Below are 72,089 nucleotides of genomic sequence, written 5' to 3' on the forward strand. Positions count from 1 at the left end.
AATGATTTCTTTGATGCCTGCTGAGAGCATAATAAAATTACTTCATTTGTCAGATCACGGCTGATAAGTGTGATTAAATTGAGCAGTAATAAACGTCAAAATGATATCCAATAAGGGAATGTGGCACAAGGTCCCTTTTTCACAAGCTTGACTGTTCAACTAAGATAAGGCACATGAGCTTTGGTTCAGTCAAATTTGTGTTATTTACAATGTGCACATCTTTACTGACCATATCCAATTAAGGGTCATTATTTGTCATGTACATACCAATGCAGTGAATGAGTACTTGCCCCCTTTCTATTTCTACTATCAGATCTTAAACCAAAACCTAATATAAGATCATGGAACCTGAGTTTACAATTTATAGAGTATATGCATATTTTATTTATTTAGTTAACAAAGTAACACAACACCCAATTCTCTGTGTGAAAAAAATATTTCCCCCCTTAAACTCAATAAATGTTTGTGCCACCTTTTAGCTACAATGACTGCAACCTAAAGCTTCCTGTAGTTGATCAGTCTCTCATATTACTGTGGAGGAATTTTGGCCCAATCTTGCATGCGGTACTGCTTTAACTCAGTCACATTTGATTGTTTTAAAGCAGGAACTGCACGTTTCGTGTCCTCTCAATTGGGCTTAGGTCTGGACTTTGACTAGGTCATTCCAAAACATCAAATCTGTTGCTTCTAAACCATTTCCATGTTGACTTGTGTTTGGATAAGTGTCTTTCTGCATGACCCAGCTGTGCTATAGCCTGATATTCTCCTTTGGAGTTCTCTGATACATTGCAAAATGTATGGTTTATTCTATGAAGGCAAGTCATCCAGGTCCTGAGGCAGCAAAGCATCCCCAAACCATCACACTACCACCACCATGCTTGACTGTTGGTATGAGGTTCTTACTGTGGAATGAAGTGGTTGGTTTTCGCCAGACATAATGGGACCCATCTCGTGGAGGACCCAAATGAGCAGTTCATGTTTGAAAACCCACAAATGTTGCTGAGTTAAAGCAGTTCTGCATGCAAGAGTGGGCCTAAATAAATTCCTTCACAGCGATGTGAGAGACTGATCAACTACAGGAAGCATTTGGTTGCAGTCATTGCAGCTAATGGTGGCACAAGCAATTATTGAGTGTAAGGGGGTTACTTTTCACACAGCGGAATTGGGTGTTGCATAACTTTGTCAATTAAACAAATATGATAGGTATATATTTTTTTGTTATTTGTAAACTCAGGTTTGCTTTATCTAATATTAGGTTTTGGTTGAAGGTCGGACAGCACTAAGTATAAAAAATATGCAAAAATAGAGAAAGTCTGAAAAGGGGCAAATACTTTTTCACTGCACTCAAGCTACTGACGAAGGCTGGTTGAATAGAGCATAATTGGCAAAAGGTAGATATTTCAGCGTGTCTTGTAAAAGCTTTGCAAAAGGTCTGTGCCAAAGGTTTGTAGCCAGTCTGGTTAACCTTTTCCTCTGCATTTATAAAGCCCAACTTATTTTTTTTAATGAATAATATTACGCAGGTAGTAAGGCGCTTAATCAATAGAAACATTCACACATACAACATTGTACAATTATCAGTGTGGCTACAATCTCATACATAAAAAATAACAGACCACCATGTTTCATTTCAGTCCACTACAGAACTATAATGTTTTTTTCTCTCAATTCACAAAGAAAAATATAAGCTGTGTTGCATTGTTCTATAACTTCTTTGTCATTTAGCAGATGTTCTTATCCAGAGCAACTTATCACATAAATGTTTTAAACTTTTTTCTACTGGTCCGCCGTGGGGGACGCACCATGCTCTACCAACTAAGCCACACGGAACCTCTATGATAATTTTGTTCAAGCATCATTTTTTGCTCCTCTCTAATCTGCATTCCAATGTTTGTGGGACATTTATGCATCTTGTGTTATATTGTGAAATCACATGCTTGGAATAGATCGAGTTGATTCTCTTCAGGGGCAAAGAGTAGAAATAACATTTATTCTATTGATGAAATGCCACTGGCTACCATATCAGACTCCAGTGGAACACACCATACAACAGCAGCTGTTAGTCTCACAAAACAAAGGCACGTGGAGGAGACCAGCAGAGATTCTCATGGTTTAAAAATCTCAAATAGATTTTATGCGTCAGCTGTTGGTGCCTCATGGCCTTGTTTTGGTCCCAAATAAATACAACTCCATGCATAGGCTCAGATGAAAAGAAAAAGCAATTTCTCTGTTAAGGAAAAGCAGCTGCTCGCTAGCAAAGAGCAGGATGGCTAGTAATTAGACACAGCTACTTGTAAGTAATTACATGTGTCCCCGAGACATTTCACATTGTTGCCTTATTGGTTAATGACTTTGAATCGCCAGGGGTGGAGGCTTAGCAAGGCCCAGCACCTTCTGTAATGTGATTGTTTGAGTGCAATGCGTCACGTACAGTGAAAAATCAACAACGGCTTAATGACATGCTCACTGACTAATGGATTCAACAAAGGAGGTAAATATTCATGACTGTCACGCCCTGATCTGATTCACCTGTCCTTGTGATTGTCTCCACCCCCTCCAGGTGTCGCTTATTTTCCCCAGTGTATTTATCGCTGTATTTCCTGTCTCTCTGTGCCAGTTCGTCTTGTCTGTTTCAAGTCAACCAGCGTATTTTTCTCATGCACCTGCTTTTGCTCTTCTCTCTTTTGCTAGTCCTCTCAGTTTTGACCCTTGCCTGTTTTCCGGACTCTGTACCCGCCTGCCTGACCAGTCTGCCTGCCCTGACCTCGGGCATGCCTGCCACTCTGTACCTCCTGGACTCTGATCTGGTTTTGACCTTTTGCCTGTCCACGTCTATTCTCTTGCCTACCGTTTTTGGAACTAAGAAATATAAAACACTCAAACTATCTGCCTCCCGTATCTACATCTGGGTCTGGCCCTGAGCCCTTATACATGACCACAGTTCTGGCTGATTTTACCATCAACTCCACAAGCTTGAATTAAAACCTATGTTTGCTTGCTGTTGGCTTTTATTGATACCTACTCTCCTCATACAGTACATACACGCACATACATGCAAGCATACACACAGCACATTTTCCACTCAATGACTTTCACATTCTTGTTTTGAAGCGATTGCAGTGTTGCTTTGGTTGTATGCATGTCTAGTCAAATAAAATTGTATTTGTCACATACATACACACATACAACATACAGCAGATGTTAATGCGAGTGTAGCGAAATGCTTGTGCTTCCAGTTCCGACAATGCAGTAATAACCAACGAGTAATCTAACCTAACAATTCCAAAACTACTACCTTATACACACAAGTGTAAAGGGATAAAGAATATGTACATAAAGATATATGAATGAGTGATGGTAGAGAACGGCATAGGCAAGATGCAGTAGATGGTATAGAGTACAGTATATACATATGAGATGAGTAATGTAGGGTATGTAAACATTATATTAAGTGGCTAGTGATACATTTTTACATCAATTTCCATCAATTTCCATTATTAAAGCGGCTGGAGTTCAGTCAGTATGTTGGCAGCAGCCACTCAATGTTAGTGGTGGCTGTTTAACAGTCCGATGGCCTTGAGATAGAAGCTGTTTTTCAGTCTCTCGGTCCCTGCTTTGATGCACCTGTACTGACCTCGCCTTCTGGATGATAGCGGGATGAACAGGCAGTGGCTCGGGTGGTTGTTGTCCTTGATGATATTTATGGCCTTCTTGTGACATCGGGTGGTGTAGGTGTCCTGGAGGGCAAGTAGTTTGCCCCCGGTGATGCGTTGTGCAGACCTCACTACCCTTTGTGGTCATTGTCCTGTTGGAAAGTACATTTTCGCCCCAGTCTTAGGTCATTTGCACTCTGAAGCAGGTTCTCATCAATTATTTGCCTATATTAGGCTACATTCATTGTTCCCTCTATCCTTACCAGTCTTCCAGTCCCAATCTTCCAGTTCCAGTTCCCCTTAGAATGATGCTGCCACCATGCTTCATGGTAGGGATGGTGTTAGACGGGTGATGAGCTGTGGCTGTTTTTTTCCAGATATAGCACTTTTCATTCAGACCAAATAGTTACATTTTTCACCGAATCATTTGCCTTATGCTCTCAGAGTCTTTCATGTGCCTTTTTGCAAACTCCAGGCATGCGGTCATGTGCCTTTTTCTCAGGATTGGCTTCCATCTGGCCATTCTCCCATAAAGTCCAGATTGGTTAAGTGCTTTAGAGACAATTGTCCTTCTGGCAGGTTCTCCCATCTAAACCAAGGAACTCTGTAGTTCTGTCAGAGTGGTCATTGGGTTCTTGGTCACCTCCCTGACCAAGGTCCTTCTTGCCCGGTTGCTGAGTTTGGTTGGACGGCCAGCTCTAGGCAGTCTGGCTAGTTCCATATTTTTTTCAATTTCCCAACAATGGAGATCACTGTGCTCTAGGAAACTTTCAACACTCTAGAAATTGTTTTTACCCTTCCCCAGATATACTGTATGTCACAATTTTATCTTGGAGATCTACGGACAGTTTCATGGACTTCATGGTAAGGTTGCTGCTCTGACATGCACTGTCAACTGTGGAGCATTATATAGAAAGATGTTGGGATGGTGGGAACATGTGTTCTTCGTTTGTCAAAAGAGAGTCGGACCGAAATGCAGCGTAGTGGTTACTCATGACTTTAATAGAAAAAGTGACACATGAAATAACGATACAAAATACAAAACAACAAACGGAACGTGAAACCTAATTACAGTCTATCTGGTGAAACTACACAGAGACCGGAACAATCACCCACGAAATACAAAGCGAAACCAGGCTACCTAAATACGCTTCCCAATCAGAGACAACGAGAATCACCTGACTCTGATTGAGAACCGCCTCAGGCAGCCAAGCCTATACAACACCCCTAATCAGCCACAATCCCAAATACTACAAACCCCAATACGAACATACAATATAACATAAACCCATGCCACACCCTGGCCTGATCAAATAATTAAAGAAAACACAAAATACTAAGACCAAGGCGTGAAAGAACCCCCCCCCCCCTAAGGTGCGGACTCCTGGACGCACCTCAAAACCATAGGGAGGGTCCGGGTGGGCATCTGTCCATGGTGGCGGTTCCGGCTCGGGACGTGGACCCCACTCCATTAAAGTCATAGTTCCTCCCCTTCGCGTCCTGGGATAATCCATCCTCGCCGCCGACCATGGCCTAATAGTCCTCACCCAGAACCCCACTGAACTGAGGGGCAGCTCGGGACTGAGGGACAGCTCGGGACTGAGGGGCAGCTCGGAACTAAGGCAGCTCGGGACTGAGGGGAAGCTCGGGACTTGGGGGCAGCTCGGAACTGAGGGGCAGCCCAGTACTGAGAGAATGCCCAGTACTGAGAGGAAGCCCAGTACTGAGAGGAAGCCCAGTACTGAGAGGAAGCCCAGTACTGAGAGGAAGCCCAGTAATGAGATGAAGCTCAGGCAGGTTGTAGGCTCCGGTAGATTCTGGCTGGCTGGCGGGATCTGGAAGATTCTGGTTGACTGGCAGATCTGGAAGAGACTGGTTGACTGGCAGATCTGGAAGAGACTGGTTGACTTGCAGATCTGGAAGAGACTGGTTGACTGGCGGATCTAGCTGCTCTATGCAGACTGACAGCACCTTGCAGACTGACAGCTCTGGCAGCTCCATGCAGGCTGACAGCTCCTTGCAGACTGGCAGCTCTTTGCAGACTGGCAGCTCTTTGCAGACTGACAGCTCTGGCTGCTTCATGCAGACTGACAGCTCTGGCTGCTTCGAACAGACTGACAGCTTTGACTGCTCCATGCAGACTGACAGCTCTGGCTGCGTCATGCAGAATGACAGCTCTGACTGCTCCATGCAGGCTGACAGCACCCTGCAGACTGGCAGCTCTTTGCAGACTGACAGCTCTTTGCAGACTGACAGCTCTGGCTGTTTCATGCAGACTGACAGCACCTTACAGACTGACATCTCCCTGCAGACTGGCAGCTCAGGCTTCTCCGAACAGGCAGGAGGCTCCGGCAGCGCTGTAGAGGAGGAAGGCTCTGATAGCGCTGAACAGGCGGGAGACTCCAGTAGCGCAGGAGGGAAGAAAGGCTCTGGCTGTGCTGAACAGGCGAGAGACTCCGACAGCGCAGGAGGGAAGGAAGGTTCTGGCTGTGCTGAACAGGCGAGGCGCACAGAAGGCCTGGTGCGTGGTGCTGGAGCTGGTGCTACAGGATTGAGGACACGCACAGGAAGCCTGGTGCGGGGAGCTGCTACCGGAGGACTGGTGTGTGGAGGTGGCTCTGGATGGACCAGACCGTGCAGGCGCACTGGAGCTCTTGAGCACCGAGCCTGCAGCTTACCTGGCTCGATGCCCACTCTAGCCCGGCCAATAGGAAGGGCTGGTATGTGCCGCACCGGGCTATGCACCCGCACTGGAAACACTGTGCGCTCCATAGCATAACACGGTGCCTGCCCGGTCTCTCTAGCCCACCGGTAAGCACAGGGAGTTTGCACAGGTCTCCTACCTGGCATAGCCATACTCCCTTTAAGCCCCCCCCCCAATAATTTTTTTGGGCTGCTTTCCGGGCTTCCATCCGCGTCGCCGTGCTGCCTCCTCATACCAGTGCCTCTCCGCTTTAGCCGTCTCTAGTTCTTCCTTGGGACGCCGATATTCTCCCGGCTGCACCCAGGGTCCTTTTCCTTCTAATATCATCTCCCAAGACCAGAAATCCTTATATTGCTGCTCCTCACAATTAACAGGGAGAGTAGGCTCAGGTCTGACTCCTGACTCAGCCACTCTCTCTGCGCCCTCCCCCAATAAATATTTGGGGGTTACTTTCGGTTTTCGCTCTGCGCCACCGTGTCTTTTTTTTTGACTCCATTCTCCTATAGCCCTCTTCGCACTGTTCCAGCGAATCCCAGGCGGGCTCCTGCACTCTCTCTGGGTCGGCCGCCCACCTGTAGATTTCTTCCCACGTCGTATACTCCATGCCTCTGCTGTCCATAACGTCCTCCTTTTTCTGCTCCAGCTGTCGCTGCCTGTTTACATGCTGCTCGGTCCGAGTGTGGTGGGTGATTCTGTAACGCCATTCTTCGTTTGTCAAAAGAGAGTCGGACCGAAATGCAGCGTAGTGGTTACTCATGACTTTAATAGAAAAAGTGAAACATGAAATAACGATACAAAATACAAAACAACAAACGGAACGTGAAACCTAATTACAGCCTATCTGGTGAAACTACACAGAGACAGGGACAATCACCCATGAAATACAAAGCGAAACCAGGCTACCTAAATACGGTTCCCAATCAGAGACAATGAGAATCACCTGACTCTGATTGAGAACCACCTCAGGCAGCGAAGCCTATACAACACCCCTAATCAGCCGCGATCCCAAATACTACAAACCCCAATACGAACATACAATATAACATAAACCCATGTCACACCCTGGCCTGATCAAATAATTAAAGAAAACACAAAATACTAAGACCAAGGCGTGACAACATGTCTTTGTCTGAATACAGCTGTGTCGACCCTTTGGGAAAAATGTAACTTGGTTGAGCTTCTCTAGTGTCCGTGAGTTAGTAAAAACATTTTTTTACCTAACAATAGCAAAGATGTCGGAATACTTATGTAAATTAGATATTTAATCCATTTTGAAATCAGGCATGCAACAACATGTGGAAAAAGTCAAGGGTTATGAATACTTTCTGAAGGCACTGTAGAAGAAAGTTAGGGGAATAAATGGATAGCGAGAGAGTGGGCGAATGAAAGTGAGAGTGCGTTTTCCATCAGAGTCGACCCTGCCAGGCAATTTGGACCCCCATTTCAGAGGCCTAATGGGAGATGGACAGTGATGGACAGCACATGTGGGTAATTTATTAATCCGAGATAGGCAATTGGAGAACCTCCATTGACCTGCAGTAAATTAAATAAGGCCCTATCTTGAAATGGCGTTATTCTCCTTTAACTTTCCTTCTATTCTTTCTATTTTTGACAGTTTAGATGAAAGCAAATAGAAGTGGAACATTTGGGAGTTGGTAGATGATAATAGATGTTCATCACACGTGTACTAAAGGGGGAAGTTCATACACTAGGATGAATGAGGCGAAACAGATTAATCAATCAATCAGTAGTGGTAATAACCAAATGGTGCACCCAGACAGTAAGGGTGGGATTACTGGACTCAGATTTAGCCTAGTCCTGGACAAAAACACAAATAGCTGTGTAACAGCATTCTTCCTGGGAAGGAGAAGCGGACCAAAACGCAGGGTGGTTATAGTTCATGTTTTTAATATAGGAAAACTTAACATGAACATAATACAAAACAATAAATGTGGCAAAACCGAAACAGCCCTATCTGGTGCAACAAACACAAATACAGGAAACGACCACCCACAAAACCCAACAAAAAACGGGCTACCTAAATATGGTTCCCAATCAGAGACAATGACTAACACCTGCCTCTGATTGAGAACCATATCAGGCCCAAACACAGAAACAGACAAACTAGACATCCAACATAGAATGCCCACTCAGATCACACCCTGACCAAACAAAACATAGAAACATACAAAGCAAACTATGGTCAGGGTGTGACAAGCTGCTGTATTCAGACCAGAGGTAGTTGTTGTAAGTCATTCACCTTTAAAGGTTCAGTCCAGCCTCTTTAATTTAACTTAATTTCAATAAACAATTATCTTACTGTATCATCAAGCTGGTACGTGTCATTTTTTTCAATGATACTGTTCAATATAATTTATCAATGACCCAAGACCAGCTCAGTTAATCCTGACCATTGTGACAATGAGTTGTCTTAATGTAGCATCAAATGTACATTATCCTAGCAGTGTTGGCAGACACAATGTAAGTAACTTAATTTATGTCCCCCTAATTGCCCTGAATACCTCTGTTGATCCTACAGCTATTGTATGCAGTAATAATGAGCCTATGAACCAGAGTTACACTGTTAGCATGGAGGCGGTGTGCCCTTGTAGGAAGACCACTTTGTGCAGCTCACCCTGCACTATCATCTCCAATATAAATAACATGAGCAAGTCTACCTCTGATAACCTTCCCAGTAAAGCATTAAAAACAATCAAGCAACCCAGAAAGTGCTATAAAATTGCCCATATTAAAATATGCAGCCTGAGAAACAATCTCCAGCAAGTTATAGCTTGCTTGTAAACAGATGAAATTCATATTCTGACTATCTATGAAACTCACTTAGATAATACATTTGATGGTTCATCTGCCTAACCTAAAACCCAAAAGTTCTGCTATAGACCACCAGATGCTAACAGTCAATATCTGGATAATATGTGTGAAATGCTTGATATTGTATGTGTTTACAGAGAAGTACACTGCTCCAAAAAATAAAGGGAACACTAAAATAACACATCCAGGATCTGAATGAACGAAATATTCGTATTAAATACTTTTTTCTTCACATAGTTGAATGTGCTGACAACGAAATCATACAAAATGTATCAATGGAAATCAAATGTATCAACCCATGGAGGTCTGGATTTGGAGTCACACTCAAAATGAATGGAAAAGTGGAAAGTGGAAAACCACACTACAGGCTGATACAACTTTGATGTAATGTCCTTAAAACAAGTCTAAATGAGGCTCAATAGTGTGTGTGGCCTCCATGTGCCTGTATGACCTCCCTACAACGCCTGGGTATGCTCCATTTTCTTACCCCCCCCACCTTCTATCTTGGAACTGCAAGGCATGGCACACTTCAGAATCATTTTGGGTACCTCTGATGTGTGCCACAGGAATTATTATACTCTAGTCACAAGAGAAGTGGTGATTTCAGCAATGATAGTTTTCCGAGCCCTCTACTGTCTCTCTACCCATCCCTCAATCCCCCATCCCATCGTGCATTTTCCTCTTATGGCTTTTCCTAAAAAATATGTTTTACATGTTTTCTGTTTGAGTTTTTAAGAATGTAGGTACAGTAGTAATAATAAAATAATAATAATAAATACAAAATTGTACTCTGTACTCTGTCAACATAAGTGCATATCCATAATAATAGATACAAAGTAAGAAAAATATAAATATATTTAGAATAAGATAATAAATACAACTATGACTGAATGTGCTTCCACGAAGAATCCCCTCCCCAATAGGTCCCTTTGCCCTCAATAGGATTCCCCCAGAACCTCCACCATTCCCATCAACCTCCCCCCACCTCTCAACCACAAAACACAATAATGTTAATATTTTAAATTAAATAAAAAATTATATATTCCAAGATATATTTACACACAGACGTACAGTACATATACATAAACACATTCACAGGACACACAACGTATCTCTTATCTTTTTTCCAACATCAGATATGCAGGTGACATTTCCACCTGGATGACAGCACATCATCAGCAAGACGGAGATGCTCTTCATCCGAGGGAATGCCTGCCCATTCTCAGATGTTGGATAATCCGAGATGATCATGTTGTTTACATTCCAGCTCTAACCTGAATGTTCTGCTTCTTCCTCCACACCTTCCAGTGATGCCCCCAAGATGCTAAGTCACAGCCTTGTCAGCTCCAGATTTGACTACCTTGAATCCCTGCATTCTCAGATTCCCCTCTATTATTAAACTCTATATTTTAAATCAAAACAAATGTATTTATATAGCCCTTTGTACATCAGCTGATATCTCAAAGTGCTGTACAGAAACACAGCCTAAAACCTCAAACAGCAAGCAATGCAGGTGTTGAAGCACGTTGGCTAGGAAAAACTCCTTAGAAAGGCCAAAACCTAGGATGAAACCTAGAGAGGAACCAGGCTATGAGGGGTGGCCAGTCCTCTTCTGGCTGTGCCGGGTGGAGATTATAACAGAACATGGCCAAGATGTTCAAATGTTCATAAGTGACCAGCATGGTCAAATAATAGGTCTGTGACAGGTAACATGTCCAGTGAACATGTCAGGATTCCACAGCCACAGGCAGATCAGTTGAAACTGGAGCAGCAGCATAGCCAGGTGGACTGGGGACAGCAAGTAGTCATCATGCCAGGCAGTCCTGAGGCATGGTCCTAGGGCTCAGGTCCTCGAGAGAGAGAGAGAGAGAGAGAGAGAGAGAGAGAGAGAGAGAGAGAGAGAGAGAGAGAGAGAGAGAGAGAGAGAATTAGAGAGAGCATGCTTAAATTCACACAGGACACCGGATAAGACAGGAGAAGTACTCCAGATATAAACTACTGCAGCATAAATACTGGATACTAAGACAGGAGGGTCAGGAGACACTGTGGCCCCATCCGATGATACCCCGGGACAGGGCCAAACAGGAAGGATATAACCCCACCCACTTTTCCAAAGCACAGCCCCCACACCACCAGAGGGATATCTTCAACCACCAATTTACCATCCTGAGACAAGGCTGAGTATAGCCCACAAAGATCTCCGCCACGGCACAACCTAGGGGGGGGGGGAGCCAACCCAGACAGGAAGATCACATCAGTGACTCAACCCACTCAAGTTACGCACCCCTCCTAGGGACGGCATGAAAGAGCACCAGTAAGCCAGTGACTCAGCCCCTGTAATAGGGTGAGAGGCAGAGAATCCCAGTGGAAAGAGGGGAACCGGCCAGGCAGAGACAGCAAGGGCGGTTCATTGCTCCAGAGCCTTTCCGTTCACCTTCACACTCCTGGGCCAGACTACACTCAATCATATGACCCACTGAAGAGATGAGTCTTAAAGGTTGAGACCGGGTTTGCGTCTCTCACATGGGTAGGCAGACCATTCCATAAAAATGGAGCTCTATAGGAGAAAGCCCTGCCTCCAGCTGTTTGCTTAGAAATTCTAGAGACAATTAGGAGGCCTGCGTCTTGTGACCGTAGCGTACGTGTAGGTATGTACGGCAGGACCAAATCAGAGAGATAGGTAGGAGCAAGCCCATGTAAAGCTTTGTAGATTAGCAGTAAAACCTTGAAATCATCCCTGGCCTTGACAGGAAGCCAGTGTAGGGAGGCTAGCACTGGAGTAATATGATCTAGCAGCCGTATTTAGCACTAACTGAAGTTTATTTAGTGCTTTATCCGGGTAGCCGGAAAGTAGAGCATTGCAGTAGTCTAACCTAGAAATGACAAAAGCATGGATTAATTTTTCTGCATCGTTTGGACAGAAAGTTTCTGATTTTTGCAATGTTATGTAGATGGAAAAAAGCTGTCCTTGAAATGGTCTTGATGTGTTCTTCAAAAGAGAGATCAGGGTCCAGAGTAACGCCGATGTCCTTCACAGTTTTATTTGAGGCGACTGTACAACCATTAAGATTAATTGTCAGATTCAACAGAAGATCTATTTGTTTCTTGGGACCTAGAACAAGCATCTCTGTTTTTTCAGAGTTTAAAAGTAGAAAGTAGTAGAAAGTAAATGTAAAAGTAGAAAATTGCGAGGGCAATTTTGGTGCTTCACCATGTTTCATTGAAATGTACAGCTGTATGTTATCCACATAGCAGTGAAAGTTAACATTATGTTTTCGAATGACATCCCCAAGAGGTAAAATATATAGTGAAAACAATATTGGTCCTATAACGGAACCTTTTGGAAGACCGAAATCTACACTTGATGTGTCAGAGGACAAACCATTCACAGAGACAAACTGACATCTTTCCGACAGATAAGATCTAAACCAGATTTATTTTAATCAGTGAAGTGTTTCAAAAATGATGTACTTTGATTAATATATTTATTTCTTTTTTAAGAGGGAGAGAAACCAAAAACCTAGAGTCACCTCAAGGGTCTCAGTCAAGGGCAGCACAGGTATTGAACCAGCATCTATAGCATCACCGCTTGCACTGCTATGCAGCGTCATAGACCTTTGCACCACTTGGCCGCTGTACAATGTGACTGGTCAGGAGTGGCCTACAGTACTACAGTAAGAGAAAAATAATAAAATAATAAAAACCTTAGTGTAACCTTAGTGTAACAACAGTTTTAGTAAGTAATATTGAAGTCATGCACAATTATCAGTTTCTATTTAGGTTTATGTCGCCCATTCATTGTCAGTTTGAGACACAGTAGGACCTAAAAGCATAATCAGTGCTCCAATTCCGCCTTGCACTGGTCTGGAGCAATGAAAAGGTGAAGCAGGGTTCGGTACTAAACCACAAATTACCTCTAAATCCTGCGGCGTAAACTCAGAACTTTTAAAGGAGGAACCATTGTACCTGGCAAGTTTGTCAGGTCATTGGTTCATGGATCCCAAGGCAAATGTTGCTTACCAGTGAACCTCTGGGTGTTCATCATTAATGCTGTGTCTCAGAAGTTTCTGTCCATGACTGATGCAACCCAAAATGCATTAAAGACAGAGTTAATGAGTACTTGAGGTCACCGAGAAAGTCTGGACATGGCCTGCTCTCCCTTATGTTTTGAATTACAATATGTGCTGTAGGCTGTTTACTTGTAGCTTAATAAAGAAATGCAGGCTGCTTCTAGCTTCAAAATGCTTTAAATGCTTTATTATCCAAATGTTTAAAGTGCGTGTGGGAGACCTCATGTAACAGAAAAATGTTGGATAAACCATACAGCATGGTACTGTATTTCTTCATCAGCATCTTTATGCTTTCGTTAAAAAAAATTATGATAAATCCTATTTCAAAATTCTTAGTTAGTTTGACTGTATCACAACCGACCGTGATTGGTTGCAATTTCAGTTTAATCCACCAGAAAAGACAGAACAAATAATACAACAAATATTGTGGTTAAACTCAAATATCATAACTGCTAAAAAAATAATAAATTGGAACCTTTAACATGTGTAAGTGGGAAAAAGTATTATTTTATTATTATTATGTTTCACATCCAACCGTGATTGGGCGTCCCATAAGCCACATCAATGTGTCGGAGGAAACACCCTACACCTGGCCACCGTGTCGGCGTGCACTGCGCCCGTCCCCTCCACAGGAGTCGCTAGTGCTCAATTGGACAAGGACATCCCTGCCGGCCAAACCCTCCCATAACCTGGACAACGCTGGGCCAATTGTGCGAAGCTCCATGGGTCTCCCAGTCACGGCCGGCTGCGACAGAGCCTGCACTGGAAATGTGTATGTGAATTTGAATGTAAATTTGAATTTCATTTTTGCATTGCGAGCGAGTAGCTCATTCATACAGAGAAGTAGTTTATAGGAATGACTAAATAATATCTATAGCCAGAATATTTGTCCCTCAACATGTTTCCCAAGCTATGGTTAATTGAAAATGTCAAAATGTATGTTCAAATTTTAAAAACTGCAGTAGGTGCTTAACTGAGCCATGTGGGACACCTGTTTTGAGGAAACAAGGCAGACTGAAATAGCTCACTCATATAAAGAAGTACTTTTTTAAGAATGAATGGCTCAAGTATATCTACAAAGTCTATATTTGCCCCTGAATAAGTTGCCCAGCCTATGATTCACTGAAAATGTCCAGATGTTACAAAACAGCTTTTTAGAGTTGTGAGACAGCTGTGCTGGGAGATACTTGCCTTACTGAAAATAACAAGCACTACAGGGCTAACAAAAGGTGTAGATTTATCATGCATTAAAAATCACATAGTTGACATAATGTCAATTAGATTTTCACCCCACAGATTTGTCATGCACTGCTCTCACAGTACTAATGTTTGACAACAGAGAGTTATCTGAAACTATATTTAGACATATTATATTGTAGTATTATCTGAGATTAGCAGTACCGTTTCCCAAGGTCCATTCATATATAAAAATGCACTTCCTGGCCAAAAGATAATTATCTATCATTTAGGCGCAGGCCGTGTGCGTACCCTGGAGAAACCAAATGTAGTTATGACTCCAAGTATTATTATGTCAATGTCACACCAATGTCCCAGAAAAGACTGATCTCGAGAGTGTTTTTCCAAAAGCAATAGAGCACATCACTGTTTCACTGTGAGGAAGATAAATCTTATTATTGGCTGAAGTGCTAATCACTAATTTTAGCCACTGATGGGCCCCTCTTCAAGGTCTCATCTCATCGGTTCCTTTGATGCACCAGTTATGAGAATAGTCCATCAAGAGATTGAGAAAATAGCCTCAAAGTCACCCTGAGTCCATTTTTTTGCCAGCTCTGTTGTGCATCTAACAGTCTACTGTCAGTTTTTTTAGGACAACTTTACCCTGAAGTACTCATAGGACCTGAGGTAACAGCTGCCTTGGCACAGGCCCTCTCAACCTCTTCACCCACATACCTCATCTTTCACAAATAACATGAAGATTTTAGATAAAGTAGGTGAGACATTTATCTAGACCATGTCTTAAATGACCACGTTAAGGCACAATAGCTGCTTATTGAGGCTGTACATTTTATGGTAACAGGACTGCACTCTTGCTCCATTACAGGACACATTTGAAAGTAGCTTGTTACACTAACAGTACAGCACCAGTTAAAAGTTTGGACACACCTTCAAGGGTTTTATTTATTTAGACTATTTTCTACATTGTAGAATACTACTTAAGACATCAAAACTATGAAATAACACATGTAATATCCAAAAAAGTGTTAAACAAATCAACATATATTTTAGATTTATATTATTCAAAGTAGCCTTGATGAAAGCTTTGCACACTCTTGCCATTCTCTCAAACACCTTCACCTGGATTGATTTTCCAAAAGTCTTGATGGAGTTCCCACATCTGCTGAACACTTGTTGGCTGCTTTCCCTTTACTATGCGGTCCAACTCATCCAAAACCATCTCAATTGGGTTGAGGTCAGGTGATTGTGGAGGCCAGGTCATCTTATGCAGCACTCCATCACTCTCCTTCTTGGTCAAATAGCCCTTGCACAGGCTGGAGGTGTGTAGTGGTTTCTTTGCAGCAAATCGACCATAAAAGGCCTGATTCACGCAATCTCCTCTGAACAGTTGATGTTGAGATGTTGCTGTTTACTTGAACACTGTGAAGCATTTATTTGGGCTGCAATCTGAGGTGCAGTTAACTCTAATGAACTTAACCTCTGCAGCAGAGGTAACCTTGGGTCTTCTTTTCCTGTTGCGGTCCTCATGAGTGACAGTTTCATCATAACGCTTGATGGATTTTGCGACTGCATTTTCTGGATTGACTGACCTTCATATCTTAAAGTAATGATCGAATGTTGTTTCTCTTTGATTATTTGAGCTGTTCTTGCCATGATATGGACTTGGTCTTTTACCCAATAGGGCATACTTCTGTGTACCACCCCTACCTTGTCACAACAAAACTGATTGTTTTAAACACATTAACTTCTTAAGTGTAGGGGGAAGGATTTTAGTTTTTGGCTAAAAAAACGTACCCATTTGAAACTGCATATTTCTCAGGCCTAGAATATGTGTAAAATTAATCAGATTAGGATAGAAAACACTCTAAAGTTTCCAAAACTGTCAAAATATTGTCTGTGAGTATAACAGAACTGATTTTGCAGGCGAAAACCTGAGGAAAATCAAACCAGGAAGTGCTGTTTTTACTGAAAGCTCTCTGTTCCATTGGCTTCCTTGCCTCCATTTAAAGGGATATCAACCAGATTCATTTTCCTATAGCTTCCTCAAGGTGTCAACAGTCTTTAGACATAGTTTCAGGCTTTTATTTTGAAAAATGAGCGAGAAAGATAACATCGCGTCAGTGGATAGCTGGGTGTTTCCAGAGTTTTGCTTGCGCAACAGAGTGGGGCCGCCATTGTCTCTCCCTCTCCTATTGAAAAAGCGACAGTCCCGGTTGATAAATTATCGATTATATAGTTTAAAAACAACCTGAGGGTTGATTATATAAATGTTTGACATGTTTCTGTGGACATTACGGATACTATTTGGAATTTTCATCTGCGATGTCGTGACCGCTCAAGCCTGTGGATTTCTGAACATAACGCGCCAAACAAATGGAGAAAATTTGGATGTAAAAATAATCTTTATGGAACAAAAGGAACATTTATTGTGTAACTGGGAGTCTCGTGAGTGCAAACATCCGAAGATCATCAAACGTAAGAGATTTAATCTATTGCTTTTCTGACTTTCGTGACCAATCGACTTGGCTGCTAGTGTTTGTAATTTTTTGTCTACTGAGAGCGATGTTCTTACATAAACGCTTGTTATGCTTTCACCGAAGAGCTGTATTGAAATCACACACGCCAGGTGGATTAACAACAAGCTAAACTGTGTTTTCCTATTTTGCACTTGTAATTTCATGAAAATTAAAATTTTAGTAATTTAATTTCAATTTGGCTCGCTGCAATTCAGCTGGTGTTGATGAAAATGGTCCCGCTAAAGGGATGGGTGCATCAAGAAATTAAACTAATTAACACTTAACAAGGCACACCTGTTAAATGAAATGCATTCCAGATGACTACCTCATGAAACTGGTTGAGAGAATGCCATGAGTGTGCAAAGCTGTCATCAAGGCAAAGGGTGGTTGCTTTGAAGAATCTCAAATATAAAATATATTTAAATTTGTTTAACACTTTTTTAGTGTGTGTCATTTCATGGTTTTGATGTCTTGACTATGATTCTACAACGTAGAAAATACAATTTTGAAAATGAAAAACACTTTTTACTGGTACTGTACAACAGAACCGTTTCTATGAGGTCGTCTTCTTATTCATTGTGACAATAAATGCTGACCTCGAACAACAGAAGTGTGTAAAGCACTTCCTGGCCCTATAATTTACCTTTCATAGCTTTTCATGAGATTTACTACAGTAATAATGCATGCCTAGCAAGGCAGTGCTCAGGGCACCTACTGCATGGTAGCCTAGGTGTGAGGAAATTGCCAATGGGAGAGAGCAAAGTGACATCTCTACTCTTATTAGAGCCGAAGAAAAATAAGGAAAAACACACGAGCATCTGGTCAAGTTGCTCTGAAACACCCCCTAGAGAGTTCAGAGGCAGCGACGAGCACAAGAGGAGAAAGCGAGAAGTCAGCAGCGGGAGGTGATATACAGTATAATCCTCCTGATTAAAACAGTATTGTGTTAAAATGAAGGGATGGGAAAGTATATGGGGGGGGGGTGTTACTGGATTTACGGTGACAGTAAAATGGAGGGCAACTGCCCCTGTCAGCTTTCTCATTACTGCAACTCGCCGACTCCTTTGGGTGTGAGAGACCTCCCTGATGGTGCGCTCGATGGATCGATTACAAGTACTGAACGTCTTGGAAAGGCAAGGCGAGAAGCACTCATGGGGACGCACTCATGCACGCCCACTCACATGCAGAAATATCAATAACAAAACACCACACAGGTGCATAAATGTGCACAGACTCACTCAAACGTATGCTATTTCATTCATTCAGTCATCACCCTGGCTAGCCCTTAGAAGCTGGTGAAGAAGTCCTCCAGAACCCAATGAACTGGGCTCTGACTAGGTGACGCACACACCCAAGGTCCTTATGCAGAACAAAGTGTCTGGCTAATGGATCATTCTTTACTTAAGTACTTTATTTGTTGCATCATTCGCACAGCTTCTGTAGTCGGCAAGTTGGAAATGGCCACCTCTAGGACCATGTAAAGATGCATGATGATGATAGGCTTTTAGGTTGGTACGCACCAACACAATGAAACAAAGGCTGTGTTCTAGACTAGTTGTGCAAAATTAAGCACATACAGTACATTGAGTCAGACAGACTTTGAGGGCACTTGCACACTTCCTGTCATGGATTCAAAATCAATGGATTGGTGTAATCATTGGCTAGATGGAGTTTCCACCACTGTTAAATCCATTGCAAGGAGTGTGGGAGGAGGATGGAGAATCGGTACAAAGACAAGGTCCTAAATTCCATACAACCCTGGTCTGTTAACAGTACCAAGCTGGTCTGTTAATTAACAGTACCAAGATGCAGAGGGGTGAACTAAGGGTACAATTCCAATGTAGTATGTAACATGCAATGCTATGTCTATGCCAGCTCAAATTTGTCTAACTACAAGAAGCTCAATGATTGTCATCCATAAAGTGGCATGTTGTTCATTAAACACGCACATGCAGCAACAATCCAGGGTTTGCCATGTCGTGTGGGCTTTCACGGGCATATGCTCACCACTTTATTATATAAGCTATCATGTTATCTATAAGTTCTTAACTCCTCTTTAGAGTGCTGTCATGCTCTCCCATATCCTGTATCCATCTGGCCCCTGGCTCACAGCCATCCTTGAGCGTTTAGCCATCGGAGATGAGTTTAATCTTTATCTCAAAATAATCTTAATTGCAGTAATCTTCAGGCCTGGATGATATCAATGGGTATACACTCCGATGGTGCAGGCAGTCAATTCCATCAAATCTTCCTGATACAATTTTTAAATCCTGTCGTTGGCGTGCATTGGAATATGATATGCTACCAGTAATCCAATAAAGGCATTAGCGTACCATTAGTGTGGCACTTCCTGGCTTGTGAGGGACTCACAGGGCCTTGTTTAGCCTAATAGAGCAGCCTTATTAGTGTTTATTTATGGAAGCAAGATGTCAAAGCACTTAGGGTCGGAATGTGCCTCGTCCATTAAGGCCAACGGCCAATGATGTGCTATGGAAAGCAAATCTTAGGCCTAGACTTAATCCAAGTCCTTAACCCCACACCACCCCCCTTTCATATACATCTGACACACACACACTGTATACAGCAGTTGATTTCTTTTTATTATAATTATTTATTTTCCCATATGTAATCATTTTCCAAAGGCAAATGTGTTTGTGTGTTGCATTGGGCTATTATAAGACAGCAAAATGACTTAATGGCTTATTTAACATTAGACTACATTGGGCTAAATCAGGGTCACACAGAGTGATTCTTTGAAGTCTTAAACAAATATGTATGCACCGCACACACATGGATATGGGCTAACAAAAAAGAAGACACCTGTACTATGAGTTTGCATCCCAATATTACACTTCATATACATCACAGAAGGCTGAAATATAACAAAACTGTTTGACATAGAAACACCGGATAATCTATATTTAATTATGAAAAATATTAATAACATTCCACCCATGAGGCCAAAGAGGGCTCTATTGGTAATTGACTGCAGGAAAGGGCTACTGTTGACAAATAACTAACTCATAATGTACATCACAGCCATACTGATCTTGTACATGTCTTAGCAGATGTGCTTGCATTCCATAGAGTAGTAGACAGTGGGTTAATCCTAAACCAAGGGCTGGAAAGAAGAGAAAACACTACTTTGGGCTGAAAATATTGTTTCACAGCCAACACAGACTTGTTGCAGGGGCTGGTTTGGTGAAGTGAGAATAACTAATATGTTTTATTCATGCTGCAAAAGGTTTCAGTGTAGGTCACACTCAGATGTGATGGCCATTTCTGCAGGAGCTAATGTACAACACACACACACACACACATACTTCGGGCTCACGCATGCACGCACACACACATGAATACATTTGGGGTCAAAGCCAGAGGGATGAATTACAAACATTTCTCCATAGGTGATGGAGGCTTTGGTTCCGACAGCTAATTGTTACAAGAATATTAGTTCCTCAGGGAAGAAGCGATCTAGAGACCATGCTTGTGGAAACCTGCTAAGGCTCTGTATAATTATTGAACATCTGAATCCTTTTCTCTTTGTGTGAAATTATCCCCATTTAATAAATAGGCCACAGTTACTATATATTTAACCATATATTTAACAATGTACTGCAAATCCAATAAATGCAGAATGAAATGGTGGTTTGTTATACATACATTTCCAGTCAAATGTTTGGACACACCTTCTCATTCAATGGATTTTCTTAATTTTTACTGTTTTCTATATTGTAGAATAATAGTGGAGACATCAAAACTATGAAATAACATATGGAATCATGTAGGACAAAAAAAAGGATCAAACAAGATTCTTCAAAAGCCACCTTTTGTCTTGATGACAGCTTTGCACACTCTTGGCATTCTCTCAACCAGCTTCACCTGGAATTATTATCCAACAGTCTTGAAGGAGTTCACACATGCACTGAGCACTTGTTGGCTGCTTTTCCTTTATTCTGTTGTCCAACTCATCCCAAACTATCTCATTTGGGTTGAGGTTGGGTGATTGCGGAGGCCAGGCCATCTGATTCAGCACTCCATCACTCTCCTTCTTGGAAGAATATCCCATACAGCCTGGAGGTATGCTCGGGATCGTTGTCCTGTTGAAAAACAAATTATATTTCTACTAAGCGCAAATCAGATGGGATGGGGTATCACTGCAGAAAGTTGTGGTAGCCATGTTGGTTAAGTGTGCCTTGAATTCTAAATAAATCACTGACAGTGTTACCACTAAAGCACCCCTCATACCATCACACCTCCTCTTCATCCTTCTCACAAAAAACAAAAATCTCAAATGTGGACTCATCAGACCAAAAGGACAGATTTCCACCGTTCTTATGTTCAATGCTCATGTTTCTTGGCCCAATCAAGTCTCTTCTTCTTATTGGTGTCCTTTAGTAGTGGTTTCTTTGCAGCAATTCAACAATGAAGGACTGATTCACGCAGTCTCCTCTGAACAGTTGATGTTGAGATGTTTCTGTTCCGAAGCATTTATTTGGGGCGGCAATTTGAACTTATCCTCTGCAACAGAGGTAACTCTGGGTCTTCCTTCCTGTGGCAGTCCTCATGAAAGCCAGCTTCATCATAGCGCTTGATGGTTTTTGAGACTGCACTTGAATAAACTTTCAATGTTCTTGTAAATGTCCAGATTGACTGACCTTAAATAACTTAAAGTAATGATGGACTGTCATTTCTCTTTGCTTATTTGAGATGTTCTTGCCATAATATGGACTTAGCCGTACTTGGTAAAAGATCATCTTCCATTTACCACCCCTACCACAACACACCTGATTGGCTCAAACGCATTAAGAAGGAAAGAAATTCAACTAATTAACTTTTAACATGTCACACGTTAATTGAAATGCACTCCAGGTGACAACCTCATGAAGCTGGTTGAGAATGTCAAAAGTGTGCAAAGCTGTCATCAAGGCAAAGGGTTGCTATATGAAGAATCTCAAATATAAAATTAATATAGATTTTTGGTTACCATATGTGTTATTTCATCGTTTTAATGCCTTTGCTATTATTCTACAATGTAGAAAACAGTAACAATACAGAAAAACCCTTGAATTAACAAACTTTGGACTGGTACTGTATTATATATATATGTGAGAGAGATAGAGCGAGACAGTTTTTTAATATACAGTAACTTCAGAAAGTATTCAGATCCCTTGACTTTTTCCACATGGTGTTACATTACAGACTAATTCTAAAATGTATTTAATTAATCTTTTTCCCTCATCAATCTCCACACAATACCCCATTTTCGCAAAGTGAAAATATGTTTGTAGAAATGTTTGCAAATGTATTAAACTTTTTTTTTTAAATTAAATACATTATTTACTTAATATTCAAACTTTTTGGTTTGAGACTCAACATTGAGCTCAGGTGCCAACTGTTTCCATTGATCATCCTTAAGATGTTTCTACAATTTGAATGAGTCAAACTGTGGTAAATTCAATTGATTGGACATGATTTAGATAGGCACACACCTGTCTAAACAAGGTCCTACAGTTGACAGTGCATGTCAGAGCAAAAACCAAGAACCTGATGGTCACTCTGACAGAGCTCCAGAGTTAATCTGTGGAGATGGGAGAACCTTCCAGAAGGACAACCATATCTGCAGCACTCCACCAATCAGGCCATTATGGTAGAGTTGCCAGACGGAAGCTACTCCTCAGTAAACGGCACATAACATCGCACTTGTTTGCCAAAAGTCACCTAAAGACTCTCAGACCATGAAAAACAAGATTCTCTGGTCTGATGAAAGCAAGATTGAACTCTTTGACCTGAATGCCAAACATCACTTCTGGAGGAAACCTGGCACCATCCCTACAGTGAAGCACGGTGGTGGCAGCACGGTGGTTTTCACTTCTATTTAAACATAAAGCAATGCAATCAAAATGTGAAGATGTCTTTCTCCTTGTGTTGTTGACTGAGACCAGTTTGACTTTTTTGTTTGAGAGCAGCATGCTGCACACTAAGGTTCATGTCAATTTGTCATCTAATGATTGGCATTATTACTGTTTTCACTTGTATCAAAACTATCAGCAATCAGCTGCCTTCAACCGTCTCCCATCTGCTGAATCCAATATTTGTCCTGCTCCTTCAAGAATTCTGTTGGAACCTCTGGGACTCAATCAGTCTCTTGGACTAGTGTGGGGTTCTGCTTACTTACTAAAGTACGCCGTAATTACCAGTTACAGTTCTCACAGTCAAGGAGAATTGATGAATGATTTAGTAACATTTACGTTTCTCCCAACATACTCTCTTTCCTTGTGTTAGCCTTGCAAGTTACTCTGTTTTGAATAACTTTGTAATAACCACAACTCTATACATTCTAAGTTTATCCAGAAAAAGCCATTCTCAGAAGATAATATGATGTTGTGGTCTGCTCTTGTGAGACTACCTATGTGGAAACACGATGGACACATACGTACACAAAAGCTCCTGTATACAGACCATGGCTGAACCCGTTTATCCCTAGCTGTAATGCCTCCATTCACTATGCAGTTAAGATGCAGAAAGGGAGCGTAAATGCTTGACTCTTTACGATCTCTTTTAGGGAATGTTAGACGTTATAAGCTGTAGTCAACATGAGCGCATCTGAGCCTTTCTACTTCACTTCAATGATTTCCTAGTTTTTGATCACCACAGGGTACTCAGTCCTTTGATGTCACAGTCAAGTGGAGCTTTTGTATTGACTGTCTGTGCTGCAGGTCTATGATATATTATTTAAAATAAATCATTAGCTATCAAGCATATTGACTGTGTGTATTTCAACGGAATGGAATGGGGGACTTAACACTAGGCAACTTTATGATGACGAGTCTTATCTCAAAATTACACAGAATGTTTTCACCCGCTTGCTTCAAAAATAAGTATATTAAAAGAGAATTTGATCTAAAATCCAGCCATGTCATATGTTGTAACTGGGACACATTGGGGTGATTGGGCCACAGGACAATCCTATGTCTTGCTAATTACTTTCACCCATGGGATACCATGGCAGCAGCAAATAACCCAGTGGGCACACAATATTGACAGCACTTACATACCCCAACCAGAAGCCATGGATTACATCCATCCGCACTGAGCTAAAGGCCAGAGGTGCCACTTTCAAGAAGTGGTACTCTAACCCAGAAGCTTATAAGAACTCCCGCTCTGCCCTCCGATGAACCATTAACTTCTTAGAGATAGGGGGCAGCATTTCCACTTTTGGATAAATAGCGTGCACAATTTCAACTTCCTGCTACTCATGCCAGGAATATATTATATGCATATGATTAGTATGTGTGGATGGAAGTTTCTAAAACTGGTTCAATCATGTCTGTGGCTATAACAGAATTTATGTAGCAGGCAAAACCCAGAGGAAAAACTGTTCAGAATATTATTTATTTTTCCTCTGACAGTTACCTCAGTTGTCTTTGCCAAGGGAAATTAGATAACGCCCATTTTACAGTTCCTACGACTTCCACAGGATGTCACCAGTCTTTGGAATTAGGTTGAAGTTAATTATTGGTGAAACGAAGAAGAGGCACATCCTGGAACAACGTTACACTGTTGATAGTTACGCAAGAGGGAAAATGGTGCATGTTTTGTTTACTTTCTCTATCGAATACAGTTTGCCCCGTCTACAATTTGATCGATTATTAACGTTTAAAAATACCTAACGTTGTATTACAAAAGTAGTTTGAAATATTTTGGCAAAGTTTATAGGCAACTTTTGAAATGTTTTGTAGTGACGTTGTGTTTTGGAAAGTTGTTTTTTTCTAGATCAAACCAGCTTCATAAATGGACAGTTTGGGTATACATGGACGGAATTAATTGAAAAAAAGGACCAATTGTGATGTTTATGGGACATATTGGAGTGCCAACCAAGAAGCTCGTCAATGGTAATGCATGTTTTATATTTTATTTCAGCATTTTGTTTTGCGCCGGCTACGCTAATTATTTTGTTTACAACTCGTTCAGGTGGTTCAGGGGGGGTGCATGCTATCAGATAATAGCTTCTCATGCTTTCGCCGAAAAGCATTTTTAAAATCGGACATGTTGGCTGGATTCACAATGAGTGTAGCTTTAATTGAGTACCCCGCATGTGTGATTTAATGAAAGTTTGAATTTTATTGCGTTTTATTTTGGCGCTATGCATTTCCCGATGCTGTTGGCCACTTGAAACGCTAGCGTCTGACTATCGCTAAGAGGTTTTAAACAGGCAAAGCTTCAAAATGGGACTAAGATCGAATCATACTACACTGGCTCTGATGCTCGTTGGATGTGGCAGGGCTAGAAATTGAAGCTTCCAGATGAGCTTAACTACTTCTATGCTTGCTTCGAGGCAAATAACTCTGAAACATGTATGAGAGCACCAGCTGTTCTGGATGACTGTGTGATCACGCTCTCCGCAGCCGATGTGACTAAGACCTTTAAACAGGTCAACATTGACGGAATGATTACCAGGACAGACAGACAGACAGACAGACAGATTACCAGGACGTCTACTGCGAGCATGCGCTGACCAACTGGCAAGTGTCTTCACTGACATGTTCAGCCTCTCCCTGTCCGATTCTGTTATACCAACATGTTTTAAGCAGACCACCACAGTGCCTGTGCCATGTCTGTAGCCATGAAGTGCTTCGAAAGGCTGGTCATGGCTCACATCAACACCATTATCCCAGAAACCCTAGACCCACTCCAACTTCAATACCGCCCCAACAGATCCACAGATGATGCAATCTCTAATGCACTCCACACTTACCCACCTGGACAAAAGGAACACCTCAAAGCTCATCGATAAACTAAAGTCCCTGGTACTAAACACCTCCCACTGCAACTGGAACCTGGACTTCCTAATGGGCCACCCCCAGGTGGTAAGGGTAGGTAACAACACATCTGCCTCGCTGATCCTAATAAATATGCCATTTAGCAGACGCTTTTATCCAAAGCGACTTGCAGTCATGTGTACATACATTCTACGTATGGGTGGTCCCGGGGATCGAACCCACTACCCTGGCATTACAAGCGCCATGCTCTACCAACTGAGCTACAGAAGGACCACCAATTGACTGTTACTTTCTCCATCTGTGCACATGTTCTCTCTCTCTCACACACACACACACACACACACACACACACACACACACTAGAGGTCAACAGATTAGGATTGTTTAACGCAGACACCGATTATTGGAGGACCAAAAAAAGCTTCCCACAATAAGTTGGGTGAATTTTGGCCCATTCCTCCTGACTGAGCTGGTGTATCTGAGTCAGGTTTGTAGGCCTCTTTGCTCGCACACGTTTTTCCAGGTCTCTCCTTTCTCATGACGCCTTCTATTTTGTGAAATGCACCAGTCCCTCCGGCAGTAAATCACCCCCACAACATGATGCTGCCACCCCCGTGCTTCACGGTTGGGATGGTGTTCTTCGACTTGTAAGTCTCCCCCTTTTTCCTCCAAACATAACGATGGTCATTATGGCTAAACAGTTCATTTTTGTTTCATCAGACCAGAGGACAATTCTTCAAAAAGTATGATCTTTGTCCACATGTGCAGTTGCAAACCGAAGTCTGGCTTTTTTATGGCGGTTTTGGAGCAGTGGCTTCTTCCTTGCTAAGCGGCCTTTCAGGTTATGTCGATAAAGGACTCATTTTACTGGGGATATAGATACTTTTGTACCCGTTTCCTCCAGCATCTTCACAAGGTCCTTTCCTGTTCTGGGATTGAGTTGCACGTTTTGCACGTTCATCTCTAGGAGACAGGATGCATCTCCTTCCTGAGCAGTATGACGTCTGTGTGGTCCCATGGCGTTTATACTTGGGTACTATTGTTTGTACAGATGAATGTGGTAGCTTCAGGCATTTTGAAATTGGCTGATTTCTTTTGATTTTCCCATGATGTCAAGCAAAGAGGCACTGAGTTTGAAGGTAGGCCTTGAAGTACATCCACAGGTACACCTCCAATTGACTCAAATTATGTCGATTAACCTATCAGAAGCTTCTAAAGCCATTCCATTATTTTCCAAGCTGTTTAAAGGCACAGTCAACTTAGTGTATGTACACTTCTGACCCACTGGTGATATTACAAGTGAAATAATATGTCTGTAAACAATTGTTGGGAAAAAAAATCACTTAGGACATCTACTTTGGGCATGACACAACAGACTTGCCAAAACTATAGCATTCCATTTACACATATGGCAAATGTCATTAACAAGATATCATTAGAAAGAACACACAAAGGGCCTTTATACTTGGAGTTTTTTAAAATGTGGGTACATTTAAAGGTACAAATGTCTTGTTTTTTTTTAAAACTCTGATATGAGAAGAACAAATGTTTGAAACAGAGCATCAGTATCAAATCAACATATTATCCATAATGAAAACGAAAAAGCTATGATAGGAAATAGTGGGTGAGCACAAATCTTCTGGAGACCTTCAAACGTTCAGGAAATAATTTCCTAGACAGATTTGCCTGGTAGCTAGCAGATTTAGCCTTACGCAGCAGGGCAAACAGTTCCTCTGGCAATCATTGAAACCTTCCTGGTAACGAGGTCACTCAGCATGTCTGTACTGAGGGAGGCACTGTACTGGGTTTTGTTCTTGGCAACGAGACTAAATATTGGTTCGCAGTCTTCATTACTGTGGAATATCCCCAACATCACAGTCAAAAGGTGGGAGTAGACCAGGCTGCCCCCCCCTTTAATTGTGCCAATTTCTCTCCAGGCCTGATCTGTGCGCATGTTGACCAGACTCTGCCCTACTGTATTTCTTTGCAGTGCATAAATAATTTCAGATTTTCGAAATTGATAAAATCTCAAATCTTGTCCAAAGGCATTTTATAAGCATTGCCTCTATAGCTGATACCAGACACTCATTCATTCTTCATCGCACAGTCTTCTAAACTCCCGACTTCGTTTTCTTGAAGCTGGGGGGCACTATTTTCCTTTTTGGAAAAATGATGTGCCCAAAGTAAACGGCCTATTTCTCAGGACCAGATGCTAGAATATGCATATAATTGACAGCTTAGGATAGACAACACTAAAAAGTTTCCAAAACTGTAAAAATATTGTCTGAGTATAACAGAACTGATATTGCAGGCAAACGCCTAAGAAAAATCCCATCAGGAAGTGACTCATGTTTTGAAACAGTTGTGTTCCTATGCACCCCTACTGGCCATTGAAAGGGATATCAACCGGATTCCTTTTTCTACGTATTCCCTAAGGTGTCTACAGCATTTTGAATGCTGAATGAGAATGAGCGTAAAGGACTACATTGCGTAAGTGGCCAACTGCGGGCTCTCAGAGTGATTCTTGCGTAAAAGACAGAGGTAGTCATTTTTCCTCTCGCTCCTACTGAAAAGCCAATTGTCCCAGTTGATATAATATCGAATAGATATTTGAAAAACACCTTGAGGATTGATTATAAAAAACGTTTGCCATGTTTCTGTCGATATTATGGATATAATTTGGAATTTTGGGCCAGCGTTGTCGTGACCACTATTTCCAGTGGATTTCTCAACATAACGTGGCCAACAAACGGAGGTATTTTGGGTATAAAAATAATCTTTATGGAACAAAAGGAATGTTTGCTGTCTAACTGGGAGTGTTGTGAGTGAAAACATCCGAAGCTCATCAAAGGTAAACTATTAATTTGATTGCTTTTCTGATTTTCGTGACCAAGCTTCCTGCTGCTAGCTGGACATAATGCTATGCTAGGCTATCGATAAACTTACAAACACTTGTCTTGCTTTGGCTGTAAAAAATAATTTCAAAATCAAAGATGATCGGGTGATGAACAAAAGGTTAAGCTGTGTTTCACTATATTTCACTTGTGATTTCATGAATATGAATATTTTCTAGTAATATTTTTTGACCGTTGCGCTATGCTAATTAGTGTAGTTGATGACAATTTTCCCGGATCCGAGATGGGTAGTTCCAAGAGGTTGTTTAACGACAAGATGTTTATATTTGATTATACTTTTGTAATGTGGATCAAAATTACAGTTACAGTATATATTATATATGCCATTTAGCAGACGCTTTTATCCAAAGCGACTTACAGTCATGTGTGCATACATTCTACGTATGGGTGGTCCCGGGGATCGAACCCACTAACCTGGCGTTACAAGCGCCATGCTCTACCAACTGAGCTACAGAAGGACCACAGTATATCAGGTTGCGTGATCCTTGTAATGTTACGTGGAAAATACGGCCTGAGTATGCCTGATCTCGTCTGACCTCGGAAGCCAAGCAGGGTCGGGCCTGGTTAGTACTTGGATGGGAGACCGCCTGGGAATACCAGGTGCTGTAAGCTTTTGTCACTGCCTTGTGGAATTTCAACTCTTTGTCCGTTTTCTCCTCTCCCACAAGGCTGAAATAAAAATTAATCCACTGAGTAAATCTAACATCCTGATTCTCGAACTGCAACACAGAGTTTGTGTCAACGGACATGAAGAATGATGCATCATTATTCGACGTAGCTACCTCGTGTCTGCCCCTCTTTCTGTTTTTTGTGATGCTGAGATTCCCGACTGTCAGCTGTACATAAACACATGGACAAATCCCTTTGACTCTGTGTGTTGTGGAAAGGTAAACACTAATTGTTTCAAGCTAACTTTAGAGAACATAAGATGGACATTCAGTGGGCTCTGAAGTGCCAGCTGTTCACTCACATTTGCTAGTGAAAGAAATTAAATGCAAATTCTAAAAATAACTGTTTACATTTGTGCGAGTGTGATATACATTTAATTCCGCGTCCCAGTAGTTATATAATTTTTTTATTCAAATGTAAAAAAAGAAACAATAACAATAATTATCAGGACCTATTCATTTCTGCGTACCATTAACTCCAATCTCATACCAGCATACATGGACAGAGAATTGCGTAGTTGTCATGCAAAATGTGTTGTCATGACGTTGCCCTCTTTGGGTACAGCAAGACCCATCCCCCTCTCCCCGACTCCCCCTTTCCTCCTTCAACTAGGCTGCTGTGGTCAGAGAGAGGTCGTAAATTCCTGAGGATCTCCTCATGGCCACACAGTATAGAGAGAGAGTGAAGTTTCATAGAGAACAAAGGAATTTCTTCCACCTCACAGAACTTGAGGTCCGAACAACGTTTACGTTCCCGGAGAAGGTATAAAAGATGGGTGAAGAATCCAGCTACGAACTGGTCCGTTTGTTACAACTTGGGGAAGCTCATGGGAGATGGTGTGGCCACATTACCATAACACTGTTTATATAATAGCCTCAGATATGAGGTTTATATCTAATTGTTGTATAAGATTAATGAGTGAGTATGATACTGTTTGTAAAATTGTGTCATGTGATTTTGGACTGTTTAATGAAGGAAACTCCAATTCCCTTTTGAGTTGAACAAAATCAGAGGACCGCCCATGAGCCCATGAGTCAGGCATCCTGGGACCCTTTTCTGCAATTCCGGAAAAAAAAAACTTTGAAGAAACATGCTTTACTGAGCATTTCTCAATCACGGGAGGACAAAGGTTGCAGACCATTGCTGAATCTTTTAACCATACCATGTGGTTAAACTTTTAGACTATCGATAACGACAGAATAAGAACAAGTCTTTGATATTAATTACTAGTCTGCAGCTAGGAATTCGGTACCATTGAAAGCGAAGAACAACAACCGCTGAAACATCCATTCTACAATCCATTCTAACCACGAGAGAGAGAGAGCGAGAGAGAGAGAGAGAGAGAGAGGACGAAAACTCTCCAACAGAAACTAACTTTTCAACAAAGATCAAAACGACACACTGAGCGTAAATATATATATATATATATATATATATTGATTGCAATTGTTCCCAAATGAGTGAGTGTTCATGTGTAAAGGATTAGCATTTCAATTGTTATAATTATTAACTTTGTAGTGACTTCTTAGTCGACCCCCACTTCCCTCTTGTCTAACAAGCCGCCATGCCGGTTTAGCCCACTAGGGCACATTCTCCTATAATTTCTTGTAACCATATTTACTCTGTTTGTTTATGCATTTCTGTGAATTACTTAGTTAGTAATAAATAAATGATTTAAGACAATTGATGTATGGATGACTCATAGTGACGGACTGGGTTGGTGCAGATAACCAATAATTTACAACGTTTGGAATGAGACTAACGTGAGGTAAAGTAAATCATTCATTAATACGAAGACTAATTGTTCAGATATAAAATATTTGAAAGGTTATATTGGGAAATTATAACTTTGTATCTGAATATTTTCCTTGGTGCCCTGACTTCCTAGTTAATTACAGTTACATGATTAATCAGTTTTTAAGGACTTCAAATTCTTTAAAATCTTTCTAAAACTATAGCTATATAAATGTTTCAATAAAATGACTCACCATTCAAGATGGAGACACCAAACCAACTGTCACATGTTCAGGATATCCCATCAATCCATTAATCAATCAACCAGTCCAATCATTCCATCTATCTATTCTATGCCATTTAAGATACAAGACCAACTTTCAAACATTCAGGCTATCCGAACTTCAAATTGTTTAAAACATTAATGAAATAAGACATTTAAATGACCATAAATGAGGGGGGGGGGGGTGAATTGCATGAGTGAGGTACATTTCATTCGAACACAGTCTTTCAACCACGGTCCTAAACACTTACATTGAATCCCAATGAAATGACAAATCATTCAAATTCAATCCATAAGGCAGTTTATTTTGCATTCCTTCAGAAAGTAAAGTCAGAAAGTGGCTTCAGAAAGTACTCACACCTTTGGACAACTTTTTCCACATGTTTTACAGCCTGAATTTAAAATTGATTATATTAAGATCACCTAAAATACCTAGGTGTCTGACTAGACTGTAAACTCTCCTCCCAGACTCACATTAAACATCTCCAATCCAAAGTTAAATCTAGAATAGGCTTCCTATTTCGCAACAAAGCCTCCTTCACTCATGATGCCAAACATACCCTCGTAAAACTGACTATCCTGCCAATCCTAGACTTCGGCCGTGTAATTTACAAAATAACCTCCAACACTCTACTCAGCAAATAAGATGCAGTCTATCACAGTGCCATCCGTTTTGTCACCAAATACCCACCACTGCAACCAGTACGCTGTCATTGGCTGGTCCTCGCTACAAATTTGTCGCCAAACCCACGGGCTCCAGGTCATCTATAAGTCTTTGCTAGGTAAAGCTCCGCCTTATCTCAGCTCACTGGTCACCATAGCAACACCCACCCGTAGCATGCACTCCAGTAAGTATATTTCACTGGTTATCCCCAAAGTCAACACCTCCTTTGGCCGCCTTTCCTTCCAGGTCTCTGCTACCAATGACTGGAACGAATTGCAAAAAAAAAAAAATCACTGAAGTAGGAGACATATCTCCCTCAGTAACTTCAAGCAGCGGCTGTCAGAGCAGCTTACCGATCGCTGCAGCTGTACACAGCCCATCTGTAAAAAGCACATCCAACCAAATACCTACCTACCACCCCCGTATTTTATTGTTTTCTGCTCTTTTACACACCAGTATTTCTACTTCCACATCCTCATCTGTCACTCCAGTGTAAATTGCTAAATTGTAATTACTTCGCCACTATGGCCTATTTATTGCTTTACCTCCTTACTTCATTTGCACACACTGTATACAGACTTTCTATTGTTATTGACTGTATGTTTGTTTTACTCCATGTGTAACTCTGTGGTGTTGTTTATGTTGCACTGCTTTGATTTATGTTGGCCAGGTCGCAGTTGTAAATGAAAACTTGTTCTCAACTGGCCTACATGGTTAAATAAAGGTGAAATAAAAAATAATAATAAACCCAATAACCCAAAAAGTGGAATTATGTTTTAGGAATTTTTACAAATTAATAAAAAATGAAAAGCTGACATGTTAAATAAGTATTAAACCCCTTTGTTATGGAAAATATATGGCAAGACCTGAAAACAGCTGCCTAGAGAATAATGTGCAAATATTGTAAAATCCAGGTGTGCAAAGCTCTTAGAGACTTACCCAGAAAGACTCACAGCTTCTTTACCCCCTTTTCTCTCATTTTCCTTCATTTTCATTATCCAATTGGTAGTTACAGTCTTGTCTCATCGCTGCAACTGCCGTACGGACACGGGAGAGGCGAAGGTTGAGAGCTGTGCGTACTCCGAAACACAATCTGACCAAGCGGCACTGCTTCTTGACACAATGCACACTCAACTTGGGAAGCCAGCCACACATTGGTGTCAATGTGTACTTTATCAGCGTGTACTGCGCCCGGCCCGCCACAGGAGTCGCTAATGCGCGTTAGAAGAAGGACATTCCTGCCGGCCAAACCCTCCCCTAACCCAGATGACTTTGGGCCAAATGTTTGCCGACCATGGGCCTGCGAGACAGCCTGTACTGGAAACAAGAATCTCTAGTGGCATAGCTAGCACAGCGATGCAGTGCTTTAGACCACTGCGCCACTCGGGAGGCCCACAAAGTGGATTTAACATGTATTAACTCAGGGGTGTGGATACTTATCTAATCAAGATATTACAGTTGTTGTCGCTTTTTTCCCTCAATCTACACACAATGCCCCATAATGACAAAGCGAAAACAGGTTTAGACATTTTTAAAAACAGAAATAACTTATTTACGTAAGTATTCAGACTCGAAATTGAGCTCAGGTGCATCCTGTTGCCATTGATCATCTTTGAGATGCTTCTACAACTTTATTGGAGTCCACCTGTGGTAAAAATCTATTTATTGGACATGATTTGGAAAGACTTACACCTGTCTATATAAAAGTCCCAGAGTCGACAGTGCATGTCAGAGCAAAAACCAAGCCATGAGGAACTGTCCGTAGAGCTCAGAGACAGGATTGTGTCGAGGCACAGATCTGGGAAAAAAAAAATTCTGCAGCATTGAAGTTCCCCAAGAACACAGAGGCCTCCATTCTTCTTAAAAAGAAGTTTGGAATCCACAAAGATGGTTCCTTCACCTTCCAACAAGACAACAACCCTAAGCACACAGCCAAGACAACGCAGGAGTGGCTTCGGGACAAGTATCTGAATGTTCTTGAGTGGCTCATCCAGAGCCGGACTAGAACCCGATTGAACATCTGGAGAGACCTGAAAATAGCAGTGCAGCGACGCTCCCTATCCAACCTGACAGAGCTTGAGAGGCTCTGCAGAGAAGAATGGGAGAAACTCCCCAAATACAGGTGTACCAAGCTTGTAGCGTCATACCCAAGAAGACTTGAGGCTGTAATCGCTGCCAAAGGTGTTTCAACAAAGTACCTGAGTAAAAGGGTCGAAATACTTTAAGTAAATGTGATATTTCCAAAACTGCTTTTGCTTTGTTATTATGGGGCATTGTGTGTAGATTGATGAGGATTTAAAAAAAATCAATTTTAGAATAAGGCTGTAATGTAACAACATGTGGAAAAAGTTCAAAGATGTGAATACTTTCTCAAGGCACCTTATTTTTATAATCGACTTCCAGTCATGTGTGCATACATTTCCGTATGGGTGGTCAACAGCAGTAATCAAACCCACAATCCTTACGTGGCAAGTGCCATGGTCGAGCAGCTGAGCCACAAAGGACCATGGGGTGTTACTTACTGATCCTCAAAACAGAAGCCCATCGGGAGTGCGTGCTCAGTCCCCTCCTGTACTCACTCCCCTGTTCACTCATGACGGCAGCATAGCCTAGTGGTTAGAGCGTTGGACTAGTAACCGGAAGGTTGCGAGTTCAAACCCCTGAGCTGTCGTTCTGCCCCTGAACAGGCAGTTAACCCACTGTTCCCAGGCCGTCATTGAAAATAAGAATATGTTCTTAACTGACTTGACTGGTTAAATAAAGGTTAAAAAAATGACTGCATGGCCAGGCATGACTCCAACACCATCATTAAGTTTGCCGATGACACAACAGCGGTAGGCCTGATCACTGACAACAATGAGACAGTCTATAGGTCAATGTGCGGGGGCACCGGTTAGTTGAGGTAATATGTACATGTAAGGTGGAGTTATTAAAGTGACTATGCATAGATGATAACATCAGAGAGTAGCAGCGGTATAAAAGAGGAGGTGGGGGGACAATGCAAATAGTCTGGGTAGCCATTTGATTAGGTGTTAAGGAGTCTCATGAACCTAGACTTAGCACTCCGGTACCGCTTGCCGTGCGGTAGCAGAGAGAACAGTCTATGACAATTTTTAGGACCTTTCTCTTAATTAATTACTTGTTACTTTTATTTCTTGTTACATTTAAATTTAAACTGCATTGTTGGTTAGGGGTTCGTAAGTAAGCATTTCACTGTAAGGTGAATTCGGCGCATGTGAATAATACCATTTTATTTGATTTGATTAAGTTGAATCAACGTTGTTTCCATGTAATTTCAATTCAATTACATTGAACCAACATGGAATAGACATCTGTGAACAGTGAGAAGATTCTGCTTGGGTCCGCAGTCTTTAGGGACAAACTTAGGTAGGGATTCATTTCGATCAGGCGGCAGGGAGCCTAGCAGTTAAGAACGTTGGGTCAGTAACCAAAAGGTTGATGGTTTGAATCCCTGAGCTGACTAGGTGAAGAATCTAGTGATTTGAACTTGAACAAGACACTTAACTCTAATTGCTCCTGTAAGTCTTTCTGGATAAGACAAAGCTATGCACCTTAAATGGGCAATCAGTAGTTGAATCAATAACAAAAGCCTCTCCCTGCCACAGTGGCAAGAGAAATGAAACCACTAAAATATATAGACAAAGCTATGGATGCGAGGACTGACCATCCATTATGTCAAAATTATAGTTTTAACCTAGTTTGTAAACTATAACGCTGTGTAAACATGGCTAACATTGTGTTCAGATTGGAATCCAGTTTTTGACTATGAAGTCAGCAAGGGTTATGCTTTGTGACATTTGTACTAGCTCATCTATAACCTGACAAGGCTGTTTGTAAGACAGCATTTAGCAACAGTAAAAAACTAAACAGATACAACTTTAGCCACATGGAACAACATTACTGCAAACATATGCTACATTTAACTGAGTTATCTTGCCACTTACTATCCATAGCTGTGTAGACATTGTAACTTTAATCTTTCACCTCAAAGCTAGCAACAACATTGGCACACTGGCATTTTCCAATGTGAAAAGCCATGCATAACTTAAACGAAGCTTGTAAGTTCTGCTTTCCTGAGTGTGCTGAAACTTAATATATTGTACTTTCTCCTCTTTATGCTCAGGCTAAGGTAAATTACCCTGGCACTTTTAACTTTGAGTATCCCTACTTTCAATTCATTCACCTCTCTACAGCCCGTAGTGAGGCCCAAACATTCATTGGCCCATCTTGTTGCAAATTCATTACAGAGCTATCTAATGAAAATGGCTTAAAGGAGGGGAGCTGTGAGCAGTTCCTATGTTTGTCGAGGAACCTGCGGAATTGTTCATGTTCTTGCAGATCCTCCAAGAGATCAAGCCATGTGGCGAGGGGTAACGCTCCGGGACCATTTGTCCAACTAAATAAAGGCCTCACATTCACCAGATAACTGGCTGAAATTATGCATGGCATAACCAGCATGCTGACCTTGGAGAGTCAGCAAATGGCAGTGGTCTGGACCCAGAGGAGCCCGGGCCAATCAATTAAAACAGAAAGGAAAATTGTTTTTTCAAATCATAATAATTATTCTGAAAAGGGACCTTTTTCTAAAATTAAATATGGAGATGGCGTCTTTTGAATTATGGCCGTGGGGGGGATATGTTCTCAGTTCGGAGAAGACTGCTGTGAACTAGCTAGTGTTAGTGTTCCATCAATATCAGATTTTCATTTGGAAAAACGTTGGTGAGTCGCGAGGGGGCCGGACTGGCAGGGCCATTTGATGGATGGCCTATTCATGATTAATGGTCAGTGGGGAAGTTTTGCCATACCCTGTAAATATCAGAGCGTGTCGCCTCTCATCCGGAATCATTTCAGATAAGAGGTAAGTACGTTTGACAGTAGCAGCTCACTGTCTGTATGTAAGATGGAGGTAGTGAAAGGTACACTAATCATACCGGGACCCTGTTTGAAATGGGAAGTTTCTCTATAAGAGGTGGAATGAATCATCGGATAGAAAGGTCATCTTAGTATCTCTCATTATAGTTCTTCAATCTAATGGCAAGAGGGCTAGGTGTTATCATCCAAGTGAACACACACACACGCACAATAAATGGCCATCGTAATTAGTCATTGGGCAGAGCCAGACTTAAGCGAGATTTGCAAAACCTGATTTGAAACGTTTTCAAATTCACCTGGTGTAAGAAAATTGTTACCATTTTTAAAGCAAGTTTTCTGCAATTCTACAGATTTTGCCTTGGGGTGTAGAGAATATTTAGCAATTTTACAACAAATTTCATTCAAATTCTACTATTTTTGCCATGGAGCAGAGATACGTTTTTGAGCCGTTTTAAAGCAGATGTTATGCAATTTTAAACATGATTTATAGTTTGTTATGAAGATATTCGGTGTCAGAATGACTAACAAAATCAATGGGGGCCCCCTAGAGGTCAAGGCTCCAGTGCAAGTGCCCAGCATATCCGGAAAGAAAGAAATTCTCACTCCAATCAATTTTAATAGAAAGTCAGCAAAAAATAATACTCTTTGTGGAAAAATAATCCTGATAAATTATTAATATAATTATTTTTCAAACAAGTCATAGAAAGTTGGTTGCAATTTCAGTTTAATCCAGCAAAAAGGAAAGAACAAATATTAAGGTTAAATTCAAATATACTAATTGATTAAAAAAAGGTATACTATTTGGAAATTATATCATGAATGGAACTGGTGGAGTTACAGTAGGGCAAAAAGTATTTAGTCTGCCACCAATTGTGCAAGTTCTCCCACTTAAAAATATGAAGCCTGTAATTATCATCATAAGTATACTTCAACTATGACAGAAAATGAGGAATACAAATGGTGAAAATCACATTGTAGGATTTTTAATGAATTTATTTGCAAATTTACAAACAAGCACGATTTCTGGCTCTCACAGTCCTGTAACTTCTTCTTCTACCTGTAACCTCCACTCATTACCTGTATTAATGGCCCCTGTTTGAAGTTGTTATCAGTATAAAAGACACCTGTCCACAACCTCAAACAGTCACACTCCAAACTCCACTATGGCCAAGACCAAAGACCTGTCAAAGGACACCAGAAACAAAATTGTAGACCTGCACCAGGCTGGGAAGACATAATCTGCAATAGGTAAGCAGCTTGGTTTGAAGAAATCAACTGTGGGAGCAATTATTAGGAAATGGAAGACATACAAGACCACTGATAATCTCACTCGATCTGGGGTGAGCAAAAATCCCAGAACCACACGGGGGGACCTAGTGAATGTCCTGCAGAGAGCGGCGACCAAAATAACAAAGCCTACCATCAGTAACACACTACACCGCCAGGGACTCGAATCCTGCAGTGCCAGACGTGTCCTCCTGCTTAAGCCAGTACATATTCAGGCCCGTCTGAAGTTTGCTAGAGAGCATTTGGATGATCCAGAAGGGACCAGGACGACTGATCCGTTTAAAGGAAAGAATGAATGGGGCCATGTATCGTGAGATTTTGAGTGAAAACCTCCTTCCATCAGTAAGGGCATTGAAGATTAAATGTGGCTGGGTCTTTCAGCATGACAATGATCCAAAACACACCGCCTGGCCAACGAAGGAGTGGCTTCGTAAGAAGCATTTCAAGGTCCTGGAGGGGCCCAGCCAGTCTCCAGATCTCAACCCGATAGAAAATCTTTGGAGGGAGTTGAGTTGTTGCCCAGCAACAGCCCCAAAACGTCACTGCTCTAGAGGAGATCTGCATGGAGGAATGAGCCAAAATACCAGCAACAGTGTGTGAAAACCTGGTGAAGACTTACAGAAAACGTTTGACCTCTGTCATTGCCAACAAAGGGTATATAACAAAGTAGTGAGAAACTTTTGTTATTGACCAAATACTTATTTTGCACCATAATTTGCAAATAAATTCATTAAAAATCCTACAATGTAATTTACTGGATTTCTCTTTTCTCATTTTGTCTGTGTACCTACAATGAAAGGACTCTGATCTTTTTAAGTGGGAGAACTTGCACGATTGGTGGCTGACTAAATACTTTTTCCCCCACTGTATTTCACACATAAAGCTAAAACAAATATGGAAATGTCTGCTCTACCCAAAGTTACAACCAAATTTTTTTAGATTCAATAGGAAGGGGGAAATGTCAGCAACTTGTATGTCGGCCCTGACTTAAAGAGAAAAATTGATTGAATAAAAATATATACTAATGTCAAATTACAGCTGTGCCACATACTGTAGATTGCAAAATAGTTGGGATGAGATGATCAATTGTACCCAAGGCACATGGTTTATGAACTTACAGTATATGCAAAACAATGGCAAAATTAAAACTTAGTACTTTTTTTGCCGCTCTGATTAATGCCCTCCTTGCCTGGTCCGTGACTTTTGGATGGCGGCTCTCTCTTGGCAGGTTTGTTGTGGTGCCATATTCCTTCTAGTTTTATTAATGGATTGAATGGTGTGCCGAGGGATGTTCAAAGTTTTGGATATTTAAAAAAACAACAACCGTGATCTGTACTTCTCCACAACTTTGTCCCTGACCTGTATGGGGAGCTCATTGGTCTTCAGTGCCGCTTGCTTGGTGATGCCCCTTGCTTAATGGTGTTGCAGAGCCTTTCAGAACAGGTGTATATGTACTGAGATCATGTGACAGATCATGTGACACTTAGATTGTACACAGGTGGAATTTATTTAACAAATTATGTGACTTCTGAAGGTAATTGGTTGCACCAGATCTTATTTAGGAGTTTCATAGCAAAGGGAGTTACATATGCAAGCACCACTTTTCCATTTCTTTTTTTAGAATGTTTTGAAACAAGTAATAAAATAAAAAAATTCCCTTCACCAATTTGGACTATTTTGCCATTATGTCCATTACATCCATCCATGTAAATTACAGGTTGTAATGCAACAAAATAGGAAAAACACGAAGAGGGATGAAAACTTGTGCAAAGCACTGAAGCCACCATTTGCCTTCATGACAGCTTTGCACACACTTGTCATTCGCTTCACCTGGAATGCTTTTCCAAAAGTCTTGAAGGAGTTCTCACATATGCTGAGCACTTGATGGCTGCTTTTCATTCACTCTGCGATCCAACTCATCCCACACCATCTCAATTGGGTAGAGGTCGGTTGATTTTGGAAGCCAGGTCATCTGATGCAGACTCCATCACTCTCCATCTTGGTCAAATAGCCCTAACAAAGCCTGGATTTTGTTGGGGGGTCATTGTCCCGTTGAAAAACAAATGATAATCCCACTAAGCACAAACCAGATGGGATGGCGTATCGCTGCATAATGCTATGGTAGACATGCTGGTTAAGTTTGTATTGAATTCAATTCAACAATGTCACCAGCAAAGCACCCATACCATCACACCTCCTCCTCCGGGCTTCACGGTGAGAACCACTCGTGCAGAGATCATCCGTTCACCTACTCTGCATCTTACAAAGACACGGTGGTTGGAACCAAAAATCTGTCTCCATCCAGATAGAGGGGAATGAGCAGCGGATGTCGTTAACCATCTTTGTTTGACAAGGTCGTCTGCAGAGAGGGAGGAGGGAGAGGGTGGAGGATTAAGGAGTGAAGGTGTAATAGTGTTGCCTTGGGTTAGAGGCAGAAGCTTGACATTTAGAGTGATAGAAAGTGGCTTAAGCAGCAGTTTGAAACAGGGCATGACCATCTGGGTCTGCCTGAGTAGGTAGGGTTGGAGAAAAGGGAGACAGAAAAGGAAACAAAGTAGTGATCAGAGACCTGGAGGGGTGTGCAGTGAGATTAGTAGGTAAATAGCCTCTAGTAAAGATGAGTTTCAAGTGTATTGCCTGCCTTGTGAGTGGGAGGGGACTGGGAAAGGGTGAGGTAAAAAGAGGCAAGGAGCGGAAATGAATATTTGGAAAGAAATTAATCAAAGGCAGTCATAAGGAGGTTGAAGTCGCCCAGTACAGAGAGCGTTGAGCCATTGTCAGGAAATTAGCTTATCAAGGCGTCACGCTCATTGAGGAACTCTAAGGCGACACGGCCACCGCTGAGATAACAGGGGAGACCGAAGTACTAACACTAATTGCTAGTTGCCTAGCAGAGGTGAAACCACTCCCCATCCAATACAGCCACTGAGTACGAAAACAACAACAGTCACAAATTGCCCTGTCCCTTAATCCTGGTTGATGCTTCAACAAATTATGAGATGTCAGCAGTTCACACACCAAGCAGGCTACTGGAAAGACAGCCAGTACTTAAAGTAGGCCATAGCTAGCAAAAATACTTCTAGATAACAACAGATGAAAAGAAAAACTGTATATCAGTAATCTTCTAGCTATAGATTGAAGCACACTGAGATGGTGCCTGAGAAGCTGGTTATATACTCAGAAAATATCATTTTTTAAATTGTTTGAACTGCTTATTGCCCCTTTAAACCTGAACTACGTTATCACTGATTGAGTTGTTATGAAGATGAGCAAGATTACCTATCATTGATAGACTTCATCAAAGTCTCATTGTCCCAGTGTACTGAGGATGGTTACAATCGATGTCACATTTATCACCGAAGCATCTCTTACCTTCTAATCTAGAGCATACAGAAGTAGCATTCTAATTCACTCAGGGACCCTTGAATTAATCAACTCAACAAACCCTGAGAGTGAGAAACCTAGAATGTATTTTAAATGTTCAATTAGGAGTTTGTTTCGGGGCTGGATTCAAGGGCAAACCTTTTAATAAAACCAGTCATATTTATTTCTTGTCTAAAAGGATAGGGGAAAAAAAGTGATTTTAGAGTCAATCACCTTGGATTACATAGTGATGGATAAAGATGAAACTGACCCAATGAAATATTAATATGAAAGAAGATACCACGAAAAGGTTATAAAAAACTGTTGAATGAAACATTTACAGGCACAACCATACAAAGAAATTTCCACATGCATGTACATGCATTCTTTAAAGTTTTCAAAACCATGAATAAATGTTTATACTTCATTAACACCTCTACACATGTCCATGGCCCACTTGTTCTTACAATACTACATCAATCATCTTCTAATTTGTCGAAGGGAAATGAGCCACATAGCAGATCCTATCACACACTTACGTTACCCTTCAGTTCATCATTGATCTGTGAGTCATAATTGAAATAATCTATTATGGGAGAATATCACAGCCTGCCATATCAAAATGATATACATTATGTTAACTTAAAACATCCAATTACCTACTGCGATTTTGAAGCCTCAATCTTGAAGGCTTGAAATACAGTATGCTGACATCAAAGGTACTCCATTCCATTGATTCAAAATTAAATGTACAGTATGGGGAGCCAAACATGGGGACACCTTGCATAACACCCCTGTGAAGGATCAAATATGTCAGTTTTATGTTTCATTTCTATGTAACATGGCACATTTCCATAAGCCTTTGCCGGGACCAACAAAGAAACACTGTGAGGTGGACTAGCTGCTGCACTTCGTAATAACAATTGGGGAGATAGGTGACATTGTGAATCTCTGTCTGCACCCTGTTTTCCAATTCACAGACATGCACATAGCCACTCCTGTCATGGGCACAGCAGAGTTGATGAACGAGAGCGAAAGTGACGGTCCCCATCAGTGTGGATGATATAGACTGAACATGCCTGCCAGCCAGCCCACCTCTGTCCCTGCACCCCCTCTCTCCGTTTCTGACGTGCCTCTCGCCTGGTTCTCCGGGGATCGCTAGGAGAATATGAGATCACCACCAGGCACAGGGAACCGTAATGAATGGGAAGAGAGGGAAATGAAGAAAATAAAGAATTGATGAGAAATAGGAGGCAGTGAAGGAGGGGAATAAATAGGTGTGAGAGAGAAGAATGAGAAACAGATCGGGACAGAAAACGAGGGGTAACAATAGGGTCAGGTTCTTTCAATATGAAAGCCTTAAACTGCTGATTGTGGGCTTGTGTAAAGCCATTGACAAGTAATTCAACCAATGTGTTTTTTCCAATATAGGCTCTTAATGGGGCACTTTGGGTATTTTAACTGGCAGAATATAACTGTGTTAAAGTAGCACAGAGCAGAAATAGTCAAAACAGTACAATCTGTACATTGTTTGAATGGACTTAAATGTCAAAGATGAATGTCTAAATGCATTGCTCTTTGATTGATTCCACTAGACCAGCTTCATGTTAACAACATTGTGTGTGGTCAGATAGAGGGGTCACTGAGTTGTGATTCTATGCAACAGCTTGGACTTGTCTTTAAATTATTTAAAATTGCAGAGCATGTTTCGGAGGACGCACGTCCTGATTTTTGCCTCTCCTGAGACCACTGGGGAGTTGCCGCACTGAGACAAGGTCTTTACCATGAAATTGGGGAGAAAATTGGGTCAAAATGGATAAACAAAAATCAAATTGTGTAATTTGGTGCTGTTATTTATCCCAGAGTATGGGAGCCAAATATTTCCACAAGCTCCCAAAAACAAATTAAAGAGACTATGGGATTATTTCTAAAAACACTTCAAATATTGCTATAAAGCAGTAGAATAAATCTATTAGCATACATTGACTCAAATGTTCTTTCCAGGGGACTCTTCGTGAGGATGAGTGGATGTTGAAGAAGCCTGCATTTCCCCAAAAATCCTGTCATTCTTCCACATTCTTCCTTTTGACTACCTGTCTTCAGTTCAGATGTCATGGATTTGGATATTTACACTGCATGTGATTAATTGTTTTTCATAGGTGCACGTTCAGTTTGATTACACTGGCAGTATTCATTCTTCGTGGACCTGGAAAAGATTGAAAAGTTGTGTGGGCCAAATCCATAATAAAATTGGAACCTATGCCAACGTCATGCTCTGTTCATCCCATGGAAGAGCAACTTCTTCTGCCTGGCTGAGGCTACCTTGGCTATGCTTATCACTATAGGACTATGACGTTTGGAAGGAGGAGTAAAGAACGCAAGTGACTCTAATGCTTGGATGTAAATGCAACCACATCCAAAGAGAAGAGAATTATACTTTGTTTTACAGAGAACGGGAATGTTTCTTTTTGATGTGAACTCAATCACCAAGACACAAACATGTTGGAAGCACAGGGTCAGCTGCAGTCAGGAAAGATGGATAGAGAAAGAAATACAGAAAGGTTCAAAGGGACATGAAGACAATCCAGAAATAGATCAACAGTTAGATAAGGGTAAAAGGGCAGAGAAGAAGAAGTGACAGAGAATGGGTGAAAGAAAGAGAGCATGATAAGAGAGACCCCCTCAGGGTGGGACAAATTTGATCCCACGCCTAGTCCCTCTCAAAACTGGTTACAGGCGACTGTAGGGACAACCCCTGCTGGGCTCCAATCAGAATGTTCTGAATATAAATCCATGTCCCTCCACCCCGTGGCTACCTTTCTCCAGTCTTCTTCTGCTCACAGTATGATGATAAAGAAGCTCTTGCCATGGCAGAGTGTGTGGGTAATGCGTCTCTAGCTACTCCCGGGCCATTAGCCACAGAACATGTGACTCTTACAATGGAGGCTGGCAGGAAGTAGAATTAACTGCTTAATTTCAACACACAACCACATTCCAGCTACATCGGTACTCCCCTTCTAGCCTAATTTAGTGGTATTATAATGATAAATATAGATAATCCATGTGCTTTGACATAAGTAAATATATCTAGTTGGACTGAGACAGGAGTATTACCACCTTGAGTTGACATGGGGTGTATCTCCACTAAATAAGAAGAGGACAGCAGTTTGCAGTGACTAAAATGTATTTCTCTTCCTGTTAGACATGTCTTGCCCCACATTGATAATGCATTGGTACACTTATTTATTCCAGGAATTAGTTTTTAGCTTTTTCTGTTCTTTAACAATGGCTTATTTTCTGGCCACTCTTCCGTAAAGCCCAGCTCTGTGGAGTGTACGGCTTAGAGTGGTCCTATGGACAGATACTCCAAGCTCCGCTGTGGAGCTTTGCAGCTCCTTCAGGGTTATCTTCTCTGATTTAATGCCCTCCTTGCCTCCTTGTGTTTTGGTGGGCAGCCCTCTCTAGGCAGGTTTGTTGTGGTGCCATATTCTTTCCATTTTTCAATCATGGATTGAATGGTGCTCTGTGTGATGTTCAACGTTTCTGATATTTTTTTATAACCCAAACCTGATCTGTACTTCTCCACAAGTCTGTCCCTGACCTTGCTTGGTGGTGCCCCTTGCTTAGTGGTGTTGCAGACTAAGGGGGGCATTCAGAACAGGTGTATATATACTGAGATCATGTGACAGATCATGTGACACTTAGATTTCACACATTATTTAACTAATTACGTGACTTCTGAAGTTATTGGTTGCACCAGATATTATTTAGGTGCTTTTAAAAAATGTATTTCACCTTTATTTTACCAGGTAGTCCATTTGAGAACAAGTTCTCATTGAAAACTGCGACCTGGCTAAGATAAAGCAAAGCAGTGCGACACAAACAACACAGAGTTACACATGGGATAAACAAACGTACAGTCAATAACACAATAGATAAATATATATACAGTGTGTGCAAATGTAGTAAGATTAGGGAGGTAAGGCAAAAGATATGCCATAGTGGTGAAATAATTACAATTTATCTTCATAGCAAAGGGGTGAATACATATTCACGCACCACTATTCTTTTATTTTTTAGAATGTGTTGAAACAAGTTATTTTTTTCATCTCACTTCACCAATTTGGACTATTTTGTTTATGTCCATTACATGAAATCGAAAATAAAATTCAATTTAAATTACAGGTTGTTGTCACACCCTGGTCGTAATATATTGTGTATATTGTTCCTGTCTTTGAGTTTGCACCAGATAGGGCTTTTTCGGTTTTCACATTTCATTATTTTATAGTTTCTTCATGTATAGTTTTTTCCTTCATTAAAATATCATGAATCATCATGACGCTGCATTTTGGTCCAACTCTCCTTCACCACAAGAAAGCCGTTACAGAATCACCCACCACAACTGGACCAAGCGGCGTGTCAACAGGCAGGAGCAGCAGGTGAAGCAACAGCGGCAGCAGGAGATACGTAATAAGAAATCCTGGACATGGGAGGAAATCCTCGACGGGAGAGGACCCTGGGCTAAACCAGGAGAGTGTAGCCGCCCCAAGGTGCAGCAGGAGAAGAGGCAACAGGAGCAGCCCAAAGAGGAGTACGGTTTGGACTACAAGAGTATGGACTATACTCAACCCAGGGAGAGTGCCGGAGCCCGCCAGGGATTCGATGGAGCAGTGTGCAGAAGGTTATCGGATAATGGAGTTGGCGAAGCAAGCACGGCGGCGCGGACGGAAGCCCGAGAGTCAGCCCCAAAAATGTATTGGGGGGGTGGCTCACAGGGAGTAGGGCTACGCCAGGTAGGAGACCTGAGCAAACTCCCTCTGCTCACCGGGGGGCTAGTGAGACCGGGCAGGCACCGTGTTATGCTCCGGTGCGGTACATTCCAGCTCCTCGTAGCGGCCGGGCTAGAGTGGGCATTGAGCCAGGTAAGGTTGGGCAGGCTCGGTGCTCAAGAGCTCCAGTGCGCCTGCACGGTCTGGTCTATCCAGTACCACCTTCACGCACCAGCCCTCCGGTGGCAGCTCCCCGCACCAGGCTTCTTGTGCGTGTTCTCGGCCCAGTCCCACCAGTGCCAGCACCACGCATCAGGCCTACATTGCGCCTCGCCTCTCCAGCGCCGCCGGAGTCTCCCACCTGTTCAGCGCATCCAGAGCCTTCCGCCTCTACATTTAATTACATTTAAGTCATTTAGCAGACGCTCTTATCCAGAGCGACTTACAAATTGGTGCATTCACCTTCTGACATCCAGTGGAACAGCCACTTTACAATAGTGCATCTAAATCTTTTAAGGGGGGGGAGGGGGGGGTGAGAAGGATTACTTTATCCTATCCTAGGTATTCCTTAAAGAGGTGGGGTTTCAGGTGTCTCCGGAAGGTGGTGATTGACTCCGCTGTCCTGACGTCGTGAGGGAGTTTGTTCCACCATTGGGGAGCCAGAGCAGCGAACAGTTTTGACTGGGCTGAGCGGGAACTGTACTTCCTCAGTGGTAGGGAGGCGAGCAGGCCAGAGGTGGATGAACGCAGTGCCCTTATTTGGGTGTAGGGCCTGATCAGAGCCTGGAGGTACTGAGGTGCCATTCCCCTCACAGCTCCGTAGGCAAGCACCATGGTCTTGTAGCGGATGCGAGCTTCAACTGGAAGCCAGTGGAGAGAGCGGAGGAGCGGGGTGACGTGAGAGAACTTGGGAAGGTTGAACACTAGACGGGCTGCGGCGTTCTGGATGAGTTGTAGGGGTTTAATGGCACAGGCAGGGAGCCCAGCCAACAGCGAGTTGCAGTAATCCAGACGGGAGATGACAAGTGCCTGGATTAGGACCTGCGCCGCTTCCTGTGTGAGGCAGGGTCGTACTCTGCGGATGTTGTAGAGCATGAACCTACAGGAACGGGCCACCGCCTTGATGTTAGTTGAGAACGACAGGGTGTTGTCCAGGATCACACCAAGGTTCTTAGCGCTCTGGGAGGAGGACACAATGGAGTTGTCAACCGTGATGGCGAGATCATGGAACGGGCAGTCCTTCCCCGGGAGGAAGAGCAGCTCCGTCTTGCCGAAGTTCAGCTTGAGGTGGTAATCCGTCATCCACACTGATATGTCTGCCAGACATGCAGAGATGCGATTCGCCACCTGGTCATCATCTCTACAGCACTGCCGGAGTCTCCCGCCTATCTAGCGCTGTCAGAGCCTTCCTCATCTTCAGCGCTGCCAGAGCCTTCCTCATCTCCAGCGCTGCCGGAGTCTCCCGCCTGTTCAGCGCAGCCAGAGCCTTCCTCCTCTACAGAGTTGCTGGAGTCTCCCGCCTGTTCAGCGCTGCCAGAGCCTTCCTCCTCTACAGCATTGCTGGAGTCTCCTGCCTGTTCAGCGCAGCCAGAGCTGCCAGCCTGCATGGAGCAGCCAGAACTGTCAGTCTGCATGAAGCAGCCAGAGCTGCCAGTCTGCATGGAGCAGCCAGAGCTGCCAGTCTGCATGGAGCTGCCAGTCTGCACGGAGCTGCCAGTCTGCACGGAGCTGCCAGTCTGCACGGAGCCGCCAGAGCTGCCATTCTGTAAGAATCTGCCAGAGCTGTCAGCCTACATGGAGCAGCCAGAGCCGCCAGTCAGCGTGGAGCAGCCAGAGCTGCCAGTCAGCATGGAGCAGCCAGATTCGTCAGTCTGCCAGGATCCGCCAGTCAGCCAGACATTTCCAGATCCGCCAGTCAGCCAGACTCTCCCAGATCCGCCAGTCAGCCAGACTCTCCCAGATTCGCCAGTCAGCCAGACTCTTCCAGATCCGCCAGTTAGCCAGGATCTGCCAGATCCAACTACCTGCCTGAGCTTCCTCTCAGTGCCGAGCTTCCTCTCAGTACCGAGCTTCCTCTCAGTGCCGAGCTTCCCCTCAGTCCCGAGCTTCCCCTCAGTCCCGAGCTGCTTCAGTCCCGAGCTGCTTCAGTCCCGAGCTGCCCCTCAGTCCCGAGCTGCCCCTCAGTCCCGAGCTGCCCCTCAGTCCAGTGGGGTTCTGGGTGAGGACTACTAGGCCATGGTCAGCAGCGAGGGTGGACTATCCTAGGACGCGAGGAGGAGGGACTAAGACATTGATTGAGTGGAGTCCACGTCCCGCGCCGGAGCCGCCACCATGGACAGACACCCACCCGGACCCTCCCCTATTGTTTTGCTGTGCGTCCGGGAGTCCGCACCTTAGGGGGGGGGGGGGCTCTGTCACGCCCTGGTCGTAATATATTGTGTTTTTCTTCATTTATTTGGTCAGGCCAGGGTGTGACATGGGTTGATTGTGGTGTGTTTTGTTGGATGTGTGGGTTAGTGGGGTTATCTAGCAAAGTCTATGGCTGTCTGGAGTGGTTCTCAATCAGAGGCAGGTGTGTATCGTTGTCTCTGATTGGGAACCATATTTAGGCAGCCATATTCTTTGAGTGTTTTGTGGGTGATTGTTCCTGTCTTTGTGTTTGCACCAGATAGGGCTGTTTCGGTTTTCACATTTCATTATTTTGTAGTTTCTTCATGTATAGTTTTTTCCTTCATTAAAATATCATGAATCATCATCACGCTGCATTTTGGTCCGACTCTCCTTCACCACAAGAAAGCCGTTACAGTTGTAATCCAACAAAATAGGAAAAACGCCAAAAGGGATGACTACTTTTGCAAGGCACTTTAAGTAGCTATCTAACTAGCTAACGTTTGCCAGCACCTCTGTCCTATCTAGCTAGCTAGGAAATGTTAGCTAACCAGCTAGTATTTGGTAAAACCTAGAACATATTTTTCAATATAGCTGGGTATCCCCTTTAATCTTGAGTAGGTAGCGATTAGTGTTAGCAAGTAATGTTAAACACTAACTAGCTATTATCATAGCAGTGAATAGCATAACTAGCTAAGCCTCAACAGTACAAATCATGATAATGATTATAGTACCAAGCTAGCAATGAGGAATCTGCCCAGAAACGGCCCTCTTCCGGGGGGAACTGATTTTATTCGGCCTGGAATTGGGTGTCGGACTCAACCCGGAATCAAAATGAATGACTGTCCAGAATCGGGCCAAGTACATCGGGCCATTGACCATCTACCAGAATTCGGCCGACTTTGCCGGCGTCTTACCAAAATCCCCCCAGAAGCTGCCCGATGCAAATGTAATAAATGTATACAAAATTACCCGATTTAGTCATAGTAAATATTACTATTATACATTTTACACATTATTATACCATCCACAAACAAACACCATACACCTGGTGACCGTGTCAGCATGCATGCGCCTAGCCTATCACAGGAGTCGCTACAGAGCGATGCGACAAGGACATCCCAGCCGGCCAAACCCTCCCCTAACTCGGACTACGCTGCATCGCCTCATGGGTGAAATGCAGTTTTCACTATGATGCACTGTCTTAGACCGCTGCGCCGCTCAGGAAGTTCCAACCACAAAGTATTTCATGCTTATCAATTGTCTTGCACAAAGTATCAAAATACTAAAATACTACACAGGGCTCTTAAATAATTTCATTTAAATGTTAATTGTATTTTTGATGAGGAAAATAAGGAAAATATGGAGAAATAAATAAATAATTAAATGTTAATTATATAAAGCAACCTGTGTAATCATCTACCAGAGAGTAACCCCAATCGGCCAGAGCCGCAAGGAATACATTTGGGCCAGATAACTCTCACCGGAATCGGCCCGGGTCCCAAGTAATATAGGCATTTGGGCCAGATAACTCTCACCGGAATTGGCTCGAGCCCCAAGTAATACATTTGGGCCAGATAACTCACACCGGTATCGGCCTGAGCTCAATCCCGAGTCCTAGTTATAAGTAATACTGCCGAAGGCGGCCCAGACTTGGGCAACATGACTTCGACCGAGTCTGACTCTCAGCTGAGTGCCCGGACTCTTGGCCAGAATCGGCCCAGATCCACTGTGCTAGCTGCGTAGAGTTTAAAGGAGGCTGGTGTGAGGAGCTGTAGGAGGACGGGCTCATGGAATAAATGGAATGGAATCAAACATCATACCGTTCCATTAACCATTCCAGCCAATTACAATGAGCCCGTCCTCCTATAGCACCTCCCACCAGTCTCTTCTGGTAGAGTTATATATAGCTAGAGTGTCTGATAAATTGTCATGAATTCTTCTTCTCTCTCACAGATTCCCATAAGGTCTCAGATTCCAGGATGGGAAACTGTTTAACAAGAAAGAAGCAGATGAAGACACAGAAGGGGGCCATGAGACCCTATGCTGTATTTTAAATAGTTAATCTGTTGTCAACTACTATTCTGACTTGTAATGTTAAAAAGAGGAGAAATAGAACCCCCAGTTTAGAACCCCAAATTAATCTGAATTACTCACTATACCAATGATAGGCTTCAGGTTAGACACTGCTATTAAAATTGTTTTCCCAATGTATCCTTCTATTAAATTACATGTTGATCTTACTTTGTACAGTATCAGTCAAACGTTTGGACACAGCTACTCATTACAGGGTTTTTCTTTATTTTCACAATTTTCTACATTGTAGAATAATAGTGAAGACACCAAAACTATGAAATAACACATATATAGTCATGTAGTAACCAGAAAAGTGTTAAACAAATCAAAGCAGCCACCCTTTGCTTTGATGACAGCTTTGCACACTCTTGGTATTCTCTCAACCAGCTTCATGAGGTAGTCACCTGGAATGCATTTCAATTAGCAGGTGTGCCTTGTTTAAAGTTAATTTGTGAATTTCCTTCTTAATTCCTTTGAGCCAATCAGTTGTGTTGTGACAAGGTAGGGGTGGAAAACAGAAGTTAACCCTATTTGGTAAAATACCAAGTCTATATTATTTCAAGAAAAGCTCAAATTAGCAAAGAGAAATGACAGTCCATCATTACTTTAAGATATGAAGGTCAGTTAATCTGGAAAATGTCAAGAACTTTGAAAATATATTCCTGTGCAGTCGCAAAAACCAAAGGAAAGGAAGACCCGAAGTTAATCTGAGTTACCAGCCTCAGTGTCACGCCTTGGTCATTGTATTTTGTGTTTTTGTCATTATGTTTGGGTAGGCCAGGGTGTGACATGGGTTTATATGTTGTTTTTCATATTGGGGTTTGTAGTATTTGGGATCGTGGCTGATTAGGGGTGTTGTATAGGCTTGGCTGCCTGAGGCGATTCCCAATCAGTCAGGTGATTCTCGTTGTCTCTGATTGGGAACCGTATTTAGGCAGCCTGAGTTTCGCTTTGTATTTCGTGGGTGATTGTTCCTGTCTCTGTGTTGTGGTCACCAGTTAGGCTGTAATAGGTTTCTCGTTCCGTTTGTTGTTTTTGTATTTAGTTATTTCATGTATCGTCACTTTTCATTCATTAAAGATCATGAATAACAAACACGCTGCATTTCGGTCCGACTCTCTTCCTTCAACAGACAAACGCCGTTACACTCAGAAATTACAGCCCACGTAAAAAGTAACAGACAATTCTCAACATCAACTGTTCAGAGGAGACTGCGTGAATCTGTCTTTTATTGTCAAATTGCTGCAAAGATGTCCTGGATGTAAATTTGTCCAAGGCATCAGGGTTTAAAGTTGGGTCAAGACACATCATGAAAACCAACCTTGTGTTCCCATCACAAACAAATGTGGAAAAAGAACTATTGTTTAACTGCGCAACATTTGTAAGTGCATTTATAAATGGTTAATAACTGGCAATATTTGGCAAACACTGACATGTTATTGTATTATTTTGACCGATGTAACTGTTTATTAATGGTTTATAATCCTGTTACAAATGTAATTGTAAACTCTTTACAAATGGCACCTGACTGTTAACAAAATGGTGCAGTATATTGTGTTTCCCTTAAGTATTTACCTGTTTAAGCCTATTAGTCACGAAACCCTTTAATCTTTAATGTAAAATAAATATACAAATTCAATGGTACAACCCAGAAGTCTGTAGCTCAAAGACACAATGTTTAAAAGTGGTCAGAAGTACTAATTCACCGGTGCTACGCATTGGCTTAAGGGCGTTGCATAGAGCCCCTCAACAATTTTGTTAGGTAAGGGCATACTTAAAGGGTTTTACAGTAGTTTGAAGACATGCATGGTAAAATGAGTCTGGTTACCATGGAGATGAACTTAATACATAGCTAGCAGGTTGATGTTTTCCCTTTGCAACCAGGGAAGAGGAAAGCAACATTCACCAACATTCATTGATATCCATACAGAATGAAGCGCTTAAGGGACCTCATGGGCACCCTTAACCTTTTCATTTAATAAGCGGGAAATTCGTCTTAAAATGTTTTGTGCAACTGACTTAAAGATAAGTGGAAAATGAACGTAGCCCTTTCCTGCAGTCAAATTACCTAGTGGTCTCATGGGTGTGTTATGAATGTTATTAATATTTTTCATAATTAATAAACATTATTTCAAAAACGCACAGTTTTGTTATAATTCAGTCATCTGTGATGTATATAAAGTGTAAAGTGTATGCAAACTCAAAATGGAATACATTTCAACTCTCTATCTGACATGGTCACGGTCACTTATTATTTTTAAGCACTTAACCATGTGTGTGAGGTGTATAATTTTGTTTCAAAGCAGATTTGTTTTATGCAATCAGCCTCAGAGCACAAAAATCAGCACAAAAAGCAGTATTAAAATGTCACAGAAACTGTCTAACAAATATCTTGATAAGACTTGCTTTTTCATTCAAATAAAGATAATGCAGATTGTGGATCGTACCTGGGTAGTGTTAATCAGGGCACACACACACACACACACACACACACACACACACACACACACACACACACACACACACACACACACACACACACACACACACACACACACACACACACACACACACACACACACACACACACACACACACACACACACACACACACACAACATAAAATGAAAAAGAGTGTTTGTTATTGGACATTCTACTGAATGTGTGCCTGTTGTCCTCCTACCATATCTCTATCGGTGTCAGCCACTGGCAAGAGTCAAAGAGCCACTAGAGGGAACTGTGAGGAGTGTCCCTTCCTTTCGCCAGATGGAATATTATGTCATGGCGCATTAGGTGGCAGTTACATTTCTAGTTGTAATTAATATCTTAATGTTCTCTCACTGGTACCCAGGTAAAACTGGTACCTTTCTCACTCTCACCCTTTGCCAGTCTGTGGGGTCTCTGTGTCATGCTCGCTTACTCAGTAACTGTAGCATAAACATGACTTTGACTTTGATTGGAGGTCATCCACTCACTAGTCGTGGTGTGTGGGCTGTTTGAATTAAATGCACAATCCGTAATAGCTTCATCGTGTCTTAGCTTATCATAACCAAAAAACAAAGGACCTATTATGTTGATAGAAGACACTGTAAACAAACAACGCATAGATTGAAGTCCTGATTTTAAAAAAGTAATGTAATTTGATGTAAAGCGTGTTATAGCACATCAAACTATACAGCCGACTACAAGCATTTCAAAGGCCTTTTCCTCAGCGTTCGCATGAATCATATTCATGGTAAACGTGGCCTTGCTTGTTTAATTACCTTTAAAAGTTGTGTTTAATTATCTTTAAAAGTATGTTACAGTGTGCCATGCTATAATGCGCATTGTAAACTGGGTGGTTCGAAGTCTGAATGCTGATTGGCTGTTAGCCATGGTATATCAGACCGTTTACCAAGGGTACGACAAAACATTTATTTTTACTGCTATAAATACATTGGTAACCAGTTTATAATAGCATTAAGGCATCCCGGGGGATTGTGGAAAATTGCTAATATATCTATCCAGGCAATGCGAGTTGCATCGTGCATAAGAACAGCCCTTATCCATGGTATAGTGGCCATTTACCACACCCCCTCGGGCTTTATTGCTTAATTGGAATGAAACCTGCCCTTAGTCTTGTGGTATGTCCTTTGTTGAGCAAAACAGATACAGTATAGAATGGAATTGGATATGTTATTCATAGGATGGATGTGTTATTTCTGTGTAAAATGCAATGGGATGCATTTGCTTCAAAGTTGATGTCTTTGTTGGTGGCCCACTCTTTAATGGTACAGTCTAGAAGTTGAATTAAGGCCATGCAAAACTTCGTAGGGTGAGAAGAGTGACACACAGGGCCTGATGAAGAATTTAGAAATTGGGAGAGAGCGAAGCAAACAGAGCACTGTTGTATTAATTGCCGCTGTTTTCTTTGCCAGGTCTCCTTTGCTGAAGAAACCCTGTGTCTCAATGGGGTTTTTCTCTGTTAAATAAAGGTTAAATTAATAAAGCAAATGAACTGTAGCTGACATTGAGCACAGTCACATGCACACAATAATGTGATTATTGTGGATAGTTGGGTTAATGTAATAGTTTGCTTAAAACGTTTACATGCTTTGCAAGAATAATAATTTCCCTCATAATCCTGTTTACGTGGACACATTTGAAATCAGGCTACCAATGGGACTTTTGATAATTGCAGAAATTCGGCAAACGAAATAAACATTCTACCACAGTCTCCATGTTATTTTTGAGTATAATATTATAACATATGAAGTTTGTAGGTGAAAACTATTTATAAGATGCATACTTTCAGTTTTTCCGAACTCACTTAACTTGCCATAAGTGGGAGGCTTGCACTACCAAGTGCTGGCACATGCGCAGATCAAATGCAACACTGAAACGCCAATTAAGCTGTTTACATGTCCTGATATTTCAAAATATTGCTCATAAAACCAGGTGGTTTAATAGGCATATGTTTACTTTAATTATGACCTTACGCCGATTAAGATTAAGCAGAGTAATCTGTTTACATGACTAATGCTGTACTCGGCCTTCTGCCATAATCAGTTTAATATTGAATTATTAGTATACATGTAAAAATACTCATTACAGCAGTCCTCATAAATTAGGTACAAAGAATGCAACCCCCCCCACCCCCCATTGAATGCAACCTTAGGGCTGTTGGATGCAGAGGAATGTGATGGATATAACAGGTGTAGTTGACTGCTGGCAGAGTTAGTACTCAGCAGCAGTGCCTGTCTCCAGCCTTAATACATGGCAGTAGTCTGAGCCTTGCACAGTGAACCGGCTTTGATTTGCTATTTGGCTTATGTAAAGTAGTGCTTTGAACTGAACTATGGTGAACAGCATTATCAACTTTCCCCAACAGCCTCCTCACAGGTGCACCGTTTTCTTTTCCAACGTTTGCCTGAGAGAGAATTGAATACAGATCGCTCTACCCTCTCTCCTCCTGCGGCTTGAAGGGAAATTATGAAATTGTGGGAAATATTTTATTTATCAAGGCAGACTGCTCTCACATGAGAGGCTAACTGGGGAGACTTGATGAATCAACCAATGAGCATCTGTCATGCAGGTGAAAGAGGACCCAAAAGCGACTTAACAGAAACAGAGTTATTTAAAGTCCAAAACGGAATAACAGAAATCCTCTAGACTTGTAGAGGGGAAACAACTGGAGAAGCGGCCACAGACTGCAGGTCGCTTCGGGTAGGCGCAGGCCGTAGTCGACTGAGACACCTGCTCACACGCAGCATCTGATGAAGGCACAAAACACGACAGGACAGGGTGATACACAATCACGGCAAAAACACGACAGGACAGGGCGAAACGCAATCACAGCATGGTGAATACAATACAAGGAACCGACGGGACAGGAACGGATCACAAAGGAATAAATAGGGACTCTAATCAGGGGAAAGGATCGGGAACAGGTGTGGGAAGACTAAATGATGATTAGGGGAATAGGAACAGCTGGGAGCAGGAACGGAACGACAGAGAGAAGAGAGAGCGAGAGAGTGAGAGAGGGAGGGGGAGAGAGAGGGATAGAAGGAGGGAAAGAACCAAACAAGACCAGCAGAGGGAAACGAATAGCATGGGGAGCACAGGGACAAGACATGACAATAAATGACAAACATGACAGTACCCCCCACTCACCGAGCGCCTCCTGGCGCACTCGAGGAGGAATCCTGGCGGCAACGGAGGAAATCATCGATGAGCGAACGGTCCAGCACGTCCCGAGACGGAACCCAACTCCTCTCCTCAGGACCGTAACCCTCCCAATCCACTAGGTATTGGTGACCCCGTCCCCGAGAACGCATGTCCATAATCTTATGTACCTTGTAAATAGGTGCGCTCTCGACAAGGACGGGAGGGGGGAGGGAAGACGAACGGGGGTGCGAAGAAAGGGCTTAACACAGGAGACATGGAAGACAGGATGGACGCGACGAAGATGTCGCGGAAGAAGCAGTCGCACAGCGACAGGATTGACGACCTGGGAGACACGGAACGGACCAATGAACCGCGGAGTCAACTTACGAGAAGCTGTCGTAAGAGGAAGGTTGCGAGTGGAAAGCCACACTCTCTGGCCGCAACAATACCTTGGACTCTTAATCCTGCGTTTATTGGCGGCTCTCACCGTCTGTGCCCTGTAACGGCAAAGTGCAGACCTCACCCTCCTCCAGGTGCGCTCACAACGTTGGACAAACGCTTGAGCGGAGGGAACGCTGGACTCGGCAAGCTGGGATGAGAACAGAGGAGGCTGGTAACCCAGACTACTCTGAAACGGAGATAACCCGGTAGCAGACGAAGGAAGCGAATTGTGAGCGTATTCTGCCCAGGGGAGCTGTTCTGCCCAAGACGCAGGGTTTCTGAAAGAAAGGCTGCGTAGTATGCGACCAATCGTCTGATTGGCCCTCTCTGCTTGACCGTTAGACTGGGGATGAAACCCGGAAGAGAGACTGACGGACGCACCAATCAAACGACAGAACTCCCTCCAAAACTGTGACGTGAATTGCGGGCCTCTGTCTGAAACGGCGTCTAACGGGAGGCCATGAATTCTGAATACATTCTCAATAATGATTTGTGCCGTCTCCTTAGCGGAAGGAAGTTTAGCGAGGGGAATGAAATGTGCCGCCTTAGAGAACCTATCGACAACCGTCAGAATCACAGTCTTCCCCGCAGACAAAGGCAGACCGGTAATGAAGTCTAAGGCAATGTGAGACCATGGTCGAGAAGGAATGGGGAGCGGTCTGAGACGACCGGCAGGAGGAGAGTTACCCGACTTAGTCTGCGCGCAGTCCGAACAAGCAGCCACGAAACGGCGCGTGTCACGCTCCTGAGTCGGCCACCAAAAGCGCTGGCGAATAGACGCAAGAGTGCCTCGAACACCGGGATGACCAGCTAACTTGGCAGAGTGAGCCCACTGAAGAACAGCCAGACGAGTGGAAACAGGAACGAAAAGGAGGTTACTAGGACAAGCGCGCGGCGACGCAGTGTGCGTGAGTGCTTGCTTAACCTGTCTTTCAATTCCCCAGACTGTTAACCCGACAACACGCCCATAAGGAAGAATCCCTCGGGATCAGTAGAAGCCACAGAAGAACTAAACAGACGGGATAAGGCATCAGGCTTGGTGTTCTTGCTACCCGGACGGTAAGAAATCACAAACTCGAAACGAGCGAAAAACAACGCCCAACGAGCTTGACGGGCATTAAGTCGTTTGGCAGAACGGATGTACTCAAGGTTCTTATGGTCTGTCCAAACGACAAAAGGAACGGTCGCCCCCTCCAACCACTGTCGCCATTCGCCTAGGGCTAAGCGGATGGCGAGCAGTTCACGGTTACCCACATCATAGTTGCGCTCAGATGGCGACAGGCGATGAGAAAAATAAGCGCAAGGATGAACCTTATCGTCAGACTGGAAGCGCTGGGATAGGATGGCTCCCACGCCTACCTCTGAAGCGTCAACCTCGACAATGAATTGTCTAGTGACGTCAGGAGTAACGAGGATAGGAGCGGACGTAAAACGTTCTTTAAGAAGATCAAAAGCTCCCTGGGCGGAACCGGACCACTTAAAACACGTCTTGACAGAAGTAAGAGCTGTGAGAGGGGCAGCAACTTGACCGAAATTACGAATGAAACGCCGATAGAAATTAGCGAAACCTAAAAAGCGCTGCAACTCGACACGTGACCTTGGAACGGGCCAATCACTGACAGCTTGGACCTTAGCGGAATCCATCTGAATGCCTTCAGCGGAAATAACGGAACCGAGAAAAGTAACGGAGGAGACATGAAAAGAGCACTTCTCAGCCTTTACGTAGAGACAATTCTCTAAAAGGCGCTGTAGAACACGTCGAACGTGCTGAACATGAATCTCGAGTGACGGAGAAAAAATCAGGATATCGTCAAGATAGACAAAAACAAAAATGTTCAGCATGTCTCTCAGAACATCATTAACTAATGCCTGAAAAACAGCTGGCGCATTGGCGAGACCGAACGGCAGAACCCGGTACTCAAAATGCCCTAACGGAGTGTTAAACGCCGTTTTCCACTCGTCCCCCTCTCTGATGCGCACGAGATGGTAAGCGTTACGAAGGTCCAACTTAGTAAAGCACCTGGCTCCCTGCAGAATCTCGAAGGCTGATGACATAAGGGAAGCGGATAACGATTCTTAACCGTTATGTCATTCAGCCCTCGATAATCCACGCAGGGGCGCAGAGTACCGTCCTTCTTTTTAACAAAAAAGAACCCCGCCCGGCCGGAGAAGAAGAAGGCACTATGGTACCGGCGTCAAGAGACACAGACAAATAATCCTCGAGAGCCTTACGTTCGGGAGCCGACAGAGAGTATAGTCTACCTCGAGGAGGAGTGGTCCCCGGAAGGAGATCAATACTACAATCATACGACCGGTGAGGAGGAAGGGAGTTGGCTCGGGACCGACTGAAGACCGTGCGCAGATCATGATATTCCTCCGGCACTCCTGTCAAATCGCCAGGTTCCTCCTGAGAAGTAGGGACAGAAGAAATGGGAGGGATGGCAGACATTAAACACTTCACATGACAAGAAACGTTCCAGGATAGGATAGAATTACTAGACCAATTAATAGAAGGATTATGACATACAAGCCAGGGATGACCCAAAACAACAGGTGTAAACGGTGAACGGAAAATCAAAAAAGAAATAGTCTCACTGTGGTTACCAGATACTGTGAGAGTTAGAGGTAGTGTCTCAAATTTGATACTGGGAAGATGACTACCATCTAAGGCAAACATGGGCGTAGGCCTGTCTAACGGTCCGAAAGGAATGTTATGTTTCCGAGCCCATGCTTCGTCCATGAAACAACCCTCAGCCCCAGAGTCAATCAAAGCACTGCATGTAGCACCCGAACCGGTCCAGCGTAGATGGACCGACATAATAGTACAAGATCTAGATGAAGGGACCTGAGTAGTAGCGCTCACCAGTAGCCCTCCGCTTACTGATGGGCTCTGGCCTCTTACTGGACATGAATTAACAAAATGTCCAGCAACTCCGCAATAGAGGCACAGGCGGTTGGTGATCCTCCGTTCCCTCTCCTTATTCGAGATGCGAATCCCTCCCAGCTGCATGGGCTCAGTCTCAAAGCCAGAGGAGGGAGATGGTTGCGATGCGGAGCAGGGAAACACCGTTGATGCGAGCTCTCTTCCACGAGCCCGGTGACGAAGATCTACCCGTCGTTCTATGCGGATGGCGAGAGCAATCAAAGAGTCCACATCTGAAGGAACCTCCCGGGAGAGAATCTCATCCTTAACCACTGCGTGGAGTCCCTCCAGAAAACGAGCGAGCAGCGCCGGCTCGTTCCACTCACTAGAGGCAGCAAGAGTGCGAAACTCAATGGAATAATCCGTTATGGACCGTTCACCTTGGCATAAGGAAGCCAGGGCCCTAGAAGCCTCCCCACCAAAAACTGAACGGTCAAAAACCCGAATCATCTCCTCTTTAAAGTTCTGGAATTTGTTAGAGCAATCAGCCCTTGCCTCCCAGATAGCTGTGCCCCATTCTCGAGCCCGGCCAGTAAGGAGTGAAATGACGTAAGCAACCCGAGCTCTCTCTCTAGAGTATGTGTGGGGTTGGAGAGAGAACACAATCTCACACTGCGTGAGAAAGGAGCGGCACTCAGTGGGCTGCCCGGAGTAGCAAGGTGGGTTATTAACCCTAGGTTCTGGAGGCTCGGCAGGCCAGGGAGTAACAGGTGGCACGAGACGTAGACTCTGGAACTGTCCAGAGAGGTCGGAAACCTGAGCGGCCAGGTTCTCCACGGCATGGCGAGCAGCAGACAATTCCTGCTCGTGTCTGCCGAGCATGGCTCCTTGGATCTCGACGGCAGTGTAACGAGCGTCTGAAGTCGCTGGGTCCATTCCTTGGTCGGTTCCTTCTGTCATGCAGGTGAAAGAGGACCCAAAAGCGACTTAACAGAAACAGAGTTATTTAAAGTCCAAAACGGAATAACAGAAATCCTCTAGACTTGTAGAGGGGAAACAACTGGAGAAGCGGCCACAGACTGCAGGTCGCCGGGTAGGCGCAGGCCGTAGTCGACTGAGACACCTGCTCACACGCAGCATCTGATGAAGGCACAAAACACGACAGGACAGGGTGATACACAATCACGGCAAAAACACGACAGGACAGGGCGAAACGCAATCACAGCATGGTGAATACAATACAAGGAACCGACGGGACAGGAACGGATCACAAAGGAATAAATAGGGACTCTAATCAGGGGAAAGGATCGGGAACAGGTGTGGGAAGACTAAATGATGATTAGGGGAATAGGAACAGCTGGGAGCAGGAACGGAACGACAGAGAGAAGAGAGAGCGAGAGAGTGAGAGAGGGAGGGGGAGAGAGAGGGATAGAAGGAGGGAAAGAACCAAACAAGACCAGCAGAGGGAAACGAATAGCATGGGGAGCACAGGGACAAGACATGACAATAAATGACAAACATGACAGCATCGGCAGATTCAGTGATGTTTACAGTTCAAATCAAATCCAATTTTATTTGTCACATGCACCGAATACGACAGTGAAATCTTTACTTACAACCCCTTAACCAACATATATTGAAGGTAGAATTCATCAGTTTTTTTATGCTTGAGGGGCTTTACATTTTTCTTACATGGAATTATATAATCAATTATGATACACTTGATTGTCATCTTCTTTGGTACCCAAAAAGGCATCTTAAAAGGGTTCTCTTATGGGGACAGCCGAAGATCACGAAGGTTCTAGATATCACCTTTTTTTCAAAAAGCGTACTGTTTACCTAAAAATGGCACTCCATTTTCTGCTATTGCTTCTATTGTTCGATGATTGGTGACATGCCCTATGTTTCTACCGTGAGAAAAGAGAGGCGGCTGCCTACCTACAGATGATATCATTGACTACTTTAATAAATGGAACACTAGTCACTTTAATAATTCCACTTTAAGAAAGATTACATATCTCACATTACTCATCTCACATGTATATAATGTATAGCATATCCTTCACTATCTATTCTTTACTGTCTATTGCATCTTAGCAACTCTGTCACTGCTAATCCATATATTTTATACTTATATATTCTTATCCCATTCCTTTACTAGATTGTGTGTATTAGGTTTTGTTGTGCAATTTGTTAGATATTAGGTTTTGTTGTGGAATTGTTAGATATTACCTGTTAGATACAGTTGCACTGTCGGATCTCGAAGCAAAAGCATTTTGCTACAAGGGCTATATAATATGCTAACCATGTCTATGTGACCAATACAATTTGATTTGATTTAAGGTCCTGAACACTCTGGAGCAGGTTATCAAATCAAATTAAATCAAATGTATTTATATAGCCCTTCGTACATCAGCTGATATATCAAAGTGCTTTACAGAAACCCAGCCTAAATCCCCAAACAGCAAGCAATGCAGGTGTAGAAGCATGGTGGCTAGGAAAACTCCCGAGAAAGGCCAAAACCTAGGAAGAAACCTAGAGAGGAACCAGGCTATGTGGGGTGGCCAGTCCTCTACTGGCTGTGCCGGGTGGAGATTATAACAGAACATGGCCAAGATGTTCAAATGTTCATAAATGACCAGCATGGTCAAATAATAATCACAGGCAGAACAGTTGAAACTGGAGCAGCAGCACGGCCAGGTGGACTGGGGACAGCAAGGAGTCATCATGTCAGGTAGTCCTGGGGCATGGTCCTAGGGCTCAGGTCCTCCGAGAGAGAGAAAGAAAGAGAGAATTAGAGAGAGCATATGTGGGGTGGCCAGTCCTCTTCTGGCTGTGCTGGGTGGAGATTATAACAGAACATGGCCAAGATGTTAAAATGTTCATAAATGACCAGCATGGTCGAATAATAATAACACATAAACTACTGCAGCATAAATACTGGAGGCTGAGACAGGAGGGGTCAGGAGACACTGTGGCCCCATCTGAGGACACCCCCGGACAGTTATCATCAAGGATCTCTCTGTACTTTCCTCCATTCATCTTTGCCTCAATCCTGACTAGTCTCCCAGTTGCTGCAGCTGAAAAATATCCCCACAGCATGATGCTGCTACCACCATGCTTCATCGTAGGGATGGTGGAAGTTTTCCTCCAGACGTGACACTTGGCATTGTCACGCCCTGACCTTAGATATTTCTGTTTTCTATATATTTTGGTTAGTTCAGGGTGTGTCTAGGGTTTTGTATGTCTAGGGTTGTTGTAGGTCTAGGGGGTTTTGTATTTCTATTTTGGCCTGATATGGTTCTCAATCAGAGACAGCTGTTTATCGTTGTCTCTGATTGGGGATCATATTTAGGCAGCCCTGTTTCCCACTTTCTGGTGTGGGATCTTGTCTATGTTTAGTTGCCTGTCAGCACTAGTTTGGATAGCTTCACGTTTCGTTTGTTCTTTATTGTTTTTGTTCAGTGTTGATGTAATAAATAGAGAATGTATGCATACCATGCTGCACATTGGTCTCCTTCATATGACAAACGTGACAGGCATTCAAGCCAAAGAGTTCAATTTTGGTTTCATCAGACCCGAGTATCTTATTCCTCATGGTCCAAGAGTCTTTAGGTGCCTTTTGTCAACTCCACATGGGCTGTCATGTGCCTTTTACTGGGAGTGGCTGTTGTCTGGCCACCCTACACAAAAGGTCTGATTGGTGTAATACTGCATAGATGGCAGCTCGAAAGAGTCTTGGTGGTCCCAGACTTCTTCCATTTAAAACTTCCAAGGGATAACTCCCTTTTTTTAAATTTTCGCCTAAAATGACATACCCAAATCGTTCAGGCCCTGAAGCAAGGATATGCATATTCTTGGTACCATTTGAAACACTTTGTGTAAATGTGAATTGAATGTAGGAGAATACAATAGATATGGTAGAAGAAAATACAAAGAAATAACCCAACATTTTTTTTTTCTATAACCATCTTTGAAATGCAACAGAAAGGTCCCAAATCTAACCAACACTCTGGCTGTAATTATGATGGTGTCCACAATATGGTAGTAGTGTATGTGCAACGTTTCAGATGGATAACTTGAAGTTTGAGCAAACTGCATGCATTTAGTGGGAAGTCACACAGGTACATTTGGGCAAATCGTGAGTCATTTTCATTCACATACATTTTTTCTGCAAGAATATCGTCAAATCTCTATACTTGGTCTTTCATTTAGAATTTCCAGTATTAGTAGCCACATTATAAGTTCAACATTTGTAAAACAACCAGTTTTCATGACTTCATAACTCTCCATACTCTTATAATTTATGTCCAAAAGGAAAAGGCTTGCTGTCGCACGAGGTTAGCAGCTGCATTTTGTGACAGATATGAGGTTTCCCGATACTCCCGTAAAGCCCAGCTCATTGGCTATCTAGGTAGCTTTGTTTGATTGGTGCTTATTGGACAAAGTTACAGTCGATCAAGTGAAGACTGCCCGCGTCATCGGTGTGTCAAGAAGGTGTCGCTCTCTGTCCAAATTATGGTGTCCTATAGGATATACTACACCCTTAATGATATAGTGTTGTCTGATAACGTTCTATGATCTCTGAGGAATAAATATGAACATGATTTGACTGGTTGAAATAACGTTTAGGGTTAGATTTTTACAGATTCCTTAGTTTGCAAATTGAACGAGTGGAAATAGAAAATCGATCGTGCATGCTATATGGACATTTTCATGATATGAAAAAGGACAAAAGACACTTCATGTTATCTCTGGGACCCTTAGGATGAAAAATAAGAGCAAGATTGCTGAAAGTAAGCACACATTTCACCTTCAGAGGTGAATTTATCAAACCTATCGCTGTGAAAAAGCGTTTTGTTGTTAGGAGCGCTTCCCAAACAATAGAATGGCATTTCTTCACATTAATAGCCACTGTAAATTGGACAGTGAAGTAATATTAACAAGAATGTAGCTTTCAGCCGATATGACACTTATACATACAGACATTTGTTGTTTCTCTAAAATCTGCGATCGTGACACAAGGGCCTGCATGATATACAACTGTCCCGTTGATGGGACGCCTATCCCTATGATGGGAGAATTGTCATCAACTATACTAATTAGCATACCACAACGGTCAAAAAATATTACTAGAAAATATTCATATTCGTGAAATTTAGTGAAACACAGCATAGCGTTTTGTTCAAAACCTCTTAAAGATCGGGTGAATTTGTTCAACTTTTTGTAAAAAATCGCGCAAAATTTCAACGTCCTGCTACTCATGCCAGGAATATAGTATATGCAGATAGAAAACACTCTGAAGTTTCTAAAACTGGTTAAATCATGTCTGTGACTATAACAGAACGTGTGTAGCAGGCAAAACCCCAAGGAAAACTGTTCGCAAAAAAAATAATATATATCCCTCCGCCAGTTCTCTGTATTGTCTATGGAAAGGGAAAATAGATAGCGCCCAGTTTACAGTTACTACAGCTTCCACACGATGTCACCATTCTTGGCAATTGGGTTGAAGTTAATCCTTGGTGAAATAAAGAATAGGCACTTCCTGTCATCGGGTACACCGGGGGAAGTTATGAAAGAGAGAATATCGACCATGATTTCAAGACCTGCTGCTATTTAATACAGATCGCCCCGTGATCAATTTGATCGATTATTAACGTTTACTAATACCTAAAGTTGGATTACAAAAGTAGTTTGAAGTGTTTTGGCAAAGTTAATAGGCAACTTTTTTAATTAAAAAAATGACATTGCGTTTTGGAAAGCTGTTTTTTCCTGGATCAGACGGGCTTCATAAATGGACATTTTGGGTATACATGGACGGATTTAATAAAAATAAAAAACCAATCGTGATGTTTATTTGACATATTGGAGTGCCAACAAAGAAGCTAGCGTCTCACCTTGATCACCCTGTCATCTCAGATTTTAAAATTATGCTTTATAGCCAAAGTAAGACAAGCGTTTGTGTAAGTTTATCGAGAGCCTAGCATAGCATTATGTCCAGCTAGCAGCATGAAGCTTGGTCAAGAAAATCAGAAAAGTAATCAAATGAACCTTTTACCTTTGATGATCTTCTGATGTTTTCACTGACGAGACTCCCAGTTAGACAGCAAATGTTCCTTTTGTTCCATAAAGTTTATTTTTATACCCAAAATACCTCCGTTTGTTGGTCACGTTATGTTGAGAAATCCACCGGAAATAGAGGTCACGACAAGGCCGAAAAAACAAAACAAATTAAGTCCATAATTTCGACAGGAACATGGCAAGCGTTTTTTATAATCAATCCTCAAAGTGTTTTTCAAATATCTATTCGATAATATATCAACCGGGACAATTGGCTTTTCAGTAGGAGCGAGAGGAAAAATGACTACCTCTGTCTTTTACGCAAGAATCACTCTGAGAGCCCTCAGCTGGCCACTTACGCAATGTAGTCCTTTACGCTCATTCTTCAACATAAAGGTGTGAAACTACGTCAAAATGCTGTAGACACCTTAGGAAATAAATAGAAAAAGGTATCTGGTTGATATCCCTTTCAGTGGCCAATAGGGGTGCTGGAACACAACACGAGTCACTTCCTGATTGGATTTTTCTTAGGCATTCGCCTGCATTCGCCTGCAATATCAGTTCTGGTATAATCACAGACAATATTTTGACAGTTTTGGAAACTATAGAGTGTTTTCTACCCTAAGCTGTCAATTATATGCATATTCTAACATCTGGTCCTGAGAAATAGGCAGTTTACTTTGGGAACGTGCCACCTAGAACGTGCCCCCTAGTTTCAAGAGGTTAATGAGTGGGATGGAAATGCAGCGAAAGTTGTTTGGATTGGTCTGCCATATAACACACTTATGTATATTTGAGCTGGTCAGTATGTCTAGGTAATCCTGTCATGTTTTGTCTTAGATTGTCTTGTCATTTTGCTTTTCCCTCTGTTCATTTTCCCCCTGCTGGTCTTTTTAGGTTCGTTCCCCTTTTTCTCTCTCCCTTCCTCTCTCTCTTCTCTCTATCGTTCCGTTCCTGCTCCCAGCTGTTCCTATTCCCCTAATCAATCATTTAGTCTTCCCACACCTGTTCCCTATCCTTTTCCCTGATTAGAGTCCCTATTTCTCCCCTTGTTTTCCGTTTCTGCCCTGTCGGATCCTTGTCTATTGTTCACCGTGCTGTGTATCGCCCTGTCGTGTCGTGTTTCCCTCAGATGCTGCGTGGTGAGCAGGTGTCTGAGTCTGCTACGTTCAAGTGCCTTCCCGAGGCAACCTGCAGTTCATGATCGAGTCTCCAGTCTGTTCTCGTCATTACGAGTGGAATTATGCTTTATGATTGTAGATTTACTTTACTGGATTAAAGACTCTGTTTTCGCCAAGTTGCTTTTGGGTCCTCATTCACCTGCATAACAGAAGGATCCGACCAAGAATGGACCCAGCGACTATGGATTCTCTCTACTCTACTCTCGAGTTCCAGGGAGCGATGCTCGGCAGACACGAGCAGGAATTGTCTGCTGCTCGGCATGCCGTTGAGACCCTGGCCGCTCAGGTCTCCGACCTCTCAGGACAGTATCAGAGTCTTCGTCTCGTGTCACCAGCTACTTCCGGTTCTTCCGAGCCTCCGGAACCTAGGGTTAATAACCCACCATGTTATTCTGGGCAGCCCACTGAGTGCCGCTCCTTTCTCACCCAGTGTGATATAGTGTTCTCTCTCCAACCCAACACATACTCAAGAGAGAGCTCGGATTGCCTACGTCATATCACTCCTTACTGGTCGGGCTCGGCAGTGGGGCACAGCTATCTGGGAGGCAAGCGCTGAGTGTACTAACAATTATCTGAACTTTAAAGAGGAGATGATAAGGGTTTTTGATCGCTCAGTTTTTGGGAAAGAAGCTTCCTGGTCCCTGTCTTCCCTATGTCAAGGTAATCGATCCATAACGGATTACTCTATAGAGTTTCGCACTCTTGCTGCCTCCAGTAACTGGAACGAGCAGGCGTTGCTCGCTCGTTTTCTGGAGGGACTCCACGCTAAGGTTAAGGATGAGATTCTCTCTCGGGAGGTTCCATCCAGCGTGGATTCTTTGATTGAACTCGCTATTCGCATTGAACGACGGGTAGATCTTCGTCACCGAGCTCATAGAAGAGAGCTCGCGTTAACTGTGTCTCCCCTCTCTCCGACACCACCGTCTTTCCCCACTGACTCAGGTGTTGAGCCCATGCAGCTGGGGGTATTCGCATCTCGACTAAGGAGAGGGAACGGAGAATCACCAACCGCCTCTGTCTCTATTGCGGTTCCGCTGGTCATTTTGTCATTTCATGTCCAGTTAAAGGCCAGAGCTCATCAGTAAGCGGAGGGCGACTGATAAGCGCTACTAGACGGTCCTCTCCGTCAAGTACATGTACTACCTTACCGGTCCATCTACGCTGGACCGGATCGGCAGCTTCCTGCAGTGCATTAATAGACTCTGGGGCAGAGGGCTGTTTTATGGACGAAGCCTGGGCGCGGGAACATGACATTCCTCTCAGACAGTTAGGGAGCCCACGGTCATGTTTGCCTTGGATGGTAGTCCTCTCCCCAGTATATTATATGAAACACTACCTTTAACCCTCACTGTATCTGGTAACCATAGTGAGACCATTTCTTTTTGATTTTTTGTTCACCTTTTACACCTGTTGTTTTGGGTCATCCCTGGCTAGTGTGTCATAATCCTTCTTTTGATTGGTCTAGTAATTCTATCCTTTCCTGGAACGTTTCTTGTCATGTGACGTGTTTAATGTCTGCTATTTCTCCTGTTTGTTCTGTCCCCTCTTCTCAGGAGGAACCTGGTGATTTGACAGGAGTGCCGGAGGAATATCATGGTCTGCGCACGGTCTTCAGTCGGTCCAGAACCAACTCCCTTCCTCCTCACCGGTCGTATGATTGTTGTTCTGATCTCTTCAAGAAGCGTTTTGCATCCGCTTCTATCCTTGTTGCACCTGACGTCACTAAACAGTTTATTGTTGAGGTTGACGCGTCGGGGGTGGGCGTGGGAGCCATTCTGTCCCAGCGCTCCGATACTGACGATGGGGTCCACCCTTGTGCGTATTTTTCTCATCGCCTGTCACCGTCGGAACGTAACTATGATGTGGCTAACCGCGAACTGCTCGCCATCCGTTTAGCCCTAGGCAAATGGCGACAGTGGTTGGAGGGGGCGACCGTTCCTTTTGTCGTTTGGACTGACCAAAAGAACCTTGAGTACATCCGTTATGCCAAACGACTGAATGCGCGTCATGCTCGTTGGGCGTTGTTTTTCGCTCGTTTCGAGTTCGTTATTTCTTATTGCCCGGGTACTAAGAACACCAGGCCTCATGCTTTATCCCGTCTCTTTAGTTCTTCTGTGGCTTCTACCGATCCCGAGGGGATCCTTCCTGTTGGGCGTGTTGTCGGGTTGACTGTCTGGGGAATTGAGAGACAGGTTAAGCAAGCACTCACGCACACTGCGTCGCCGCGCGCTTGTCCTAGTAACCTTCTTTTCGTTCCTGTTTCTACTCGTCTGGCTGTTCTTCAGTGGGCTCACTCTGCCAAGTTAGCTGGCCATCCCGGCGTTCGGGGTACGCTTGCTTCTATTCGCCAGCGGTTTTGGTGGCCTACTCAGGAGCGTGACACGCGCCGTTTCGTGGCTGCGTGTTCAGACTGCGCGCAGAAGAAGTCTGGTAATTTTTTTCTGCTTCTGCTCCTGGTCTTGCTGGGTCTCAGTCTGTTCCCTGCCATCGCATCTCTCCTGTTCTTGTTCCTGCCCTTGCTGTGTCTCAGTCTGTCCCTAGTTGTTACTCTCCTGGCCTGTTTGGTCCTGTTTGCTCTAAAGCTTTCAGTTCTCTACCCGTGTCTCATTTTTTTTTTTAGAGTAGTACCCTAGTTTCCCTTTTTATCGTTTTTCGTTACGGTCCTGAGGAGAGGAGTTGGGTTCTTTCTCGGGACGTGCTGGACCGTTTGTGATCTATGATTTCCTCCGTTGCCGCCAGTGTTCCTCCTCGAGAGCGCCAGGAGGCGCTCGGTGAGTGGGGGGGTACTGTCATGTTTTGTCTTAGATTGTCTTGTCATTTTGCTTTTCCCTCTGTTCATTTTCCCCCTGCTGGTCTTTTTAGGTTCGTTCCCCTTTTTCTCTCTCCCTTCCTCTCTCTCTTCTCTCTATCGTTCCGTTCCTGCTCCCAGCTGTTCCTATTCCCCTAATCAATCATTTAGTCTTCCCACACCTGTTCCCTATCCTTTTCCCTGATTAGAGTCCCTATTTCTCCCCTTGTTTTCCGTTTCTGCCCTGTCGGATCCTTGTCTATTGTTCACCGTGCTGTGTATCGCCCTGTCGTGTCGTGTTTCCCTCAGATGCTGCGTGGTGAGCAGGTGTCTGAGTCTGCTACGTTCAAGTGCCTTCCCGAGGCAACCTGCAGTTCATGATCGAGTCTCCAGTCTGTTCTCGTCATTACGAGTGGAATTATGCTTTATGATTGTAGATTTACTTTACTGGATTAAAGACTCTGTTTTCGCCAAGTTGCTTTTGGGTCCTCATTCACCTGCATAACAAATCCTGTCTAACACACTCTCCTCAAACAATAGCATGGAATTCTTTCACTATGTTATACATTATCCAGCCACAAAAGTTGGACAGCAGGATCACTACTTCAATCGTAGATGGTATGAGGATTACAAATGTCTGGAAAATTATTTTTCAAAGGACTGTGCTTTCTACTTTGCATGCTGCCACTTTCAACGTCCAGGAAACCACGATGGCTACCAGAACTGGAAGAAGGCGACAAGTTCGTTGAAGACACACAATGCTAGTGTGTAGCATAAAAATGCAATGACAGCGTGGAATGAGTGGACTATTCAGAAAGACTCTCTCAACAATATGAGAATAGATCAGAGAATAGATCATTTTTGAGAGCAGTTGTGGAGTCACTGCGTTACACTGCATACCTGGGACCTTCACAGAGAAGAGACATAGAAAATGACATGGCTGTCAACCAGGGAAACTTCCTTGAGCTTTTACAGGTCATAAGCAAATTCGGCAAAACAGTTGCACAGACAATCTCAGAAATGCTAAGTACACACATCATGATAGACAGAATGAAATACTAGACATTATGGCATATGATTAGGGATCAGATAAGTGGTGAAATACAAGATTCTGCACTATATGCATTGATGGTAGATGAAAGTTAGGATCTCAGTAAAATGCAACAAGTGTATGTGGTGGTGCGCTATGTAAAAATGATGAAGTTGTGGAGGAATTTCTACATTTCACTGCCGCCGACGGATTAGATGACGAATCGCTTTCGCTACGATCAAAGCGATTCTTAGTAAATGCAACATTGATCACACTGCCTGTATCGTTCAGTGTTATGACGGCACAGCCATCATGTCCAGTGTTCACAACGGGGTCCAGGAGAAATTCAGTGAAGACGTCCCTCAGGCAATCTACATTCATTGCCACGCACATCGTCTCAATCTTGTTTTGGTTGACTGTGTCAGAAACGTGAAGCCATCGGGATTTTTTTGTTATTGTGCAAGACATGTATACATTTTTCTAAGGCTCATTTGTCCATGCCCATTTCATTAAAACATCTTATCTGACTTGCCTAGTTGAAAAAAGGTCAAATAATACATTTGTAACTAGAATTAGTAGTTTCATAAATGCATCAAGTGCGGCGTCTGGTTGCGCCTCATTACCACAGACCAGTAAATGTTCTTTACATCATCAACCTATGTGTTATGATAATAATAATGGGAATTGATGGGAAATGATGTAAATATATCACTAGCCACTTTAAACAATGCTACCTTATATAATGTTACTTACCCTACATTATTCATCTCATATGCATATGTATATACTGTACTCTACATCATCGACTGCATCCTTATGTAACACATGTATCACTAGCCACTTTAACTATGCCACTTTGTTTACTTTGTCTACACACTCATCTCATATGTATATACTGTACTCGATACCATCTACTGTATGCTGCTCTGTACCATCACTCATTCATATATCCTTATGTACATGTTCCTTATCCCCTTACACTGTGTATAAGACAGTAGTTTTGGAATTGTTAGTTAGATTACTTGTTGGTTATCACTGCATTGTCGGAACTAGAAGCACAAGCATTTCGCTACACTCGCATTAACATCTGCTAACCATGTGTATGTGACAAATAACATTTGATTTGATTTGATTTGATTTGATATGATGGTCGTCGGGAGAAGAAGAGGACCAAAGTGCAACGTGGTGCGTATTCATCATAATTTGAGTAAAGAAGAATACTGAACAAAAACGACAAACCGAGAAACAAACAGTTCTGTAAGGTGCAACAAAAACACGAAACAG

The sequence above is a fragment of the Oncorhynchus gorbuscha genome, linkage group LG09, assembly GCF_021184085.1.
Source record: "Oncorhynchus gorbuscha isolate QuinsamMale2020 ecotype Even-year linkage group LG09, OgorEven_v1.0, whole genome shotgun sequence".
NCBI classification, from domain to species: Eukaryota; Metazoa; Chordata; class Actinopteri; order Salmoniformes; family Salmonidae; genus Oncorhynchus; species Oncorhynchus gorbuscha.